The sequence below is a fragment of the Zootoca vivipara genome, chromosome 9, assembly GCF_963506605.1.
Source record: "Zootoca vivipara chromosome 9, rZooViv1.1, whole genome shotgun sequence".
Lineage (NCBI taxonomy): Eukaryota > Metazoa > Chordata > Lepidosauria > Squamata > Lacertidae > Zootoca > Zootoca vivipara.
In genome coordinates, this window is record NC_083284.1 from 59,657,548 (window position 1) to 59,729,636 (window position 72,089).

The 72,089-nt window shown below is 44.7% G+C and overlaps 1 protein-coding gene across 1 annotated transcript; it reads left to right on the plus strand.

The window, feature by feature from the left end:
- Positions 1-8,124: 8,124 nt before the first annotated feature.
- Positions 8,125-53,411, plus strand: GRXCR1 (glutaredoxin and cysteine rich domain containing 1). Its single transcript, XM_060279138.1, has 5 exons — positions 8,125-8,520; positions 34,170-34,182; positions 39,500-39,729; positions 50,639-50,704; positions 53,166-53,411. The coding sequence occupies exons 1-5, from the start codon at positions 8,125-8,127 to the stop codon at positions 53,343-53,345; spliced, it is 885 nt and encodes a 294-aa protein (XP_060135121.1). The 3' UTR covers positions 53,346-53,411.
- The last annotated feature ends 18,678 nt before the right edge of the window (positions 53,412-72,089 follow it).

Genomic DNA, 72,089 nt, shown 5'->3' on the forward strand with positions numbered 1-72,089 from the left:
ATTGTGAGTGCTGGGTTCATTCAATATCAACACACAAATGGGCAAACGATCACTTTCATAAAGGAGGGAATAGAATCAGAAGCTGGTGTTGGGTGATGCCAGCTCAGGTTCGCCTATCATTCTGGTTTTCCTAGGGCAAGCTGTTATATGTGCATGTACTAGAGCAAGGTATATCTCTCCCTCCCGTCCCCATGCCTCAGAGATTCAACTTCTGGAGAGGTGGGAGGAAAGGGATGAACATCAAAAACAGCGACTCATGTGCAACCGCACACTAACATTGCATTGTACTAGCAATTAGATAATACTGTATCCCATTATCACAATACATGCTCCTTGGGGAGTGTTGCCTTCTGCACTGATGTGATTGCCAGGCACCCAGACACCACCTCTGCATGGCCAAGGCATCATGCTGTAGCCATAAGCTATCTGCAGCTTCCTTGCATGGTGTGGTCCATTTCTGTACCGGTCTTCTCCAACCTCGTGCCTCCACGATAGCCCCGGTCAGCGTGGTCCCAGAAATGGATGGGAGCCCAGTTCAACTGGTAATGTCCTGGATTAATAGCCCCCAAACACACAACCCCAGTTAATAGTCTCGCAGGTCTATTTTGAACCAGCTGCGGTTTTCTAGATCACTTTTAAAGGCAGCTCATTGCAATAGTCTGAATGGGAGATGATGACCAGAGCGCAAAGGACTGTGGCCAACCTCTTTCCACCCAGGGTGTGTGGTCACAGCTGGCATATCAGCTGAAGGTGCTCTCAGTCACACGCTTGTTCCACAATCAGGTGGAAGCAAAACACAGACACACACATACAAAAGACCTTGACCATCTCGTAAAGCTGTCTATAAATTGGCCCTAGCTCTCAGATTTAAGAACTGGGATGTAGAAAAGAGATGGATGTTCTGCGACATGCAATAAATATTTTTCCCCCTACTTTTTGGTGCTGGGCATAAAGTCTGTCAAATGTGAGAACATTAATAATAATAATAATAATAATAATAATAATAATAATAATAATAATAATAAAGACACGAACTTCCTCAAAACCCTCTTTCCTCTCATTTTATCACGGTCTCTGTTCCACTGTCAAAATTCTCTTTTCCGTCCTAAATCTAAAGGAAGTTGTTTTAGCAGCTCTGTGTCACTTTTAACTTTTATGTCACACTTCTCTTAGCAGCTAGACTCTTGTGAAGAGCGTTTTAACAATGCTGTGAAAAAGTGGTTTGGATTTCTTTAGTAGAGACAGTAAACATTTTAATGCCATTCTTACTCCCAGTACATTTCCGAGCACAATTCAAAGTGTTGGTGCTGACCTTTAAAGCCCTAAACAGCCTCGGTCCAGTATACCTGAAGGAGCGTCTCCACCCCCATCGTTCTGCCCGGACACTGAGGTCCAGCGCCGAGGGCCTTCTGGCGGTTCCCTCACTGCGAGAAGCCAAGTTACAGGGAACCAGGCAGAGGGCCTTCTCAGTAGCGGCACCCACCCCGTGGAATGCCCTCCCACCAGAGGTCAAAGAGAACAACAATTACCAGACCTTTAGAAGGCATCTCAAGGCAGCCCTGTTTAGGGAAGCTTTTAATGTTTGATTTCTGTATTTTAATGTTTTGCTGGAAGCTGCCCAGAGTGGCTGGGGGAACCCGGCCAGATGGGCGGGGTATAAATAAATTATTATTATTATTATTATTATTATTATTATTATTATTATTATTATTTGTAGTCCTTATCTGAACACTTATTCCTGAGTTTCTCCAGTTTTCCTGCAATGGTGGCCTTTCACACAAATAAACCCTACATCCCAATTGCCCTTATTATCTAATGTCTGTCCTGCTCATATTTCTCATTTACAGGGGTTTTTGGGGGTGCCTTTTCAAAACTACTATGCTGTGCAGAAACACATGGGCATTGCAGAGCAGCAATGTCTAGTTTGGCCTGAACTCTCCAAAAGATGAATTTCTGAATGGGTGAAAACATCTTCTTGACTCTAGCTAGGGTTCGGTCCCTTCCACCCCAATTTTTTTGGACATGGGGATGCCAGCCCCCTCCCAAAAATATAGGAACGGGCCCCCAAAAGGGCTCACCCCCAGGAGTTGGCACCTCTCTTGCTCCCCATTTTATCTTCACATTTTATTTGTGAGGTGGGTTAGGCTGAGAGACAATGACTGGCCCAAGGTCACCTGGTGGGCTTCATGGTATATATTTCAGTTAAGCATAGGACAGGATCACACATAGGAGAAATGAGTACATGACAGCGGTTGGGAGTATTTTGGCATACATTGTTTAGTGTGAACCAGGGCTTTTGTGTGTACTTGAGTAGGCATTGCCTATGTGATCTGTTTTTCCATTTTTCTCAGAGTACGGCTTGCTTAGCAATGTGTTAGTTACTATGAAAATAGTCAGAAAATTCATTTCAGTGTGCTTTCAGCCTGCCTGAAAGATATCTGAAATGTCTGGACCTGGGCCACAACTTTGTACTCAGGCACAAATGGGTGTCATTATGTTATGAAATCTTTACACAATGTGTATAAACCATGATTTCTCAAGCAATCCATTTAATCATCTTCCTTGCTTTTCTGTAACATAAAGCCAAGAAGTCTATCAGCATTCAGTTTATGGAGAAACACAGCAATTTTGTTATCACAGTAAGACAATTTATATCTTGTTTGAATGAAGTTTTAGGTATAAGCTTTTACTTTCCTTCATACTGTGAAATATAATATACTCTCGGCTATGAGTGATCACAGAAGAAGAAGAAGAAGAAGAAGAAGAAGAAGAAGAAGAAGAAGAAGAAGAAGAAGAAGAAGACTCTCTTGTCATTTATTATTTTTAGCTCATTTCTTTTGTGTAAATAGCAGCTGATAGGGACATAAATCTATTTTTTTTGGAAGAAAATATTTCTGACAGCTAGATGCTAAAGTTATGAAGTGCCACTAATCATTACTATGTTCTGGTTATTGAAGCAAAGAATCCCCCAAATCTTCACACCTTACTCTCTGTTAAAAGTTCTTTCTATTTCTAGTGTAAAGGGCTTTATAGAGTAATCATAACACTTTGAACTTGGCCCAGTAGCAAACAGCAGTAAGTGCAGATCTCTGAGCAGAGATGTTATACGCTGATGGTGCCATGTATATGAACCATAGGAAGATGAATTTCAAGTAAGTCTTCAAAAGGTTTTATTTATGTAATGAATAATTCCAGTATGATAGTGAGGCAAATAAAAATTAATTCCAGCGAAAAAATCCCAGGACAAGGCCCTGGTGTTTGGTACACCCTGACCATTAAAACATTGCTGATGAAGGATTAGCGAAACAGGGCCTTGTCCTGGGATTTTTTCACTGGAATTAATTTTTATTTGCCTCACTATCATACTGGAATGGATTCCTGTTTGAATCCATCCTATCATTACATAAATAAAACCTTTTGAAGACTTACTTGAAATTCATCTTCCTCCTGGCCCGAGTTCTTGTGATTTACTGTTTATTTCTGGACTTCACCAAGAACTCCAATTTCTACAGTATGAACCATAGGATGCAAATCCTAGGGGCCGAGGTCACTTCAGCTCCCACCCTAAAATATTTGAGGGGGCTGGCCCCCTCAAAGTTGATGGGCATTGTTATTCAAATGGTGTGCATGTGCCATGTCATGTGATCGATTATGCAAGGCTTATCTGCTCCCCCAATATTTTATTCCAGTTGGCATCCCTGGTATGAACTCTAAAGGTGCAGAGGGCCACACATCGACAACTGAGATCGGCGATGGACAAGGAGCAAACTACGGCTTCAATCCTGCACCATTTTACCAGAGATTAATTCCCATTGGACTCACCTGTGTGTAGAATTGTGCTGTCGGTCAAATAAATGAGAATAATTTCTACAGAGTGGGGAAAGTTCCTGGGAGGCAATCCAGTTGCTTATTGCAATCTAATGCAGACATCAGTGCTGTAACTGCTGTTGGGAAAGGGTGAGCCTTCAGACTGCTTTGGAAAAATACTCAAGCTCCTCTCTATTTTTTAAAAAGAAACAAAAATCTCCCTGTTAATCTGAAGAGAGCTTTGAGAAACTCACTGAACTTTAGTTGCCAATAAACTTACAGAGAGAGCAGTGGTGTAGCGTGGGTTGCCAGAGCCCGGGGCTGCATGGAGGGGGGTCGGGTGGGAAGGAGGGAAACAGGTGGAGTACACATGCACATTCAGCTGATTAATGGGGTCCACGTCACCCAGGAGATTGGAGCCGTAGAGCTAAGAAAAGAAGACTCATTCCATTGTCTGGAAAGATCACTTCCTGGTTCGCATGGAGAAACTGTTTTCAATGGAGCCCAGTGACAGAAGCGTGCAGCTGTACTGAGGCAGCACTGAGTGTTGAAATTTTGTGTCCCTCCCCACACCATGCCATTGGGTGAGAGTGATCAACCTAAGCCTTGGGGCCCAATGTAGCCTCCCCACCTGGTCCTTGGAACTGTCCCCAGGCCACACCCCTGTCTGGTGCTGCTTCATAGCCCAAATGATTTTTGCCAGGCTGGAATGTGTTCCTGAACTCTGATAATGCCTCTTGCTTATCTAGATAGAGGTGTAAGTGTGTGTAGAATATAGTACCCTGTAAAAAATGTCCATTAATGGAAGATGGCCCAGAAGGGAATGTGCTCCTTGGGTTGATAAAGGTCCCCCGTGGCCTAAAGCCTCAAAGTCTCCTTAGCTTCTCCAGGACTTCTGAAGGGAAAGAGCTCCAAGAGAACCATCGAGGTCATACCTGCTCCAGAGGGTCTTGGACCATGAGCTGTGCACAGGAGGAGCACAGAATGGGCAGAAAAGAGAGCAGGAGGAAGTCAGTCAAAGGATGACTGTGGGAGCAGGATTGGAAGAAGAGGGGGTGAGGTAAAGCAGCAGAATAAGGACTCTGAAGAGTGCAACCTGAAATCAAGAATCCAATGACTGCACACATAAGAACGATGGGCCTTTAACTGGCTAGATGCAGCCCTTGGAAAGCAGGACTATAAACCTGACCATCTAGACCAGATTATAATGCTTCTGGCAGTTGCTTCAGGGAGATCCCAAAGCAATTTCCTCCTCCTGCTCAGCAGGGCTATTAATTGTGATCTGGTACTTACTGAGGTGAATCAATGCTTGGATCCTTGTCCAAGGTCCTGGCTTTGCCTGAGTTTCCACTATCCTACTTGGGCCTTCATCTCCTTTTAGTGATGAAAATTGAAATGGATTGGGACATTCAAGAGTTATGAGCTGCAAAGTTTCTCATTGTGAACTTGGCAATTTTTCCTCCCACAGGTTACTTGTTACCTTTTTAGCCTGGTAATTATGGGATTTAGTGCCGTCAGGCAGAAAGAAGACACCCTAAGTATGATTAAACTTCAACAGTTTTAACTCCTGAGTAATAATTATCACAATACTGCATCTAAACTCACCTTTGTCTGAGAACATGCCTGCAGTGTTCATCAAAAGATCCGCCAAGGTCAGTTTTTCATAGACATAGATGTGAAACTGGCATTCTACAAACACAGATGGGTACAAATGCTTTTAGCTTTGAGAAGCTATCAACACCTGAAAAAACAAATGTCTTCTAAGACTGGATTCATACAGGATGCTGCTAAAAAGGTTGCATGATTTGAGTAACTGAGACCTTTTTTTTAACCTTAATGGTACGGTTCAAGCCTTGAGATATAAGACGCTGAAGAGCTGAAGAGCAGAAGAGTAGGTGCTATATATTTTAAAATTTTATTACAGAGATTTTGTTGTTGTTAGTCTTCTTGAAATTCTTTTAGCTTCTCCCAGCACCCCTCCTGGTGTATTTTCAAATGCCCTTTGATTTCGGCAAGCGGCAAATCCAGTTCATCACAAACAAAGCAACATGTACTGCATGTGACTTGTGTTACAGAGTCACATAGGCAACAATAGAAAAAATGCCTGCTTTCACTCAAAAATTGGCATGGGGTAGGGGGAGAACCAGAGAGAGGGATGGATGGAATGAGAAAAAAGGAATGGGGAGGGAGAATGGTGGTGGGGAAATGAGTCCAATAGGACTTCCTTGTGAGTAAATATGCATATGTGCCATTGCACAAGGACAAGGCAAAGGCCGTTCCCCCAGGAAAGGGCAGCTGAGTGTTTTGAAGGAGGTGAGAGAGGTGAAATCACATACTTGAGATGGCGTCAAAACTACCCCAACCTCATAGTGAGTCAGTTTACCGGATGATAATAGCTGCGACTGGGTGGGTGCAATGGGAACCTTTGGTCCTTGGGATGCCATTGGATTCCAGCATCCAACATCTCTGGCTGATAGGAATTGGAACCCAACAACATCCAAAAAGCCAGAAGTTCCCCTCATCGGCTCTAGAGCATGTTGCCTGAGGACCTGTTAGCAATTCAGCTGCCTCAGTTTGTGACGAAATACCAAAAAAAGAGGCAACACGCCGACCAATTCCAACGGGCGAAATATAACTTTTTTTATCTTTATAAACTATAACGACATGCGAGACAGTGATCCAAGGTAATCATACTGTTTCGGTTTGATCTTCAGTTTTTTAACTACAAAAAATACAATTGTAAAGTCTTATGCTCTCATGCATGTAACTTTAAAATTTCAATATTCTTGATTAACTAGGGTGTTACCTGTGGTGGAACTGTATATTAAAGCCTTTTCCTGCTTCAGGCAGCAGGGGGTTACATATGTGTATGACCCCTGTTCCGCAGATTGTATACAAACACTAAGGTATGTTTTATTTTTGTATTTTTCCGTATTTTTTCAATGTTAAGATATTATGGACTGTATAGACTCGTGTTCATGCTGGCCATTGGCCTTAATATAATGTATGACATAATTGATGAGATATATTTATTTGATTTATTTTTTGTAGTTAAAAAACTTAAGAAGATCAAACCGAAACAGTATGATTACCTTGGATCACTGTCTCGCATGTCGTTATCCTATATAGTAATGTGCAAGTGTCTCTGCGTCCAGATTCCCTGTGTCCCTGTGTCCGCGCTACTGCGCATGTGCCCCATGGACACAGGGATTGGATGCAGAGACTTGACGCGCGCGCGCACACACACACACGCTCTCCCCACCCCACCCCTCTGCCTACCGTTTCCCTCACAGTCCTCAGAAGAATCGCGGCCTTCTCCTGGGTGCCAGCTGGGCTCAGCGGAGCGCCCCGACGAAGCGGCGGCCGTGGGAGGGGCCAACCGCCTCCCCATGCACTGCCGCCAAAAGAGCCCGAATCACGGCCTTCTCCTGGGCGCCCGCTGGCCAGCTGGGCTCAGTGGAGTGCCCAGACAAAGCGGCGGCCGTGGGAGGGGCCAATCGGCCCCCCCAGGTGCTGCCGCCGCCGAAAAAGGCTGAATGCTCTAGCACCCGTTTATTAAACGGGCTGGATGACACAAGTAGTTTATAAAGATAAAAACAGTTATATTTCACCTGTTGGAATTGTTCAACGTGTTGCCTCTTTTTTTTTTTTGTATTTTGACTCAAGTCTGCAACACAGGGGTTGTTTCATCAGTTTGTGACCAGCCAGCTCACCACAGACTGCAAGCGGCCATTTGAGCAACTTCAAGAAGACCAGGCTCGGTCAAGGTGTAACAGGTAACTGGCCGAAGATTGCTCCACAAAATGTCATTTGAGGATGCCAGCTTGAAGATAGTTCCAAGCAGCAAGTGTAGGACCTGCCAGCAGCTGTCAGGAAACAGGAGCTCAGGAAGGGTTTAACATTTCCTCTTTTCTTCACCTATGTTTCTATTATGCCACGAAAACTAGCATATATGCCTCAGATATATCTTAAGCTGTTTCTTTCTTTCAGCCATAGACTCTTTTTCTTATCACCCCACCCCACCCCCTTTCTGACACTGAGGAAAATACACAATGGGTCGTGAATATTTAATGGTTCCTCTCATTTTACAGGTTTTAGTTTAAAGGTAACCATAGCACACGCATACATCCATTATTAATCGCTGAACAGCTCTGTAGCTTCTTAGGACTCCACTTTCCTTTAGATGTTAGCTTCATATGAGCAGTGGCGCCGTCAGTGGAAAACAACTTTGATATTGTTTTAAGTGTGAGAATCTGGCAAATGCGATGACAACCTAGACCAGTAGGATGTAAGCGGCTGATTTCGGCGGATGGGACAATGTTTAAGAGCGACAGCAAGGGCGAGGGCGAGAGGCAGCCGAGGAAAGTCCGATTCCGGGTCGCTTCTTCTCACAGCGGGAGAGTGCTCAAGGAGGTGTACGCCGACGGGGAAACCTCTGACTCCTTGGATTCCGAGTGCACCAGCAACTCGGAAACAGACCCAAACAGCAGGCTGAGTGAATCGGACGGACCGCACAACGGAAACCTTGGGTCGGAGTGGGATGAGAACGAGAACGTGGGGGATGACATGCTCATTTTCGTGAGAGCTGCCAAAGAGAGAGGATTTGGCACCAAAAGAGTCAACATCCTCAGCAAAAATGGCACCGTTCGAGGAGTCAAGCACAAAGTCAGTGCTGGTCAAGCCCTCTTTGACAATTTAACAAAGGTATTTGAGGTAAGTGAAACGGCTTTGCTCCTAGTCTTTCTGTCTCCACTTTCAAATTATCCCAAAGCACGCGCCATATTTTTGTCTATGTATGCTCAACATTCAGAGTCCATAACAACATCCCAGAGATTAATTCATAAAACGAGAGGTCCTTTTGATCTAGAGGTCAGTCTTTGATACCATTGCAACAAAAACAAAAAAAATAAAATTAAAATTGACATTACTGGTGGCCAAATGGAAGCCTGCAGGGTAGATCGCACCCCCAAAAAACCTCAAAGGGGAACACTCTAAAGATCTCTGGAAAGATCTTCACCACATGTTGTATTAAATATTCTTTTCAAGCACTTTTGGGGTATGTAGTCCTCTTTAGCCCTGCTCAGGTGATCAAAATGATGTGTGGGGACTCAAATGGTGTAAGGGTATGGGGTGAACTCCCAGGCTTCGCTCCAAAAGCCCTCATGTCATGGGGAGAATTCTAACCATGTGACAATCGCCTCGCAGTCCTTCATGCTCGATACCTGAAAGGTCAGGTCAGTTCAAAAGGGGGCGGGGCCACTGCACATGGGGATGCTGGGAGTGGGGCAGGAAATGGAGAGTTTAAATGATGCTCCCTTTGGAAGATGCCATCTGAAATAGACTGCTGTTCACCATTTCATTTAAAAATCGGCCTTGTCAGAAATATTTCATTTTTATATCAGGTTCTGATGTGGTTAATCAGTCCTGTTTCTAATGATCAATTTCAATATTGTAAAAACATGCTTCTCACAGCAATTACATCATCATCATCATCATCATCATCATCATTATTATGTAGCACTACAACTGATCTCAGTAATTCTTATAATCCTCTAAAGTAGACTAGCATTATTATGTAATGGTGGAGATGGGGAGCAGAGCCAAGAGTTGGTAACTTGCCTAAAGGTTATCTAGCTGGGTCCTAGCAAAGGCAAAATTTGAATTGTGGACTTTTGGGTTTGTAGCTGTGCCTCTCCTCCACTATGCAATTTGAGATTTAAAGTAAAAAAGAGTAGTGCATACTTGTCTGCAAGATTTTTCTTGCATGTAGGAATTTTGTCGTGTTTGAAGTGCTCCTTGGTGGTGAAGAAAAAGAATTCTCAAAGGAGATTTCTTCCTTCCTTCCTTCCTGTTCAACCTGTTCTGGATTTTAGCCCTAGCAGTATTAAGCCCTGGTCATATCCAGCTTGAATTAACCCCTGAAAACCATTGTTGGTTTTTACAAGCAGGAGTTAGATGATCTAGCCTCAGTCAAGCACTTTTCAGACTTACCTTTTTAATGGGACAATTAAATACATGCCTAAAGTTGCAATCCTCTGCACATTTACCTGGGAGTTAGTCCCTTTGAATGCAGCATTCCTTTCTTCTGAGTAGACATGCAGGTGATGCATTGTCACCCTCTGCCGCTGAAGTCCAGAGGACTTAAATATTCCAAGGACTGGATGGATCATGTCCATCCTGCCTAATGGTGGGTTCTATCCGGTGCCGTTACTCAGCTGACATAAAGGTTTCCATCAGCGGAACAAGGGAGGGAAGAAACTTTTGGTGATTCAACCTTTCTGCTGCAGACCATCACCTCCCTAAATCTGCTCCAGACGGTTGGGGGACCCTCCAGAGTAAATTTAGAGGGGTGCAGATAGGAGGGGACACCACTAAAAATTGCTTCTCTCCCTGTTCTGCTAATAGAGGCCCGACGATCCCTGTTGGATACAACCCAGTAATTCCTAGTGAGATATACTAAGGTTGCAAATAAATTATTAATCCTTCTTATCACCCTTTCCTTCTGGTGATTTTCAGGTTGAAAATAATGAATGTTCTTTGTACGTCATGTTAAGTCTTGAAATGATTACGTATGCGAAGCATTAATTTTGGACTTCTGAAAACGGATTAAGAATGGAAATGTGTCATTACATCACAGTCATATGGTATAATTTTAACAGCTTTAGGCAGCTGTTTGCATCTTTACATCTTCCTTATGTAAAAATGCATTCTTGCAAACTCCCACCAACTTGTCCAACCAAGAATATTACCTTTGATAATGAATAATGGCACTAACAGTGTCCACACAAAAACACTTTAGTAGAGGGGAAAGAAAACTGAATTAGAGCTCCCTGTCTTAATAAGACCCTCCTCTCACTAACTGTAGGAAAGGATTAAATTGCTTCATTTGAATTTTTTTCCCATTCTGAGTACTTGGACTGCAACCTTCTTTGTACAATAAATTTCAGGACTCCTAGAGAAATAAGTCAATTGAATTCAGTATATGTCTACTCAGAAGTAAGTCAACTGAGAATGGCGATGTGTGATTATAGCGTAAATGTATGGTTTATTGATATAAAATCCTAACATTTATATATTGAGGAAATAGAAAAATATATATCAAAATATCAAATGTTAACTAATTATATTTTTCTAAATCTCATTTTCAGCCTTTAAACATTGATTATTATTCAGTTCATTTTATTTACATATTTACAACATTATATACCATTAATTAAGTGGAGTGCAATGAGAAATATATTAAAACAGTATAAAATTCAACACACACACACACACACACACACACACACACACACACACACACACACGTATGCAAACTATACAGCACATCAAAAACCCCAAACAAAGCTTGAGTAAGTGGGAAAGTTTGCAACAACTGTCTGTAACTTAGTACAGAAGATATGTGTGCAGTGTTCAAATGGAGGGAATTCCATAAGATAGGTGCTGCTACCCAGAATGCCATGCTGAAAGTTGATGGGCAGATGTCCTACAGCAGAATCTCTGGTCAAATACAGTGGTCAGGCAGGGGGTGCAGGAGACCAGGCTATAGGAGCCCCCACAAGGTTGATAGGTGTCTTGTGATTGATTATGTGAGGTAGGTCTTACTTGGGCTCCCCCAATATTTTGTTCAAGTTGGCACTCCTGGACCAGACAGTTCCTCAGGTAGTAATAATAATAAAGGTAAAGGGGCCCCTGACCATCAGGTCCAGTCGTGTCCGACTCTGGGGTTGCAGCGCTCATCTCGCTCTATAGGCCGAGGGAGCTGGCTTTTGTCCGCAGACAGCTTCCGGGTCATGTGGCCAGCATGACAAAGCTGCTTCTGGCGAACCAGAGCAGCACACGGAAACGCCATTTACCTTCCCGCCGGAGCGGTCCCTATTTATCTGCTTGCACTTTGATGTGCTTTTGAACTGCTAGGTGGGCAGGAGCTGGGACCGAGTAACAGGAGCTCACCCCGTCGCAGGGATTCGAACCACTGACCTTCTGATCAGCAAGCCCTAGACTCTGTGGTTTAACCCACAGCGCCACCTGTATTATTTATACCTTGACCATCTGGCTGGGTTTCCCCAGCCACTCTGGGCGGCTTCCAACTGAATATTAAAAACACAATACAGCATTAAGCATTAAAAACTTCCCTAAACAGGGCTGCCTTCTGATGTCTTCTAAAAGGCTGGTAGTTGTTTTTCTCTTTGACATCTGACGGGAAGGCGTTCCACAGAGTGGGTGCAACTACCGAGAAGGCCCTCTGCCTTGTTCCCTGTAACTTCACTTCTCGCAATGAGGGAACCCCAGAAGACCCTCGGTGCTGGACTCAGTGTCTGGGCTGAACGATGGGGGTGGAGATGCTCCTTCAGGTATACTGGGCCGAGGTCGCTTAGGGCTTTAAAGATCAGCACCAACAGTTTGAATTGTGCTCGAAAACATACTGGGAGCCAATGCAAGTCTCTCAGGACTGGTGTTATATGGTCTCGGTGGCCACTCCCAGTCACCAGACTAGCTGCCGCATTCCGGATTAATTGCAGTTTCCTAAGCTACCTCATTGGCTCTGTTAATAGTCACATGTAACAAGGAGTGACCTGGGATGAATATATGAATTCCATTCTCCATCAAAAGACAAATGCAGCCACTTTATTAAGTGGAACCGGAACATACCCTCCAACTCCTGGATTGAAAAATCCGGGATCGGCGGCGGCGCGGCCCTGGAAGTCGCTTCTACGCATGACATTGGGGTGGGGGTGGGGGTGAGGAATCACACCTAACATCTGAACCATCCAGTCAGAAAGATATTGATTTCTGATCCTCAGCCATGAAGCTGCCAAAAATATGTCCTCAATGGGGAACTTGGATAATGGATGGGAAACTTCAGAGAGGCAAATGTGGCCTTCAAAGCCTTCCAACCTGGCCCTCAGGGCTCTCCCCTGTGAAACTCCCTTTTCTCAGATCACACCCCTCTCTGGTTCTGCTTTGCATCCTCTTGGAATGTTTTTGCCTGGTTGGTATGTGTCATTGAACTCTAATAATGTCTCTTACTTGTTTGGATGGAGGATTAAGAGGTGTGTGTGTGTGTGTGTGTGTGTGTGTGTGTGTGTGTGTGTGTGGAAACTAGCCTCTTGCATAAAGGTAAAAATTTGCATATGTTGCCCTGCCTCCTTTTGCTTCTGCCCACCACTAGCATGTGTCCTCCACAATGCTGCCCAGAGGAGAATGAGACCCTTAGACTGAAGAAAAAAAAAGTTCCCCACCCCGTCCTAGATTTAACTGGAACCGTTTCTCTTCAAAAGGATCCCTTGGGCCTAACACTGCTTCAAAATTCCCTCTTACTGAAAAAGGTCCACACACTTGACCTAGTTACAAATTCTCTTTTCAACTAAAAACACGGGGAAGTTATTTAAGATAGGAGAAGGCGACAAAAGGCAGAGTTGGGCTGCAATAGCAGGCAGGTAGTTTTGTCCAGAAAGGCAACGTGAAGAGTCTTAGAAAGGACTACCCTTATTTATTTATTTTGTCAGCTGAATTTTACACAACCATACGTGTTGGACCTAAAAGGGTGTCCCCACATCTTGCAGGGAGGTTAAACAGATAGATACTGTCACAGTGGCCGGAGTGGACTGCTTCAGAGTAACGACGCTACGCAGCTCTGCATTTTATTCTTTTATTGGTGCTGCGTATTTACAGTGCTCAAGTCATTGCTATTTACACGGAGCGATGTTGTCAGTCGGTTTCAGAACCTCCTAATGGCTTTTGGCGCGTCTTTCTCCAACACAAAAGCTTTGGCAGACCCATCCTCTTGCCCCTCCTCTTCCTGCGTAATTCTGGAGTTGGAGGGATGGGTCTTCCCCCCTTGCTTGCCCCTTCCTGTCCCACCTGGGACCCTGGCTCCTCTACCTTGCCTGAGCCTCGGACACGACTTCCTGCTTCCCCACTGGAATCGGAACTCTCCCTGCTTTCCCCTTTGCTCGGGGACGGGCTTGAACTCAGGAGGGGAGGGACTTCGCGATATCCCCTGTCCCTCACATCCACCCCCCTCCCAAGCTCTCCTTCACCCCTCCCCAGGCCCCCCCCATGTGTCGGTGACGACTGGAAGCCTAAGAACTCAGTGCTCTCCGAGCCCGTTGGTGTGAATACCTCCCCCCAGTCCTGCGAGCCCCCCCCTTCCGCCTGGGCGGACGGGAATCCCAAAAAGTCCGTGGCGTCAGAGCTGGTGGGGGTAAAAACGTTCTGCCAATCTGCTCCTTCCTCTGACTGGGTGGATCTCGGTGACACCCATACCTCATCCTCTGGTTCCTCAAACTCCGCTTCCCAGCGCCATGGTGAGCTGCTCTCCCGTGCCTCCTCCTCCTCCCCCTCCCTTTCCATGTGCCAGGGCTTGGGTCTGTGGGGAAAGAGGGCGTGAAATTCTTCCACCAAGAATTCCTCCTGTATCTGAGTGGCTGGGACCCATTCATTCTGGGACGGTGGAGCATCCTCCCATGCCATGAGGTACTCCAGTCCCCCCACCCCCCACCTTGAATCCAGGATGGCCGTGGCCTCATTGAGTTGCTCCCTGCCTTCCCTCTCCCCCCCTCCCTCGGGGGTTTGTTCGCTGTCTCGGAGCCTGCTGCTTTCCCTGTACGGCGACAGCAGCGATCTATGAAACACTGGATGCACCCTCATGTCCTCTGGCAGTGCCAGCCTGTATGCCACCGGGTTTACCTGTTGCGTGACCGTGAAGGGGCCCAGCCTTTTGGGTGCCAGCTTTTTGCACCTCCCTCTGGTGGGAAGGCCCTCCGAGGACAACCACACCTTGTCCCCCACCCTGATGACCTCCCCTTGTCGCCTGTGGCGATCTGCCCCCTTTTTGTACGCTTCCTTGGCCCTCTCCAAGTGTTCTCTGAGCTGCTGGTGCACCGTCTCCAGTTCCTCTGCCCAATCCTCAGCCTGTGGGCCCTCCTCCTCCTCCTCCTCCCTCTCCCTCTCTGGGAAAGATCTGAGGTCGCGCCCGTAATTGGCCTTAAAGGGCGACACCCCTGTGGAGACGTGCACTGCATTGTTGTAGGCAAATTCTGCTAGTGGCAAGCGATCCACCCAGTCCGTTTGCCGCTGGCTGACGTAGCATCTCAGGTACTGCTGCAGAATGGCGTTGACCCTCTCCGCTTGTCCGTTGGTCTGCGGGTGTCTAGCCGTCGACAAGCTGACCTCCACCTGCAGGAGGTTCATGAGCCGCCGCCAGAACCTGGAAACAAATTGGCGGCCACGATCCGAAATAACCCTTAAAGGTAATCCATGCAGTCTGAAAATGTGATCAACAAACAGTTTGGCTGTCTCTTCTGCCGAGACTGCCCTGGCACACGGTATAAAGTGACACATTTTGGACATAAGGTCCACCACCACCAACACTGCAGTCTTACCCCTGGACGAAGGCAGATCTGTGATGAAGTCCATGGACACCACTTCCCACGGCCTGTGTGGTGTGGCTAAGGGCTCCAGCAACCCTGGTGGCGCTGCTCTGACCACCTTCGCCCGCTGGCAGGTGGTACAGCCCCTTACATAGTCTCGAACATCTTCCCGCACCCCTGGCCACCAGAAGTGTCTCATGACTAGGTGAGCGGTTTTGTCCCTTCCAAAATGCCCCGCTGTAGGGTTGTCGTGCATCTGCTTGAGGACCGTACGTCGAAGCTGGGTGGTGGGTAGGTACAGCGCACCCTTGTAGAAAAGCAGCCCTCTGCGTTCTGCAAAGTCTTTTGCCTGCTCCCTCCCCCCTCTCAGTTCTCTGAAGATGCGGTTGGCAAATTCATCCGCTGCCGTCATTGCTGTGAGTTCTGCCTCGCTCACCACAGCTGCTCCGCAGGACCATGCCGACGGGGGGAAAATGTGCCTTGGGGCTGGTGGCGCCTCCTCCTCCATGTACTCTGGCTTGCGGGAGAGGGCATCCGCCCTGACATTCTGCTCCCCCGGGATGTAGTGGATGGAGAAGTTGAAGTTCGAGAAGAACTCTGCCCACCGTATCTGCCGCTGGTTGAGCACCCTGGCAGTTCTCCAGAACTCCAGGTTCTTGTGGTCTGTGCACACCTGGATGGGGTGCTTCGCGCCCACCAGGAAGTGTCGCCAGTGCTGGAACGCAGCGTAGATCGCAAGAAGTTCCCTATCAAACACTGTGTAGTTGCGTTCAGGCTGTGTCAGCTTCCTGGAGAAGAAGGCACAGGGTCTCCACTCCCTGTTGGCGTCCAGTTGCAACAAAATTGCGCCCACAGCTTTTTCAGAAGCATCTGTCTCAATGCGTAGGGGCGCGTCCTGCACCACATGGAACAGGTTTTGGTCTGAGGCGAACACTCTCTTGAGGCTTTCGAACGCTGCTTGCGCCTCTGGTGTCCACTTGAACTTCTGCTTGCCTCTCAGGCAGTCCGTGATGGGAGCCGTAACGCGAGAGAAGTCCTTGATGAACTTCCTGTAGAAGTTAGCGAAGCCTAGTAGGCGTTGGGCATCTTTGCGCGTCCTGGGGCTGTGCCAGTCCAGGATGGCCTGCACCTTGTCCTTGTCCATCGCCAGCCCCTTGTCTGACAGCTTGTAGCCCAGGAAGTCCACCTCTTTGGTGTGAAACTTGCACTTCTCCAGCTTCACATACAGGTGGTGCTCCTTCAGGCGTTGCAACACCTCTCTGACATCTTTCACATGCTGCACTGGGTCATTCGAGTAGATAAGGATGTCATCTAGGAAGACCAAGCATTTCCTGAAGAGGAGGGACCCCAGGACGTGGTGCATGAAGGCCTGGAAGCATGCTGAGCCCCCTTGCAAACCGAAGGGCATCACCAGATATTCAAAAGAGCCCAGAGGCGTGAACATCGTGGTTTTCCATTCATCTCCTTCCCGGATCCTGATCAAGTTGTACGCCCCCCTTAGGTCCAGCTTGGTGAAAATCTTGCCCCTGCGTGCCGCTGTCAGGAGATCATCCACTCTGGGCATGGGGAAAGCCACGGGCTCTGTCACCGAATTCAGCCGTCTAAAGTCCACCACAAGACGGCGCTGTTGCGTGTCTTTCTTGTCCACCCAGAAGACCGGGCTGCCCCCTGCTGCCTTGCTTTCCCTTATGAACCCCCGCTTGAGGTTCTTGTCGATGAAAGCGCGCAGATCCTCCAGCTCCTGGTCTGACATGGCGTACAGCTTGGCTGGGGGTATCGTCGCCCCTGGCACCAGGTTGATCTGGCAGTCAAAAGGCCTGTGCGGGGGTAGGTGGTCGGACTCCGCTTCGCTGAAGACCTCCTGCAGGTCCCAGTACTGCTTGGGTATTGCCTCACCCCCTTTGATATGCATGGTGGCCACCGTGGCTATCGGAGGCCCCTCCCCTGGTTGGTGCTGCATGCAATGTTCCAGACAAAAGTCTGACCCAAACGTGATGCACCTCTGGTGCCAACTGATGGAGGGGTCGTGGCGCGCCAGCCAGCTCATGCCCAAGACGATGGGGGGGTCTGAGATGGTGGTGACGTTGAACGCCAGTGTCTCTGAGTGCCTTCCCACCGTCATTCTCATGGGGGGGGTTTGATGTGTGATGGCCCCTCCCAGCAGCTCCCTGCCGTCAATGGTTGCTACGTGCAGAGGAAAATCCAACTGCAAAAGCTGGATTTGGTGCTCTTCTGCAAAGCTTCTCGAGAAGAAGTTGGCGGACGCCCCACTGTCAATTAAGGCGAGGACCGTCAGGGGATAGCCATTTGGGAGCGTTAGCGTCACTTCTAGAACCACTCCTGCTCTGGGAGGGGTGGGCTGGCTCTGCACCTCTCTGTGCGGGTGGGCGGGCTGGGGCTGTTGTCTGCTGACTGTGCCTGGCTGCTGCCCCTTGTCTCCTGCAGCCAGGCTTTCCCGTTTCCCTGCTGTGGTGCTGCGTCAGTGGGGGAGGGCACCACCGTTCCCGCCTTTCCTTGCCACTCCCTGCGATGTGGGCAGTCTCTGACGAGATGCTGGGGTGAGTTGCAGAGAAAGCAATTCCCGCCCCTTCCCTCCTTGCGTCTTGGCGCCGCTGGGGTTTGAAAAGCCCGCGCGCGCGCGCTATCAATCTGCATGGGCTCCTGGTCCTGGCTGGCTCCAGGCGTGGCCTGAAAGGGTTGTTGAGGGAGTGGCTTCTCCTGCGACCGTGGGAACCAAGCCCGCTTTGCGCGCGTCGCTTGCTTGTCGTTCCACCGGGATTCCTGCCTCACCCCCACCGCCAGAGCTGCTTTGCTCAGCTGATCCATAGTACTGGGCTTTGGACCTCTCGAGAGTTCATCCTTCACCTCCTCGCTCAAACCCAAGTAAAACGCAGCTTGCATGGGAGGCGAATCCAAAACCCACCCCAGTCTGTGCACCAGCATGGTGAATTTCGCCCAATATGCGCGAACTGTCATATTTCCTTGGCGTAAATTATGCAGTTCCTCCTTAGTCTGGTCCAAATGACTATCGGACGAATACATCGTCCTCAAACCTTCTAGAAATTGTTGGACATTTTTCATGCAAGGATTCTTGGTTGCGATTAATGGTCTTAGCCACTCCCTGGCTGCTCCGGTGAGATGTTCCACAATAAACGCTACTCTGTGCTCATCATCGGGGAACTCATTCTGGTGCAGCTCAAGAGCATACACGATCTCAGTCTCAAAGCCCTGAAACTCCTTCGGGTCTCCATTGAACTTGCTTACAAGGGTCCCTGCTCTCCTTCCTGGCAGCACTTGGACTTGGGGAGCCCCTCCCGCCTTGTTTTTCTCTGCATCCAGCTTGTTTTGGAGGTCTACCGCCACCGCCCTTAAATGCTGCTCTTTTTCCTGGAGCTCTCTCACCTGTTCCGCAAGTTGTAGCCGGTCGTCCTGGACCTTCTTAGTCTCCTCTTTAGCTGCCTTCAATTCTCCCTGCGCCTGCAGCGACAGCTGTTGCAGTTCTAGCTGGGCTTGCTCAGCGATCTGCCGCCACTTCTCCGCCTCGGACACGCTCATCCCGGCAACTCCGAAGTAGCCCAAAAATGATTAGGAGGTTGCTGTCACAGTGGCCGGAGTGGACTGCTTCAGAGTAACGACGCTACGCAGCTCTGCATTTTATTCTTTTATTGGTGCTGCGTATTTACAGTGCTCAAGTCATTGCTATTTACACGGAGCGATGTTGTCAGTCGGTTTCAGAACCTCCTAATGGCTTTTGGCGCGTCTTTCTCCAACACAAAAGCTTTGGCAGACCCATCCTCTTGCCCCTCCTCTTCCTGCGTAATTCTGGAGTTGGAGGGATGGGTCTTCCCCCCTTGCTTGCCCCTTCCTGTCCCACCTGGGACCCTGGCTCCTCTACCTTGCCTGAGCCTCGGACACGACTTCCTGCTTCCCCACTGGAATCGGAACTCTCCCTGCTTTCCCCTTTGCTCGGGGACGGGCTTGAACTCAGGAGGGGAGGGACTTCGCGATATCCCCTGTCCCTCACAGATACTGATATAGACAGTGTCTTTCTTCTAGACCAGGCATGTCCAACTCCCAAAAGACTGTGATCTACTCCCAGTATAAAAAAAACTGGCAGTGATCTACCCATTGTCATTGGAGGGAGGAGGAGCGTGCGTGGGGTGGGTGGATTGCCCACAGCTTTTTAGCTTTCCCCCATAACTTTTTGTACACGATAGGGATCCCACGATCTACCAGGATCAGCTGGGGATCTACCGGTAGATCGCGATCTATAGGTTGGACATCCCTGTTCTAGACAAATAGGTGTTGGTACTCACCATGCCAACCTAGCAATTCGAAAGCACGTCAAAGTGCAAGTAGATAAATAGGTACCGTTCCCGCGGGAAGGTAAACGGCATTTCCGTGTGCTGCTCTGGTTCGCCAGAAGCGGCTTTGTCATGCTGACCCACAAGACCTGGAAGCTGTATGCCAGCTCCCTCGGCCAATAATGAGCACCGCAACCCCAGAGTCGGTTACGACTGGACCAAATGGTCAGGGGTCCCTTTACCTTTACCTTTTACTCACCATGAAGTTGTTTCAGCAAGTGCCACAATTTTTAACAACAAGAAAAAAGATGTGCCAGTACTGCGTACCCTTGAGTACCCCCTGGGGAAGCACTGGAAATAGACATATTCAGGTGTGCATGAGTGAAGCGCCTTTTCTACCCCATGTCAGTTCAAAGCTGTTCAGTAGTAGTTGAGGGTGGTGGGGGACTTCAGGCAATGCAGCTTCATTTGCCCCCAATGATGTCACCAAACCTACTCAAGTGGTCAGTGATGTCATCATGGTCACTACGTGATGCATTATTTTTTTTAAGGCAACCCAAGCAATATTGTACGGAGGAGATAAATGGTTTCTAATAGGGATGGCACAAATATATACACAAAAGCATGGAAAATAGACTCTTGGTGGGGTGGGAGATGGGGAGGGTCTGCATAACTTTCATGCCTTTTCAAACGGTCAGTTTGGGCCCCAAAATAATTTGGCACGCCGCCAGCTTGCACTCTCCTTTTTTCCACAAAGCAGATGTGCCAGGATTGGAGCCTTCAATATTCCAAGAAGGCAACACTACTGGTGCCCCATGGGGGTGTTATTTATCCCTCCCCACTTGCCTTTTTGATTGCTGCTGGTGTCTGGAGTGGGAAAAGTTGCTATGGCAACCCCTCCCCCCCTCATCTTCTTTTGCCTGCTTCAATGAGAAGGGAAATGCAGTTGCCATGGCAACATCTTTCCACATCCTCGAGGCAAAGCAGCCAGAAGAAAAGGTGACGTAGCAATTCATTGGTGGCCCTTTCTGTGGGCTTTTGTACCTTTGGGACTGAGAACGAGGGGTTCTGAGTGTCGCCTGGCTTCCCATGCTAAACCAAAGGCGTGCTGGGCTAGAGTTAGATGTTATCATTCTGAAACCAGGAGAGGCCCTCTCTTCCAATGGACAGACCGCTGTACTTGGAATTGAGAAATCTCAGTTGAGTTGACTAGACTAGTCAGCTTTTGCCAAAGCACTGCTTTTTATCCACTGTTCCTCTTCCTTCGCATGAAAATAATAGTGACCTTGCTTCTCTTTTAAAAAATAAATTAGTTGCAAATATAACAGAATGAAATAAAAAGAGAGGATCAATGTCAGCTCACCTTAACAGAAAGGATGAGCCATCAATCCTAACTGAAATATTTATTTATTTTATTAAAAAATTGTCCAGTAGCACCTTAGAGACCAACTAAGTTTGTTCTGGGTATAAGCTTTCGTGTGCATGCAGGTGGCGCTGTGGGTTAAACCACAGGGTCTAGGGCTTGCTGATCAGAAGGTCGGCGGTTTTAATCCCTGCAATGGGGTGAGCTCCCGTTGCTCGGTCCCAGCTCCTGCCCACCTAGCAGTTCGAAAGCACATCAAAGTGCAAGTAGATAAATAGGGACCGCTCCGGCGGGAAGGTAAACGGCGTTTCCGTGTGCTGCTCTGACCCGGAAGCTGTCTGCAGACAAACGCCGGCTCCCTCGGCTATAGAGCGAGATGAGCGCCGCAACCCCAGAGTCGGACATGACTGGACCTGATGGTCAGGGGCCCCTTTACCCTTTACCTTTTAAGGTGCTACTGGACATTTTTTTAATTTTTTTAATTTATTTTGACTGTGTCAGACCAACATGCCTACCTACCTAAATCTATTTTTTTATTGATTTATTAAATTTGTATACCGTCCTTCATCCATAGATTTCAGGGCAGTTTACTATATATTTGGATGTCCGAACTGATATCAAAACCAGATTGATGATGGTATACACAAATGCAGACATATTTATTCAAATGCAGAGACAGCAGGAAGATTTCAGACTATTGAGTAATGGATGGTGGGTGTTTATTCTTCCATCCTCGAAGTATCAGTCTCTAAGGGCTCACAGGGCCCACCTTCATTGTTAGTCTCCCACATTGCAGGAACAGAATTAAAAAACCTGTGAATATCTGCAAATATAAAGGATTTTTTCCAAAACAAAATTAATTTCTGACTGGAAGACAACACAGGACTCACCCGCATCACATGCCTCAAAGAAGCATTATCAGCATTACATCACCAGCAACTATCTGAAGTAGCCCATTTCTTCCTAGGTAAAGTTGGGTCCAATATACTTGAAACATCCATTTTCTAAATTTGAACTATTAAAAGTAGTTGCTTGGAAACCATGTGCAGCATTTGGATGGAGCCTTGTAGACATAGGTGCCAACTCCCAGATTGAATAATCGGGATTGGCACCGGAAGTCGCGTGGTGGCCATTTTGGAAGTGGGCAGAGCAGCACTGGAAGTTGCTTCTACGCATGCTCTGCCCATTTCCAAAATGGCCACAGTGCCAGAAATTGCTTCTGTGCATGTCCAGAGACTCCAGGCATGCGTAGAAGGAGCCTCCCCGGGCCGGTAAGAATCCGGGGGATTTACGGTTTGTTTGTTTTTTAATCCGGGCTGCCAGCGGGAAACGGCTGGAAAAACGGGAGTTTCCCGGGGAATACGGGAGACTTGGCAGCTATGCTTGTAGATTATTCAGTCAGGCATTCAGGCTAGAACCTTAACCATGTCTACACAGAAGTAAGTCCCATCAAATTCTTACTGCCAGGTAAATGTGGTTAGGATTGTGGTCGCAATCCAGGTCATGTAGGAGGACAGCAAGCTATATTTCAGAAAGGGGAGAATCAACATTTGGCAAGAACTTGCTTTTGTACACAAGCAAAGCCAACTGATGAAAAAGATGCATCATCTAAGAACATCTTTTTTTCGATATACATCCTAATAATAATTGTAGTTTTTGTCGACCGCAGAAGAAGCAGGCAATTTTAGCGATTTGGGGCAATGAAATTTGTGCTTTTGGCATGCGTACCTCTGAGCAAGAGTGATGCATACAGGTAGGCTGTAAGTAGAGATGGGAGGAGAAAGATGATTCAGTCCACATTTAAAGGCAAAGCTACATAATCTGCATGTTCCAAAGCAATGAATCAAAACACAGCTGCCCTTTGGAATTCACACTTCTCTGAATTTTGCAGTTCAGTTCTCCCGCCAAGTAAAATATACTAAAATGCATATATTAGGGTAAAGTGTGCATATAAACACACACATTCATGAAAATAACATAAAATGCATTGAATTAGGGGGAAGCTGCTTGGGAAGAAAAGGAGTACATTTGTCAAAAGTGCACAGGAAAATGTGTTTATCGGGAGACATTGGCACTAAAACGCTTGCAATTTTCCGTGAAGATTTTTTTTTTTAAAAAAACAACAACTGCAAATTGCTACAGAAATGTGGAGCAATGGAGAGAAAATGAAATGGGAAGATTTGTCCCTCCCCCCCAACTGAAGCTCCCATGGGTACTGGCTCTTTGTGGATCTTCCTGTGACTCTTGCAGGACACTTTGGGTGTGAGGTGTCAACATCCTCGCTTGACAGCTCCTGATTCAGGCTTCCTGATACCAGATCCTGTGTGAGCTGAGCGCAGCTAACTTGAGCTGACTTTCATAAGTGAAACGGAATCACCTGACCAGTGCAAGTTCTACAGATATCAGCAGGAACACAGGAAACTTACCCCTGGATATATTAAACCCGAAAGTTATGAAAATGCTCGCCAGTTGTATAAGGAGCTTAGTAATCTTAGTTAAACGCAACCCCCCCACCCCCCAAAAGATTTGCTTCTATATAGTCTGCAAGTTTCCTGAAGCATGTGCATTATTTTATAAGCTGGGGGATGCCAATGCTCTTTTTATAGATGTACAGGCATGGATTCAGTGTTGTCTGAATGCCAGATGAGCAATCAGAGAGAGATGATGGAATCTAGACAGATATAAAAAATGCTGTGAAAATGCTTTTAAAAAAAGCATATTTTATATATATACACACGCTTTTTTAAAAAGCATTTTCACAGCATTTTTTATATGTGTCTAGATTCCATCATACACACACACACACACACACACACACACACCCCCCCATCATATACATATATATCAATTACAAAAAGCCAACATGCACCATATTTATATTATATTATATTATATTATATTATATTATATTATATTATATTATATTATAAACCAAAAAGCAATACCAATTCAAATACAAATCATATACATGGCCAATTATAAATTTTGTGTGGCTTCACACATGCTGTGCTTCAAGTTCTAAATACTGTATATTAAATTTGCCATAAGCTCACTATCACCACCTAGTGTCACATTTGTACAATGCGCTTAAAACGTTATATTTGCAGCTGTATAGCTGAGTCCATGAGGTGAAGTGCAACAGTTGCTCTAGTGGAAGCTTGTAGTGCAACAGCCTGCGCACAGAAAGTATTGGGGCTACAGCAGGCTGTTGTGCAGCCAGACATAGGCATAGCTGCCAAGTTTTCCCTTTTCTTGTGAGGAAGCCTATTCAGCATAAGGGAATTTCCCTTAAAAAAAGGGAGAACTTGGCAGCTATGGACATAGGAACCTACTGGCTTCTTGAGCCTTTTTTTTTTAAAAGCCTCTAGAACACAGACTAGACTAGAAGCTAGAACTAGAACTAGAACATAGCTAGGCGACTTTAAATTAATGTCATGTTGAATTCCTTCCTGAGAGTGGACTTCATTACATTTCCTACTTTTTTAAATAAAGAGACATTTCAGACTATTAGCATCGGTTTAGTTCTGCTTCTATGAAAATTGCTCTGTGGATTCTGCAAGGCAGAGAATTCTTTGGATTCTTTGGATTCTCTCTCTCTCTTTTGCTGGACGGCATTATCAAGAGGGAGGCATAAAGACAGCATAGATGATATATGGAAGAGGAACAATCAGAACTTGCTTATGAACAAAGAAAAAGTCACAGCTGGGCAGTGATATGGAATATGCAGGTATACAGGACTGACCATTTCATTCTGATCCTCCCCTTTATTGCTAGTAAGCAACAGGAAAGGACCGTGAATCCATTTTCTGATAACCAGTCCTCTGGATATAGCAACCTTGCTTCCAAATGTAGGTTGTGGTGTAGCTTCTCTGCCTTGCAGACTCTTAGAAGGAGTTGCAAGGCAAATCTTTTTCATTTGTCCTTTAATTTTGCTGACTGCCGACGCTCCTCAAGGATGCCACCTTCGTCACCAGTGAAATATACTTGGAGTCCTGTAGTGACTTCATGCTCTTTATTGCAGCTTGATAGAGGGCTTTTATATATACATTATTTACACAATGAGTCCCGTCTGATTGGCTGTTTCTGCTTCCCTCCTGGAGCCTGATTGGTCTTTTCCTGCAGGCCAATCAGTTGTTGCATTCTACGATCCTACCAGCCTAATAGGCTGATTAACTTCTTCCTGGAGCCTGATTGGTCTTCTCCTGCAAGCCAATCAGTTGTTGCATTCTAGGATCCTACTTGTTCTAGGATCCAAGCTTAGTACATAACAGCATTGCTAGTAAAAAATCTTGAAAGCTGGCTTGTTGTTTTCTTCTTCTTCCAGGTCGGTCTATATTTTGTGATTGATTCCATTTTTTATTTTATTTTTTCTTTAAGTAGATTTTTATGCACAGATTGGATGGTCATCTGTCATGTATGATCTAGTTAAGATTCCTGCATTTCAGGGGGTTGGACTAGATGACCCCCTGGATTCTTTCCCGACTCTACCATTCTATGATTCTGTGATTCATTTCTCTGCTTTTGTTTCCTTCACTGCACATCTCAACACTTTCCGAGTGAAATGTTTAAAGGCGGGGGAGGGGGGAGGGGAGAGAAATTAAGCAATAGATTCAGGAAAAGGAGCCATGGAACACTTCATAGTTTCTCCCCTCCCAAAATCGACTGAAGAGGTCGTTGCAAACCTCGTGAGAAAGATGCTCATTTCACACCTGACAGGAAAGATGACAAAAAGCAATCTGGATAGCTAGCCTATGCGGTAGAAAGCATTTTAACACCACCACTCTGGAAACTTAAAGGGATATTTCCACCTGTATTTTCAGAGAAATATGCCAACCGTATCATGAAAAAATAATGTTGTGAGCATGTGTAAGATTTGCTGTTATCTGTTTCTTTCCTAAGGACTCGTTCTCAAAACTAGCTCATAAATAGAATAGGACTGTAATTGTCTCCTCGCCCCCCGCTTTGACATATGAAAGGCAGAATTTTTCACGCTGGGAAAACCTGTTTCATTTCTGCCTAGCATATGACTGTTTAAAAGACCACAAGCTCTACTGGAGGTGGTTCTGGGGAGGAGGGGGAGGGAAGGTTGGCAACTCTGGGATTTCCACACAAAACTGTGTGCAACACACAAGAGCACAACTCATGATGGCAAGACAGGAAGTAGTTTCCTTATCCATGACAACATGTTGGCTTGGGAATGAACTCCTTGGAATCCTTTCCCGGAAGGGAAGAAACAAGGCTCGTCCTTAATTTGGAATATTAATTTGGGTGCCTTACAAGTGGTTAAAATGTGGATCCATAAACAGGCGACAGTGGTATTTTGGTTCTCGAACTTAATTCATTCCGGGACTCCTAAAACCGTTCGAAAACCAAGACACAGCTTCCGATTGGCTGCAGGAGCTTCCTGCACTCAAGCAGAAGCTGCGTTGGATGTTCGGCTTCCAAATAATGTCGGCTTCCAGGTTTGCGGCGTCCAGGGGCCGATTGGTTCGGCAACTAAGCCATTCGGGAACCGAGGTTCCACTGTTCCAGTCACATTAACACATATTGTTTGGGTTATTATTTTTTTAAAGTTCTATACCCTGGGTTGGCTTGTGTGCACTCGAAAAGATTGGAGTCTGTCAAAAGATGCTGTTGGAGAGTGGAGGATGGGTGAGACTCATACAAGCTGCCAGTTTGTGTCTCACTCCCCACTCCCCACTGCATATTTAAAGGTAAAGGGACCCCTGGCCATTAGGTCCAGCCATGACCGACTCTGGGGTTGCGGCACTCATCATTATTGGTTGAGGGAGCCGGTGTACAGCTTCTGGGTCATGTGGCCAGCATGACTAAGCCGCTTCTGGTGAACCAGAGCTGCGCACGGAAACACTGATTACCTATTTATCTACTTGCACTTTGAGGTGCTTTCGAACTGCTAGGTTGGCAGGAGCAGGGACCAAGCAATGGGAGCTCACCCCGTCGCGGAGATTCAAACCGCCGACCTTCTGATTAGCAAGCCCTAGGCTCTGTGGTTTAACCCACAGCACCACCTGCGTCCCAAATGCATATTTACTAAGGTATAAACCCTAACTGAATACTGTACAAGGCCCCTGATTTGATTCAGGGCCTGGGTCCAGGTCAAATTGGCCTTGGGAAGATTAGGGTTAATCTGAAGTGCCAGGACCCAAATTAGATTGTGGGGGATGCTTAACAATATCGACCTGCTATTTCAACTGCAAGCTTCTATTTTAACAGTAAGCATCTTAGGGCAGGAGCCTATTTCTTTTGCTAAGATTACTCTCCAAAAAATACCTATACTTATTTATAAATAATCCACAACAGCCTCTTCATAATGGACGCAGCAAGAAATATCAATTGCAAATTAAAATTTCAATTTACACATTTTTTTCAAAGGCGAGAACATTGGAGGTTTTAAAACGGAGCTTGGATGGCCATCTGTCAGAGATTCTTTAGCTGTGAAACCTGAGTTGCAGGCGGTTGGACTAGATGTCCTCTTGAGTCCCTTCCAGCTCAACAATTCTATGATTCTATAAGAAGTTCCATCAAACCCAAGATGACCTAAACTAAACCATTGCTCATCAGCTCCCAAACTCTATTGGTCAAAGTGGATTCTGATGAAATCAGTGGCACTTGCTTCCTGTAAATGTTCAAAATATTTTATTGCCTGCTGAAAGTTTTTCCACCAAGCATTATTCGAGAATTAATCTGATTCAGTGTTGGTCATTTGTCATTTTAAAATCTTGCAATGTTTACATTATTTTATTGTATAGGACCATAATTTTTTTTAAAGGCACCTATGGTTTATGAATATTCAACCCATGACATTTCACTGCCTGGAAAGGGGCCTTATTAGGAAGGTCAGGCTAAGAGATAAAAACTGGCCCAAGGGCTTCACCACCGAGTGGGGATTTGAACCCAGGTCCCACAGGTTGTAGCCCAACATTCTAACCACTACACCACACTGGCTATGTTGGAGGATTGAGATGTGTGTGCCATATGGCTTGATCTGTGGTCTCAAAGTTTACCTACTGCCAGGTAGTGGAGGATGGTAATGTGGCCAGTGCTGAAGTAAGGTTCAACTGGCAGGCCAATCCTGGGAACATAAGAACAGCCCTGCTGGATCAGCCCAAAGAGGACAGCCAGCGAATGTCTAAGGGAAGCCTGCAGGTCTCCATCTTTTCCTGTGCCTCAGGCAGCAAAATATCTTGACCCTGACCTCTGCAGCACTTACAGATTTTGCATGTTGTAAGCAGGGCTGGACAATATTTGGTTTCCAACGTCACAATATATCACCAGCTAAACATCACGATATACCGATATATCACAATGTGAGTGAGACGCACAAGGATGGAGCAATGTAGAGCCATTGGCTGGCTTCATGGTTCCCCCCACATTGTGACTTTTGCATAGCACACACACACACACACACACAGACACACACATCATGATTCACAACATATTGCCAGGTAAAAAATGATGAAACGGTTATCATGATATGAACTTCAAACCAGTTTTGGATGATATATTGATATATCACCCAACCCTAGCTGTAACATCCTAGCTACTCTTTGCTTCCTAGAACCTCTCCTTTGTGCGTTTTGTTTTGCTTTGCTTTACTATTCTTGCTAGGAAAATTTTTGTTCGAGGAAAGCCTTTTCCCCAAGGTAGCATGCTTTAATGAAAAGAGAGGACACGTTCAAACACATAATGCAGAATAGTACATATAATTGGGGGAGGGGGCGATAAAGATGATCCATGTTATTTAATTTATTAATGCTTGTAAAGCAATTTGAAGATGAAAAGCCCTCTCCATGTTCTCGGCATGATTAAATGATGAGGAACAGTTGGGAGTTATGGCTCCAATTATGTTAAGTATGCTGCAAGGCCATTGGGCAGCCCTGAACTCTCCGACGGTTGACTCTAGCGCAGCTCTGTGCATTACTAGAGGAGAATATGCGTCTCTTTCTGAAGTTCTTGCACTTTTGAGTTTCCTCAAAGAATACAGCAGGAGCACTGCAGTCACAGGACTGAGTCAACACTTCATCAGCACTTTGCTAATCTAAAGATAGCCCAACGACAGAGCATCTTTTTGCCTCATTAAGGGCACAGCATGCAAAGTCACTAATGTGACGAGTTTTTGGAAACCCTTCACATGAAATGCTAATTGGGTACCAATGGAAAATGCTTGAGTTTTACTCCTTTTTTATTTTTAAGTAAAGCTAGTTATTATTTTCTTTAATGTTATAGGAGTCGTTCCAGCAGAATTCAGTGGGGTAGAACTGTGCTGTATATCGGATCCAGAACTACATGGGCTCGTTTAGATATTCTTCAGACCAGAATATCGTTTAGATATTCTACGCAGCTGTTGGGATGGGAGACGGCACTTGTTCACGTGGTGGGGGGTGGGGTAGGGGAGGGTCTGCCCATCCTCACTGGCTGGCATCAAGAGGCAGCAGAGGAGAAACTGAGCCAACATCACCAAGATGCTTTTGGGACAACCTGCCTGCAAGGGACGGCTGGCTAATCAGGAGCTGCACGCCTTCATGGTGCTGCTGACCCAGCCTCTATCTCTGCTTCTCCATACCTTCTGGCAAGGGTGTAGGAACCCTCACCTCCCCAGTGACTACTCAGGTGTTCTGTTCTACTCCAACTCTCACCAGGGGCACCAACCAATTTAATGGCTTCTTCAATCCAGATATACTGGCCTCGGCCCAGTATACCTGAAGGAGCATCTCCACCCCCATCGTTCCACCCTGGACACTGAGATCCAATGCTGAGGGCCTTCTGGTGGTTCCCTCACTGTGAGAAGCGAAGTTACAGGGAACCAGGCAGAGGGCCTTCTCGGTAGTAGCACCTGCCCCATGGAACGCCCTCCCATCAGATGTCAAAGAGAAAAACAACTATTTAATGTTTAGAAGACATCTGAAGGCAGCCCTGTTTAGGGAAGTTTTTAATGACTAGGGTTTTCATGTATTTTTAATCTTTCGTTGGAAGCCGCCCAGAGTGGCTAGGGCAGGAGTCCCCAAACTAAGGCCCGGGGGCTGAATGTGGCCCAATTGCCTTCTAAACCCGGCCCGCGGGCGGTCCGGGAATCAGCATGTTTTTACATGAGTAGAATGTGTCCTTTTCTTTAAAATGCATCTCTGGGTTATTTGTGGGGCCTGGCTGCTGTTTTTATATGAGTAGAATGTGTCCTTTTATTTAAAATGCCTCTCTGGGTTATTTGTGGGGCATAGGAATTCGTTCATTTCCCCCCCAAAATATAGTCCGGCCCCCCACAAGGTCTGAGGGACACTGGACCGGCCCCCTGCTGAAAAAGTTTGCTGACCCCTGGGCTAGGGAAACCCAGCCAGATGGGCAGGGAATTGTTGTTGTTGTTTAGTCGTTTAGTCGTGTCCGACTCTTCGTGACCCCATGGACCAGAGCACGCCAGGCACTCCTGTCTTGCACTGCCTCCCGCAGTTTGGTCAAACTCATGTTGGTAGCTTCGAGAACACTGTCCAACCATCTCGTCCTCTTTTGACCACATCCAGCTTACCGCCATTCATGGTTCTTACATTCCAGGTTCCTATGCAATATTTTTCTTTACAGCATCGGACTTTCCTTTCGCTTCCAGGCATATCCGCAACTGAGCGTCCTTTCGGCTTTGGCCCAGCCGCTTTGGCCCAGGGCAGGGAATAAATAAATAAATATCCATTATGCCATCTAAACTAGCAAATTAAGTCTCAGTGATTAGCAATCATGTTGTTTAGAAAGGATATTTCAAAAATGAAATAAACATACTCTTCCACAGCTAGTTTAACAATCTATGAAGAAGGCCTATTTCAATAATGCCAGGGCTTGTGTAGATCCTGGATGAGTGGAAACTACGTTTTATTGTGCCAGGCAGACTGGATGCTGAAGTGTAATTAATCCTGGGATGAAAGGTTAGATCAACTGCCAAGGAAAAATGCCGTAAATTTTCAACAGAGCTCAGTCCATCTGATAACAGTCTTACTAGCAACTGCTCGTTTCTCACTGATTGCAATCTATAACCCTTAAGAGAGCTACTATTAGAAGCGGTGACACTTGTTTTAATTAATATAAGCTAGCTCGGATGGTTGGCAAATCAAGCAGACAGAAAGGGAACACAGCACACCAGTGAACTATTTGCATTGCTCTGCTAATGAAATGGACTCGATCCCGCCCTAGACTGAGATAGAAATTCAAAATGCTAAGGCAGAGAAGAAAGCAGGTGTGACATCATTTTTAAGATCTGTATTTCTGCCTTAGTATCAGGGAAACAAGTCATTGTGGCCGTAGGCAGGCCATGCACTGCTGCAGTGCTGACTGCTGCAAAGTTCAGCAAACAAAGATGCCTTTTAATTAAGTGAAATGCAGTTGATCACCTGGCAGAGATAAGTGAACTATGCCTCTCTTTTTTTAAAAAAAAAATGTGAAAAGTTCCCAGACCACTGACTTCATTCCGTCTCGCTTACTTTTGCAAAGGAGAACGTCACGTCTTGGGGGCTGCAAGAAATGTGATGCTTTTCCTACTAACATAACACATGCATGTAGTAGGTGGGTGGCTGGGGGAATGAAACTGTGGATGCAAACCCGCTTTCAATATGCAGTGTGGAACCAGGTGTGTATCAGTGAACCAGGCCATTGTCCTGTTTCTGTTTATCCTTTTGGGGTATGCAGTATCCCAGATATGCATGTGATATCTGCCGGTAGCAGGAGTAAGCATGGTGTGCTTTGGGCCTGTGCTTCCAGTAGCCTTAAGAGGAGTGGCAGCCATAGCTGCCAAGTCTCCCGTATTCTCCGGGAAATCCCCGTTTTTCTAGCTGTTCCTAGCTGAAAAAACGGATTTTTTGGTTTTCCCCGGTTTATTTTGGCGCAGCGGCCATTTTGGAACTGGGCAAAGCAGCATCAAAAGTCACTTCTGATCATGCTCCGCCCAGTTCCAAAATGGCGGCAGCGCTACTTCTGGTCTGCTACTTCCGCCCGGTCCCTTATTTCTCCGACAGCAACTTGGCAGGTATGGCGGCAGCTATGAATCTGGACGACTGGGAATTGGATTGCAGGACCTCCAAGTGTCCCTATTTTCCACAGACAGTCCCCCCGGGTTTCGGATTTGATCCCGGAATGTCCTGCTTTTCCTTAGGACATCCCTATTTTCATCAGATAAATGTTCGGGGTGTGCGGAGTTTATCTGACTTCCCGAGCCATCTGAAGGAAGCCCTGTATAGGGAAGTTTGTTTTTTAAAAAATGTTTATTATGTTTTTATATATGCTGGAAGCCACATAATAATGAAGCCTGCCATTTAGTGAATGAGACTGGAAAGCTGAGGCTCAGTGAGCTTCCTGGTGCGCAATAGACCAGCTTCACACATGGCAATCTATAGGCAGTCGCCATGATTTCGCCTACACGGAATTGTGTGGTATCTCTTGCTTTCACAACAGCCCTTGAAGCATTTTCTTCAGTCTGGAGAACTGAGGATGGGCAAACAGGCTTGTCAGGCACGGGAAGGTAAAATTTGTGTGGGCTTAATGACTTAATTATATTTATATTCGTTAAAGCTTCAGGCTGACAACATTTCCCGCCGCCTTACATTGATTCTGGAATAATTAGAGCCCTATTATTCCAATGATGGGGGACTGAAATTCAGAGAAAGATTCGCTCAAAACTGCCCATTGAATCCAAGAACGAGCTGGAAGCTGAGCCCAGTTTGGTCAGGCTGGAATCCAAAGGCCAGTTTACCCAGTCAGGAGACTCACTTGCTCAACGTTTTCCTGGATTGTGCCACTTCTTTTGGTAGGGAGGGGAGTGGCATATTTGAACGCTCTCCCATGAAAAAATATTCCTTGTACCAAATATTGTAGCATGTCAAAGGGGTTCAGCTGAATCTTCTTGCTTAATTCTGAAACACCGGGAGCATGTTTTGTGGGCGTATAATCCAACATAATCACACAGACAGGCACAACCACCGTGCACATCTCTGCTTTGTAGGAAATCAGGTCCTCCCTAACAAGAGGGCACGTGTTGCGGTGCGACCTGGCAACCAGACCCTGTGTTGTGGGTGGGTCTGGTTGCCAGGTCGCACCGCAACACCCTATTGGAGGTCCCTCGATCATCCTGGGTGCAATTGGGCCAATGCGATGCCAGTCAAATCAACCGAGGGACCTCTATTTAAGCCCATGCACATGTCCCTGAGCTTCCTCTTTGGGGCTCTGTGCATCGGAACACCTGCCCACCTCTCCCTGTTTTAGGGCTTGCGCTTGACCTCGCTATGACGTCGTGTGTCACCTGTCGTTGGGACATGGGCACGGCAGAAATTTTCCCCACTTGGCTGATTGGCTGGTGCCATTTGAGTTTCGCCTGCCGCGTAGCAAATTGTCACAACTTGTAAGGTTGCGGAGAGGCTCTGGTTCAGGTGGTAGTGTTGGCAGAGCGCTCTGGCCATCCCTATGCAATGGGGAATCTAAAGGAACCTATGGATTCATGGTTGGTCTTTCCTGTGAGGGGTTGTGCCTGGAGCCTGAGTCCAGGGGACATCTGGGTGGAGGCTTAGCAGACCCCCCTGCTTGCCACTGTCCCAGGTGTTCTCCTGAGGCTGACCTATGGTTGGTGCTACCTGCAAGGGTGCAGGGAGCTAGTCGAACCAGAGCCTATGCCACCACTCACTTGATTGTAATCAATAAAGTTGTGGCCTAAATTCAGCCAAAAACCAAACCAAAAATTTGAGTCTTGTCTGAATTCATTTCGAGGGGTGGTTAAAAGGTCTACACATGCAAAACCTTTACCAGATGAATCGGGTGAGCGCCTACATTGGCCCATCAACGAGGCCCCATTGCCTCATATAGTAATTGGCACAGTATTTTAATAGGTACTGTTCCCTGCTTGTGACCCAGATTGCTGCTAGTTGCCAGTAGTGTTCATTATCACATGGAATTCTCTAGTGGATCACACTTAGGGATGTGAAATGCTTCAGTATCTAACACAATATCTGTGCGGGGAAGAGGAAGCAGTCAACAAAATAGTTCCCTGTGCTGTATGGCATTTGAGATTAATTTTATGTGGAAGATGGAAAAAACAAGAAAGCAGAGGGCAAGGCAGCTGGGCATCCTTCCTTGCAGAGCCATAAAGCGGAGAGCTGGTGATGGTTGAGATTTATTACTCTTTGTAAAGGGCACCGAGACTCACAGAGGGAGGTGTTGCATAAGGGAACTGCTGCTTTTGTGACAGGAGAGAATAGGCAGTCAGAAGCACACACCCACACCCCACCGCCTGAGTGACTGGACCAAACTTTGAGCCATTTCTGCACCTTATCTTGAAAGCAAGTAGCCACCTGTTTTGGCTAGCACAGCACTCCCAAAATATAAGCAAACTGATCCATTTGCAGTAATTCCCTCTTGTAACTCATGTTGAAGAACAGTCTTCCACATGGGATCGTAGAAGTGTAGAGTTGGAAGGGGCCCCGAAGGTCATCTAGTCCAACCCTCTGCAGTGCAGGAATCTTCTGCCCAATGTGGGACTCAAACCCATGACCCTGAGATTATGCGCTACTGATTGAGCTATCCCTGGGTCTTAGACCCAGCTAGTGATAGAAACCTTGGCCAACCTCTAGCCCTCTGGATGTTATGGGGCTATAATCCTATTAACCCCAGTCAGCATGACAAACGATGGGTTGCAGTATAAAGGGAGTGAGGATGGAGCATTCTGGATTGGTGGCAGGGAAACCCACTAATGTCCTATCACTGTCCCATATGCTTCCAAGAATGGGGTCCTCATACCTGAGGTCACTGTTTTCACAGTCCTGTCCCACTTTGTTAAGTATAGTAATTTAATTCACTGAAAACATGATCGTATGCATTACTATGTGTTTAAATTTGATTGGTTGGTAATTGAATTATAGAGAGTTCTCTAGTAGTTCTCATGTGATTGGCTAACGTTGGTCACATGGGAGGTATCGAGTGAAGGAGAGATTCCTTCACCTTACGTGATGCAAGGTGACTGTTTTAGAATCCACTGTGAACACTGCTAAGTTGAATGAGTGTTGGAGTGCTCCCTCTGTGCTTGAAAGAAAGAGAGCAAAGCTGCAGGAGGAGGTAAAAGTGGAAATCTCTCAGAGGAGCTGCAGAGCTAATTAAGATACAGAAGGCTGAGTGCTAAACTCAGCAAAGAGAGAAAAACACAGTTGCTTGGAAGTGAGAAGGAGACACAGTTAACCAATGCTTGGATAAGCTTGTGACTGCCGATGTCATGTTTTAATTCATCTATAAGTTTCTGCAAGCAAAGCTTTTGAATGTTAAAGTCTGGACATTGGTTTAGTTTCCAAAGAAGAGTGTCAGTCAAATATATATATTTGAGCTTCTTAGCTGCGATTTTGCTCCCCTTACTTCAACACGCATCCCCTTGGGGCCATGCACAGTTGCATTCCTCTGCTATTCCCAGAATCTCCCCCAAATTGGCAGGGGGTCACTTTTGGTCTACTATCAAGCCTCCTTACCTCTGCAGTATACTCTCTCCTGGCTAGGACATATAATTCTCCCAGCCGTTAATGCAAGTACCTTGGGGCTCAGATGTCACCTCCCCCCCCCCCCCAGAGAGACCACCATTCTACTGATAACAACAGACAAAGTGACTCATGGATAAGAATAACACTGCTGTAAACAAAGCTATTTTTTAAAGCCTTGTATGCATATAGCGATGTTAGCTTCTAGTGCACCCACTGATTAAGCACAACCAAGCATCTTTGTCTCTCTAATTGGATTTGAATTGCTCAGCCAAGAAGACATTGGTTATATGGTAGATAATTACACAATATTACAATTAATTTGCTCCCACCGGGATCAGCAGCTTCTGTTCAAAGGGCGTTTGAAGCTACATATAGCGGCTGCCACATTGATGTACCATAAAGTACCAGGAACAAGAGCAGAGGGGGCACCGCACCGAGGGGGGGGGGGCGAGAAAAAGAACCCGAATGCCAGCAACCAGAGCTTTGGGTGTAGGGTATTTGTATATAGAGAGCTGGATTCTGCTGTGAAATAAATTCCTACTTCTATGTATGGACAGAAACAGGATTAACACCACAGTGGTGCCACTTAGGGAGGGGGCAAGCAACATTTGATTTGGACAGGAACACTACTGGCTCCTAGAATCACCTGACCTCTGCAGTTTGTAGCAGCAGCGCCACCCTCTGGCCATCTGCAGTGCTGCTGCTGCTGCTGCAACATAGCAAAGAGCGGGCAGTGTCTCTTTCCCCTGGGAAGCTGTTATTGTGGGGGAAAGAAATGCATCTCTGTCCTACAGGTGGAGCTGCCTGTTTCAAGTGACTCACACATTGTCGCTTCCCACAGTGGCTGCTGATGTCCCTTTTCATCTTCCCATGTTTCCTTATGTACACACTTGGGTGAGGACTTTTTTACAACCTCATTTCCCTGTATCATAATTTGATGAGCTTTCATTAAAGATTAGGTAAAATCTTACTTTCAAAGAGATTGGATAAAAAAACCTCACGCACAAAATGATTTAAAAAATTTTATTTGTCAGTTTTTTGACCGTTTTTGAAGTCACTGTAAGCAGATATAAAATTGAACCCAAGCTTTAGAGTCACATATATACAACATTATATAGAGTCATCAAACACACAAAGAAGCTTTTTTTAGCTGCAGTAACAGTATAGATGCCGCTAGAGGACGATGTCTTGCTACCTCTCCTGTAGGTTCTTTTCCCAGCATGTCCGGCAGGGTCTGCTGGCTGAGTTTTGAGGTCCCCAAAAGGGGCTTTTACCTTGCGCAGGTGTGACATTTGTATACCCTATGTTGCTAAGAACACTCCCCAGTGTGGAATGTGGTGTTGTGTCCAAATTTGATACGAAATATATATATAGAATTGTTAATACAATTTTATGAAATGGTAAAACGGCATACAAAAAAATTAAAAACAGTTTGTGCGTAACCTTTTTAAATATTTCAATGGAATATACCTCATTTTAGTCATTAATAGGCAAAAGTTCATCCATTTGTGCTAGGGGAAATAATTTTTGAGGAAAAAAATATGAAAAAGTCACCACCCTAGTACACACACACATTGGATAATGGTCTCATGGGTGGCAGGTTAGAGGGATGAGTGAGCTCATCATATTGGAGTAATATTCCTCTACAAAGTCACAAACCCAAAGCACTCCTTTGTAATTTGTGTGCAAGCATTTCTATCTGCTAATAGAGCATCAGGCAAGTTTGGGCAAAATCACCAGCATAATTAACCTCCTCAAGCATAATTACCAATAGATGTTTACCTCATATGCATGGGAGTGCAGAAGAGCTGGATGAGTGCAGAAGGGTTGAGACGAGAATTTGATAATTATTATTATTATGGGAAGTGGGCATAACAGGTAAAAATGGAATTGTGTTGCAGGTAGAGAAACAACAAAACAAAAATGGATATGTTGTGACTTTTCAGTGTCTGGGAGGTGAAATAATGAGATTATGTGCCCACTTTCTTTAATATAATGGATTTGTAGTACTGTGAGAAGGGGAGCCATCCGTTTCAGGGGCTTCCTGTGTGGCTGGGAGGTGTTTTGCCTGCTTTCTAGCTACAAAAGAAGTTGGGAGTTTGGTCACTTTCACAAGACTTAAAGTCAAAAATAGGCAGGCTGCCATTTTGCCTTTAGTGATATTGTATGAGCAATTCAGTCTGCACTGAAAGCAAAGGAATTGTTTGCACTATGTTGAGATTTTGAGTGACTTAAACAGCCTCTATAAATTGTGTGAAGACGTTTAAAGCTTAGCAGAAATGCGTCAGAAAAATATATATCCCAGTAGCACTTTTTATGGTGAACACACACACACACACACACACGCCTAAACATCATACTTTATCTCACATAACAGAAGCTAAGGGTCACTTGTTTTGCAAGTGGCTGCTCCTCCGAAAGCCATCATTTTAGCAAGCGCCCTGGCATCCTTGCTTGTGGCCATTTCCACTTTTCTGTGTGACTGATAGTATTTATTTCAAGAAGTAAAACGCTAAACAAAAAGCATTGGTGGCAGAGCAGGGCTTGCTTGCAAAAGTGGAAGCCTCACTGCAAAAACCAGGAATGCAATTCGTGCGGGTAAAGGTCACACGTACACACTCTCCAAATTGACAGGAGATGTGGTCCCAAGCAGTGAGCAGCTAAGTCGTAGCCTGGCAGGGGTCACCGACTGTTTGGAAGCAAGGCGGCAACGCTGGAGCAGGTGGCTTCCAAATCACGTTCATTGCCAACTATTTGGTTGGTAGGGGTAGCAGAGCATTTTAGTCTCCCTATTTTCCAGAGACAGTCCAGGATTTACAGAATCCATCCCAGTCCCTGCTTTGATCCTGGAATGTTCCTTAGGTAAAGGGTAAAGGGACCCCTGACCATTAGGTCCAGTCGTGACCGACTCTGGGGTTGCGACGCTCATCTCACGTTATTGGCCGAAGGAGCCGGCATACAGCTTCCAGGTCATGTGGCCAGCATGACAAAGCAGCTTCTGGTGAACCAGAGCAGCACACAGAAACGCGGAATGTTCCTTAGGATGTCCCTATTTTCATCGAAGAAATGTTGGTGGGTATAGTGATGCGACCCCCCCCCCCCCGAGCCAAGGAAATAAGTAACTATACAACCTTTAGAGGACATCCGAAGGCAGACCTGCATAGGGAAGTTTTTAAATGTTTAATGTTTTATTATGTTTTTATATATGTTGGGAGCTGCCCAGTGTGGCTGGGGAAACCTAGTCAGGTGGGTGGGATGATGATGATGATGATGATGATGATGATAATAATAATAATAATAATAATAGTTATTTTATCATACATTTGTTGGCGGGTATGGGGTAGACTGTGCATTTAAGTCACAAATTGAGTGAGGGCTGATGCATATGCAAGTCTGGCCCATCTGTTGGGCAAAATTTGCACCAATGGAGATCAACTTTCCTTTCCCATGCTGTGTCTGTAGCTGCTGGCCACAGCGGGTGACATTTGAGTCACCACAGCAGCACGTGGTAAGCGGCTGTCAGAAGCAGCCGCAGAGGCCACTGGTGTCAACTGGCCATGGCAATCGCCGTGGTGAGAAGTGGTCCTTTGTTATCGCAATTCGCTGCACAGTGTCCAGCAAAACGTTTAAAAATGGCCAGGGATATGGGGAGAAGAAGAGGGGAGGCAGCGGTAGGGAGGAAGGCATTGTGCACTAGTCCCTGTTACCTTTTGGACGTGTGGGTCGGATCTGGGCTGATAGATCACCAAAGAAAGAGATAAAAGCATCCTAGAGCCAAACATACATCAGAGTTTGGTCAGAATCAAGTACACACGTCCAAACTTAATGCTAAATACATTACTTCTGGTAAATGAGCCACAATAGCTGCTAGAGGGCAGCGAAAATTTGTGTCCCTGGCTTTTTGGACCAATCTACCCATGTACTGTCTGAAATCAAAGAGGCTCATTGGTTGGCAGATGTGAAATATATTGGCATTATTTTCAGCTCTCCTACTGCTCCTTAGAGATAGGAAAGGTAAGAGCGAAATAATGCCCGTGTTTAGGGTTGAGTTACTACAGTCATGTGATGTTTGGCTGAGGCAAAAATGCACCATGAAGGAGCATGCAAAGGGGAAAAAATGTTTCATTTTTCTTCTACAGGTATCATCAGTTCTGGAATATGGGCGCATAGTAATTTACACGACCAGCCTTCGGGTGGTTAGAACAACTTTTGAGCGGTGTGAGCTGGTTCGAAAGATATTCCAAAACCATCGAGTGAAATTTGAAGAGAAAAACATTGCACTGAATGGTGACTATGGGAAAGAACTGGACGAGAGGTGCAGGAAAGTTGGTGAAATCCCATCACTACCAGTTGTGTTTATTGAAGGCCAGTATCTCGGGGTAAGTACCATATGCTTGAATACCAGCTCCCTATGATGCACATTTTACTCAATAAGCATGAGAGATAATTAGGAATGCGTGAATAAAAACAAGATGCAAATCTTCACAATGGATTGAGTTTCTCTAAAATGCAGTATCAAAAGGAAAGGAATACAAAGAACGCGATTCGATATAATAATAATAATAATAATAATAATAATAATAATAATAATAATAATAATTTATTATTTATACCCCGCCCATCTGGCCGGGTTCCCCCAGCCACTCTGGGCGGCTTCCAACAAAACAGAAATTCTAAAATACAGAAATCCATCAAACATATATAGCAGTCATAACGAATTCAAGCAGAGAGACTTAACAAAACATGTCTAGAATAATGTGTAGACAAGATAAGAATGAAATATTTCTATTTCAGAAGTGTTTTGCATAATAAAACCCAATGGCTCTTCTTCAGCGGCCCAACCATACAGAACTGGTGTCCATTAGAGCAATTACTTATTGTGAAGTCTTCAATAAACCGTTGCTATGCATCATGCTAATTTCAATCATTCTTGTTCAGAAAAGATGAACCGTAGTTCCCTAGATGTTTTCATAATTTCTGGCCATCAATTAGCTGCCGAGCTCAGTTCAAGGCGCTGGTTCTGTTGCAAAAAGCCCTATACATTAGGGCGGGGTGATATTTGGTTTTCAACATTGTGATATATACTGATATATTACGATGTCTGAAATAAGGATGGAGCTACGTAGAGGCACTGGCTGGCTTCATAGTTTTTCCCATACTGTGATTTTGGCACAGCACCCCCACCCCCCACCCCCAAATGATTTGTGATATATTGCCAGGTCAAAAATTATGAAACCGATATCTAGACTTCAAAGCAGTTTTGCATTATATATGGATATATCACCGAACTCTGCAATACATCTTGGGACCTGGATACCTCAAAGGTCAACTCCTCCCTTATAGACCCAGTCAATCCCTGCCCTCGTCAGAAGAGAGGCTCCAGCATGTGCCATCTCTTCAAGGGGGTCTGTTCTATACAATATAGGAATCAAGCGTTTTGTGTGCTGTGACACCCATCCTTTCACATCAGATACAAGCCACCTCTATTGTACGTTTGAATCACAGAATCATAGAATTGCCAAGTTGGAAGGGACCCCGAGTTCTGACCACCTGCAATGCAGGAATCATTTGGCAACTGAAGACTTTCCTTTTTCAACAAGAGAACTTCATGCCAGTCTGCATAAGCACTGGAATACTGTAGTTTTAAGAGACTTTTGAATGTTTTAATAGGGTCACTTTATGTGTTTGGTTTTTTTTTAAGGAGGAATAGCAAGATATAAGTGCAATTAACAAATAAATGATTTCATTTTACGCGGGGCTGATTCTGGGTCTGGTTCAGGAGCTGCAGTTAGTGCAGGAGGCCACGGCAGTCTGGCCGAGACTGATGGGAATTGTAGTCCAAATGATCTGGAAGGCACCAGGTTGGAGAAGCCTGATCTACATTATGGATCAGATCCCTAAAGTCAATATCATCTGGTGATTTTTAAAAATAAAAATTATAAATGCTACCTACCTTGACTTTAGAGTCTAGGTTCAGTACAGGAGGGTTTTTTTTTAAGGGTACTAGCTGAGAATGTCAAAATTCTATCACGCATCAAGGCCAACAAAATGCCATGTAAGTATGTGATGTCAAAGGCTGTAGTCGGTACCATGAGAGGGAAGGGGCGTACGCTAGCCAAACCAACTCCTCCTTCCTCTAAACTTCACCACTGCCACCAAGTGGATACCTTAATTTCTCTCTTGTTTCCACCACTAAACAGCCTATTAACCTTCTAGATTTTCACCTGCTCAGCCTATGCCGGCATTTAGGTACAGGGCAAATAACAAGGCCTCTGACCAATTTTCTGCTAAGCAAACCGCTTGCCTTAAGTCTTTATTTTTCCTGCAATTTTTGTCAAATCGGTCCTCCGGCCTCGTTTTGCAAGTCCTGGCCATGTTTCCTAAGGAGCACAGCTTGCCACCATCACTAATGCTTGAAATGTCAGTGAGTTGCTTCTGAATGGGAGTCGGCGCAGTGGCCACCGAAAGTTGCAACTGACCAGTCTGCAGCGAGACCCTACCTCTGCTACCGAATGTGCGCTGCGAGGTCTGGGCTCCGCAAATGGCATTCTCCTTGGTTCCATGCTCTTACTCACTGTCAAACTCCTCCCTCCTGCGCCCATCATTTTGACAGCGCCTGACCTGTCTGAGTGCTGTCAGAATTTTCTGCACTTTCTAGGCCGAGCCAAGGAACTTGGGTGCATTACCTTTTTGATGCAGGTTTTTTTTTTTAGTGATGAGACAGTTTGCTTTTTAGGCCGCCACTTCAGTTTGGAAGAAAAGCTGCCTACTTAAACTGCCATTATGTTTGTCAGCCTCCTTAAGGGCTTATTAAGGCAGCAACTTACACAGTTTTTGAGTTGTGCCATTTTAGGAAAAAGAACTAATCTTACTGTTTGAGCAAACTCCTAAGAGCTAAAAAGAGAAAGATAAATGCATCCAAGTTTACCAATACACCAAGCAAAGGTGCATTGATTTGTCTCTTTCAATTTGTCTTTCAAGCCGCTTTGTGGTCTCATTCTGACTCCTTTCTGTTATAGTGCCCAGCTGGGTTCTCTAAGGCTTTTCAGTGTTTCAGCCCTTTTCTTCTCTTGCCTTTCTTCTTCTCTTCAGGTTTCTGGCTTCTTCTTTCCAACTCTTCCACTTACTTTTGAATAACTGTCTTATTTTCGAACTCAAATTGTATATACAACTTCCCCCCTCCCAATCAGAAGGAGAGTGGAGTTGTGACTAAGATTAATTTCTCCTCAACTGGCAGTTGCCTATAGGACTCCCTTCACCTGCATAAGGCTGCCCATGAACTGAGCCCTTCTGTATGCCCACTGTTAAGATCCAATAGGTTGGCAGCAGGTGTGCCAACTCTAGGGTGCTGAGGTGGTTTCGGCCTCCTCAGTTTTTGTTGGAAGGGGGCCAGGCTCCCTGAATGTTGAGGGGACAGAGGAGGCTGAGTATGGAGTAGAGTGCAGGGCAGCTTTAGTGGCTGGCTCCTCCAGAGCACTTGGCTTCTTCCAAATGATGACATCATGCTTGCATCACATGTGTGATGTCACAGGTGTGTGATGTGCGCTGGGCCCCCTCAGTCTTTGGGGAACTTGGTGCCTCCGGTTGTCAGGCACAAGGGGGACTTTTATGTGGGAGCATGCGCCACCACTATGGAACCCATTATCCAAGGAGATAGATTGGTGATTTGAATTCAGGTTGTTTTATTTCTTGATGGTTTTATGCTGCTGCTGCTGCTCACATTACATTTTAACTATAATGATGTGCCTTCATTTGCCATCAACGTGTTGCGCTTTAAATAGTGTTTTTTATCTTATCTGTTTTTACAATTGCATTGTGTATTGTAAATAGCCTTCTGAGAGTATATGTTCTGAAAGGCAGCCCATAATACTCCAATAAACACACACACACACACACACACACACACACACACACACACACTTTGGGCAATACTTTTTAAAAGCCAATTAATTCTTTTATGAGCCTTAAGGTAGTTCATGGAAGAGTTTTCCCCCCTCTGTTTGAAAGCCTGTGTGCTGAGCATGATATAATTTTAGTTCTTTTGGACTGCTGGGGAAACAACTCAATGTATTGCAGCTGATCTTATCAGATTGTCATGAAATGAATGCCATCTATTTATTTACAGAAGCACATTGGGGTCGATAGCAGAACATATAATCTAGTCTTTCTGAAGTATTTTCGTTGCCTGGTAGAATATTATTGGAATAAATTTAGCAAGCCTATTTTATTCTCAAAGCCATAAGGAGTGTGATAATATATGGATTTTTTTAAAAAAAAATGTGTTCTTCAGTTTTATCCTTTATCAGGTTTGTTTTGTTTTGCAGTCTCCTTTTTGTTACATAAGGCTCCTTGAGTATATTGTAGAAATATGACCCATATGTTTATAGAGAAATTATTATAAAAGATGAAAATGAAAAAAAAAATCACCCTGTGTTTCCTTACATTTTTACCAGCAGCTGGTCAATAAATCTGTCCTGTTAACCCACTTCATGCCCTTTAACAGAAAGGAAAATAGCTTTCACTTGTGAGAAACCACAATATCCTGACTTGGCAAAATTGTGTGGAACTGATTTGAAGCAAAACAAAATTATCCAACCCTGTAGTTACACACAAATATGAAATTCCTGTTGTGAAGACCTTTTCAAAAATCAAATGGGGCACTTGAAAGAATCTTAAGGACAAATAAATGTAGGGTAAAGGTAAAGGACCCCTGGGCAGTTACATGCAGTCAAAGGCAACTATGGGGTCGCGGTGTTCATCTCGCTTTCAGGCCGAGGGAGCCGGTGTTTGTCCACAGACAGCTTTCCGGGTCTTGTTGTGGCCAGCATGACTAAACCGCTTCTGGTGCAACAGGACACCATGACGGAAACCAGAGCACACAGAAACGTCGTTTACCTTCCCACCACAGCAATACCTATTTATCTACTTGCACTGGCGTGCTTTTGAACTGCTAGGTTGGCAGGAGCTGGGACAGAGCAATGGGAGCTCACCCTGTCGCGGGAATTCAAACCGCCGACCTTCCGATCAGCAAGCCCAAGAGGCTCAGTAGGACCACAGTTTAGAGACCACAGTCTCACAGAGCAGGTAGTGTGTGATGTCTCTGCTGCACCTGCCAAAAGTGTGAGTGGGTAGTGTCATTCAGGATGTTTCCAGGGGTAAGGAAGAAGTGGAGCTCTGGGTCCTAAATGGGTCCAGTCTAGGGATAAGGAACATGTGGTTTTCCAGATGTTGTTGGCCTCCAACCTCCATCAGCCCCTGTCAGAATAGCTAGTGGTCGGGGATGATGGGAGCTGTATTCCAGCAACCTCTGCAGAGAAGCATGTAATAATAATAATAATAATAATAATAATAATAATAATAATAATAATTTATTATTTATACCCCGCCCATCTGGCTGGGTTTCCCCAGCCACTCTGGGCGGTTTCCAACAGAAAAATAAAATAAAATAATCTATTAAACATTAAAAGCCTCCCTAAACAGGGCTGCCTTCATATGTCTTCTAAAAATCTGGTAGTTGTTTTTCTCTTTGACATCTGATGGGAGGGCGTTCCACAGGGTGGGCGCCACTACTGAGAAGGCCCTCTGCCTGGTTCTCTGCAACTTGGCTTCTCACAACGAGGGAACTGCCAGAAGGCCCTCGGTGCTGGACCTCAGTGTCCGGGCAGAACGATGGGGTTGGAGATGCTCCTTCAGGTATACTGGACCGAGGCCATTTAGGGCTTTAAAGGTCAGCACCAACACTTTGAATTGTGCTTGGAAACATACTGGGAGCCAATGTAGATCTTTCAAGACCAGTGTTATGTGGTCTCGGCGGCCACTCCCAGTCACCAGTCTAGCTGCCGCATTCTGGATTAGTTGTAGTTTCCAGATCACCTTCAAAGGTAGCCCCACGTAGAGCGCATTGCAGTAGTCCAAGCAGGAGATAACTAGAGCATGCAGCACTCTGGCAAGACAGTCTGCAGGCAGGTAGGGTCTCAGCCTGCATACCAGATGGAGCTGATAGACAGCTGCCCTGGACACAGAATTGACCTGCTGTGAGTCCAAAATGACTCCCAGGCTGCGCACTTGGTCCTTCAGGGGCAAAGTTACCCCATTCAGAACCAGAGAATCCTCCACACCTGTCCACCCAGGAACAGTACTTCTGTCTTGTCAGGATTCAACCTCAATCTGTTAGCCGCCATCCATCCTTCAACTGCCTCCAGGCACTCACATAGGACCTTCACTGCCTTCACTGGTTCTGATTTAAAAGAGAGGTAGAGCTGGGTATCATCATTCTGCATACTGATGAACACCCAGCCCAAACCCCGATGATCTCTCTCAGCGACTGCATGTAGATGTTAAAAAGCATGGGGGAGAGGACAGAACCCTGAGGCACCCCACAAGTGAGGTGTACTGAGGTTGCAAGTCAGTTGAATGGCAAAGGGGGAAAAAGAGTAGTGGTTTCTGTTTAATTAAATTGTACGTTGTCTAATACTTCCTGCTGTATCCCCCAAAGACAGCTGTTTTAAGGGTTTGCCATCAATACATTTTATCAATTAATTAGTAAGTTGAAAGGCAGAAGATTCATCAACTATGTTTTTCAAATGTGGTGGACAGCCTTATTGAGTCCACATCCAAGAAAGGATAAATAATCTCGTGGCATTAGCTTGCCTCTGTCCATATTGTTAAGTGCACTTTAGTGTGTCTGTAACGTTTATATTGGCCAAGGGCTGCTTATATCTGAAAACGAATCATGCCCTCTGCTGGGATAACGATGAAGCATACATAATGAAACTATTTCGACTAGAAGGTTACATAAAAAGGAGATTGGGCCCTTCTCATTTCCAGGTTTTGAAAGGTATTGAGAAAGGGGTGAGGGAGCCCTGACAATGGCCGAGTGATTATAAACTTACAACCTGCTTGCCTATGCAAGTAGATATTTTATTTTAAGGCCATTTAGAAATACCAACCAGCTCCTGTAGCCATCCTTATGATGAAGCAGTTCTATGCAAACACAGCAGAACCTGGGTCATCCCAACAAACCAGCTAGCTCTCCTTTCCCCTGACATCACAGAGATCGTCAATCAAAGCACTAAACAAAGTACCGTAAGCAAGTTGCCAGAGAAAGCGCCAACAAAGGAAGAATGGCAAGCCAAGGTTATGGACTACGCGGAACTGGCTAAGCTGACAGAGAGGATACATGAGAGAGACAACATTGATTTGAAAAAAGGAGTGGGAACCATTTATAACCTATATTAAAAGGCAGTATAAAGACTTGGACCCATTGGCAGGTTTTGACTAAGCTTTCACAACTATATAAGAGATAAAATCAGCCGGGTATAGAATTTGTTTAATAAATCAATATGGAAATATGGGGGAAGCCAAAGAGGGGGAGAAGGGAGAAATATGGATATATAAATTGTTCAATTATGATTTGTGGAAAATTTGTTGTTATCATTTGAAAATTCAATAAAAATTATTATTATTATTATAAAAAAGTAAGCATGTTGCCAAATAGGCATGACCAGCTGACCACACTGCTTGCATAAAGCAGCGGTGGTAAATCTAGTCATCATCATAAAGGCCCCAGCTTTATAAGAACTGCTGATAAAATTACAGACGTACCTTGGAAGTCAAAAGGAATCTGTTCCGGAAGTCCGTTCGACTTCCAAAACGTTCGGAAACAAAAGCGCGGCTTCTGATTGGCTGCAGGAAGGGTTTGCAGCGTTTGGGTTTGCAGCGTTTGGGAGCCTAAATGTCCGAGTGCCAAAGCATTCGGGATCCAAGGTATGACTGTATAGGAAAAGAGTGGGAAACTGGATCCAGCCAGTAGGTGTCTTTGAAACCACACAGTCACCTGACGTCAATCACTTGATGTCACAATGACACCAGATGAAACATTCCCCTTTATCCATGTAATTTGAAATCAAACAATGCAGGCAAAGGAAGCAGACTTTGTAGCCACCACTGACCAGCTGACTGCGTAGTGGGAATGGTTTGAGGTAAAGGGTCTCATGAACCAAATTAGGAGCCCAGGGGTCAGAGGATCGCCATCTCTGGTATAGGAGGTATCTATCGTACAGTGGTACCTCGGTTTATGAACACAATTGGTTCTGGAAGTCTGTTCATAAACTGAAGCGTTCATAAACTGAAGCGAACTTTCCCATTGAAAGTAATGGAAAGTGGATTAATCAGTTCCAGACAGGTCCGCGGAGTACTCAACCTGAAGCGTACTTAACCCGAAGCATTGGTGTAATTGGTTCCGGAAGTCTGTTCATAAACTGAAGCATTCATAAACTGAAGCGAACTTTCCCATTGAAAGTAATGGAAAGTGAATTAATCCGTGGGGTCCGCGGGGTTCGTAAACCGAAAATTCGTAAACGGAGGTGTTCATAAACCGAGGTTCCACTGTATATTAAATGTCTCCCAAGAACACGACAGAAAGGAAGCAGCAGGTGGCATTTGAGGACCAGAGAAATTTCGTCACTGAAATGCTTGGAGTATTGTATTTTTTTTGTTTCTTCTGGATAAATGTACTTTTCTTTTGTTGTGGTAAGGAAACACTTTAAATTGTTTAAAATGTATTAAATCACATGGCTTCATGTAGCTACATAGAAAAGGCATGATCAACACTGCTGCTGTTATTTGCTCCACTTCTAAATGCATCATCTTTGTTCAAAACGCACATGTGGAGCAGTAATTCTCAAGCATTGGGGTGATGCCTCTCATGGGAGCAGACAGAACTGATGTTAAGGAGAGCAGGGTCTTTTCTTGTCTTTTCTCTCTTCTCTTCTCTTCTCTTCTCTTCTCTTCTCTTCTCTTCTCTTCTCTTTTACCAGGGATTAGACTGTTTTCAGAGAAAAGTTCCCAGCCTCATTCTCGTGTGTGTGTGGGCCTAGTCTCTGTAGGATCTTTACATCTTCAAAATGGTGGCAGCAGAAGAATGACAGTTTCTCTGGACTATAGCAGTTAGAAACCTGAAGCCATGGAACTTGATCTGAACCCCTCTGTGCCTCTTGATTTCACATATAGTACCCTAGCTCAGTGTAAAAGAACTGAACTACAGTCCTAGGGTAGATCTACACACAGGAAAAAACCACTATAAATAAGTCAAAAATTAAATTGTTATAAGAAAAACAACAACAACAACGATGTGGAAAATTGCGTATAATTTTTTTACTCTCCATCGCCATCTGGTGTTGCATGTTTATAACACATTCAAAACACTGTTTTTTGACTAATGTAGCTGTGGTACCCAGAACTGGACACAGTACTCCAGGTGAGGTCTGACCAGAGCAGAATACAGTGGTACTATTACTTCCCTTGATCTAGATGCTATACTCCTTATTGATGCAGCCCAGAATTGCATTGGCTCTTTAAGCTGCTGCATTACACTGTTGACTTATGTCAAGTTTGTGGTCTACCAAGACTCCTAGATCCTAGAATGGAGTCCTGCTAAGACTCTGGTAAGTTAGGGACTGTCCAGACTAGGGCTAGACACTTGGGTTTATCCAACTTTGGTTTGTTTCTGTTCCAACAGGGATATTTTGGGTTTCTGTAATTTGGGGGCATCACATTTCTTTCTCTTTAACATTTATAGCAATACCTAAGGAGGCTTCAAATGGGACCCCAGTTACTTTTGGAGGCTCTTTGATAAGGAGCACTCTGGTAAACAAACTGAAGCTCAGTCCAGATAAGACTGAGGCACTTTTGGTGGGAGGTTGTTGGCTCTTGATGGGATTACATTACCTCTGAAGGGGTAGGTACGTAGCTTGGGGGTCCTCCTGGATCCTTTGCTGTTGCTTGAGGCTCAGGTGGCCTCGGTGGTGCAGAGTGCCTCACATCAACTTTGGCTGCACCCCTGTCTGGACATAGATAGACTAACTTCTGTCATCTATGCTCTGGTACCTTCTAGGCCAAATTACTGCAACACATTATAGGTGGGACTGCCTATGAACAAACTTCAGCTGATGCGGAATTCAGTGGCCAGGTTGCTCTCACCAAGGCAAGATTGTTTGAGCATATAATGCCAATCGTGCCCTAGCATGCCCAATTAAAAGTGCTGGTTTTGACCTATAAAGCCTTAAACGGCTCAGGGCAGCAGTACCTCAAGGAGCACCTCTCCCCATATGAACCAACCTGGACCCTGAGATCATCACCTGAGGCCCTTCTTCGTGTGCCCCTTCCACGAGAGGTCCAGAGGGTGGCAACACAAGAACAGGCCTTTTGTGTGGTGGCTTCCCCAGTTGTAGAATGCTCTCTCCAGGGAGGCTCGCCTGGCACTTTCATTGCATATCTTTAGCTGCAAGGCAAAAAAGTTCCTCTTCTCCCAGGCCTTTGGCTATGGCCTTTTAAACTAGGGTGCGGGAGTTGTTATTATTTGTCATTTTGGGATTTTTGTTTGTTTTTATATCGTAAACTGCCCGGTGATCTTCGGATGAAAGGCGGTATAGAAATCTAACAAACAAACAAACAAACAAATTGTTCCCTTATCTGAGGGCACAAGATATGGGCACACTCCTCCTTGCACCTAGCAACCAGTATGTGCAAGTATAATCGTTCCCTTCCCGCCCCCTGAATAATGCACACATTAAATACAAATGCCCTTGGTAGTGTTGCTCCGTTCCTCAACAGGTCCTCTCTGATTAGCAGAAAGAGCCAAAGGAAAGTTTTATATCTTCTTTGGCAGTTTAATTTTCTTTACAGTAACCTTTTGTACTTTCAAGAAGAAAAATGAAGAACCTCTTCATTACTGCCTTGCTTCAGAGCTCAGAAATTCCCCATGGTCCTATGTACTCAACCTAAATTATTTTTATTATTCACGGCTGGATCTTGATTTTCGTGTCATAATGGTATTTTTCATCATCTTTCTTCCCCTGGCATCGTAGCCTCAACATGCTCCATATGAATTCAAGCTGGAAATGCTTGAACAGTAGAAGTACTGTTTTTCTCATGCTCGTTTAGGTGTATTCTCTGATGCACTGTATATTTAAGAAATTGCCTCCTTGACATATTAACAAGGTGCCTCCTTTTTATTTATAAGAAAGCATGCATTGCAAAAGAAGGGGGGGAATTGCAGTGATCATGTAGTACAATATATATGAGATACAACATGTAATGATCCTATGCTCAGCAGCCAAAGCACACACAGGCCAGCTGAAAAAGTATGATGATATTGTTAATAATTTTCTTTTTGGGGGAAAAAAAGGATCTGTTGTCTGACTTTCAGCAAAATTGTCGAGACAAAAACTCCAACAGAGCTTTATATCTCAGCCATTACATTAACAAAATTTGTCTGTTTCCTTACAGGGTGCTGAGAAAATTTTGTCCATGAATGAATCAGGGGAACTGCAAGATCTCTTAACCAAAATTGAGGTAATTGATGAGGTTATAAAAGGTGACAAATTAAAATACCGTTCTCATACATTAGTTACATACATAGTGTTCTGTGGTAAGCTCACCAATGAATTATATTTTATTTGTAAGGGAACACCAACATGAATGTCTCCAGCCTTTTGCTCATTATTCACTACAAGTATGGTATCTGTTGGCCCTACACTTGTATTAATTCGGGGGGGGGGGGGGGGTGGAATTAGGAACATGGTCATAGGAAGGTAATATGTGGTTCTGCCCTGAGTATATATAATTCATGCCCATGCCTATGCCGTTCAACCTCTCCCAGCCTCTATTTCTCAAACTCAAAAGTGCCTCACATAGAGAACAGGGCAGCTCAGGCTAGAACTACATATCACCCCAAACAAAATGGCCGCCCCATATATTCTTTTCATCCTCTTCTCTGTCATGTGGCAAAGGCATAAAATTGTGCATCTTTGTTCCCATTGGGTCTGAACTGGTGGTGACAGACCAGGAATGACTGACCTTTGGGTCAAATTGGTAGCTTAGTGAAGATGTTGACCCAGTGTGTGGCAACTGTGAAAAAGTTGGATTCCATGCTAAGGGATAATTAATAGTTAAATCAGTATTATTTTAAAAAAATCAAAAAATAAAACTGTCAGTATTATAACACCATTATGCTAATCTATAGTGTGACCACTCCTCGAATACCATGTACAGTTTTGGTTACCTCAGCTCCAAAATGGCACCATAGAACTGGAGAAGGGTCAGGAAAGGGCAACCAAGATTATCACAGTGTCACTTGGACGAGTTTAAAAGAGGATTAGACAAGTTCATGAAGGATAAGCTACTACCCACAATGGTTACATTCTGTCTCATTGTAGGAGGCAGCATGCCGCTGAAAACCAGTTGCTTGGAATCACAAGTGTGGAGAGTCCTCCTGTCCTCCTTGTGGGCTTCTTTACCATAGGCTTTTGGCTGGCCACCATGGGTCCAACAGGGCTCTCCTTATGTTTTGTTTCTTATTTAAATCACAGCCATAGGGGAGCCCAAGAAGCCTCAGCACCACGGAGAGTGGAGGGGTTTATCTGCAACCATCCGTTATAAGAATCTCAAGGTCTAAAATCTAGATTAAATATTCATAAATGCACACATATCTAAATATATGAACTGTGTGTCTGAAATAGTATGGGAGAGCAACCCTGAAGCCATTTTGACTCTCCCAGTGACCTCAGATATTCCTCTGCAGTAAGGGAGGCAAATGGGGAAAGTCTTCCCATTGTCTTTTTGCTTGCAAATCCTGTCTTAAGGGTGTGTTTGTGTATGCCTGTGATCTGGATTCAGGAACTAAAGTATTAACCATCATAAAAGAATGGCCAGGCTGCCCAGGCAATACAATCAGTGACCATAGCTGCCAAGTCTCCCGTTTTCCCCGGGAAAACCCCTTTTTTACTTACCTTTTCCCGGTGGTCCCCCGTATCACTTCGTCTCCCGTTTTTCTCCGTTATTTTTTTCCTGCCAGTGGCCATTTTTTTCCTTTCCGATTTGCCCTTCTATGGGCACCAAAAATGGCCGCCGCCAGCTTCAAAAGTCGCATCTACGCATGTCCGGAAGTGCATAGACGTGACTTCCGGTGTTGGCGACGGCCATTTTTGGTGCCCATAGATGGGCGGAGCGACACCGGAAGTTGCGTCGGCGCACTTCCTGGCATGCGTACAAGCGACTTTCGAAGACGGCGGCGGCCATTTTTGGTGCCCATAGAAGGGCAAAGCGACACCGGAAGTTACATCGATGCAACTTCCGGTGTCAAATGGCTGCCGGTCCCGGATTCTGCAGTCTGGAACTTGGAAGGTAAGTCAGTGACCATTCTCAGGTATCTTGGCAGGCAGAGGTTCTCCTTCTGTGATGTATGTATGATGTTTTAGGGGGTGGTGGTCTTGGGCTACAGGGTTGGCAATTTCAAAAGTCTATATAAGGCCTTGCGCACCATTGTTCAGGGTTCTCCTCCCACCTGCGTGTGGTGAGTGAGGAACCCTGTTGCAACAGTTCTTTGAATAAAGATCAGGCTTACTAGCCACTTTGCTTCTCAATATACTCTGGTTGGCCTCTTGTTATTTTTTTCCTACTGATAGGGAACCCACTTAAGGACTCTATACCGGCTCCGGAATACCCCATAACGGAAAGGGAACAGTTTTTCTTATAACACATCTCAACCAAAAAAATACCTCCCTGAAACTTCCATTCCTAATTCAAGGGAAGCTTCCACTGGTGGGAATGGAGGGTTCTATTGAAATACAAATAGCAGCTTCAGAAAGGTTTTTGTTGGAGCTATGGGCCCTGAGAGCCATATTTACATAAGAAGAAATGTGTAAGTTACTTTCATTCTCACAGTTAATTCCCTGTCCGGTTTGGACCTCAGGATATAATGCAAATAATGGATGCCATCTTTCTTTCTGTCTCTCTCTCCCCCCCCCCACCTCAGAGAGTTCAACACCCTCATGAATGCCTCTCATGTGGGGGCTTTGGTTTTATTCCGTGCTCAGCGTGCCATGGGAGCAAGATGTCAGTGTTTCGGAACTGTTTTACGGACTCATTCAAAGCCCTCAAGTGCACCGCTTGCAATGAGAATGGGTTGCAACGCTGCAAGAGTTGCCTCAGCTAAGGATGGCGCCTTGATACAAAAACCAACCTCATTTTATTATGTCAATGCAGCAGTTTGTTATACTATTTTATATTAAGGAAAACCACCATGTTTGTCTAATCCAGTCAATAAACGTTCATTTGTAAAAAAATAAAAATAAAACAAAACAAATAGTTGCTGGAGTCCTTCATGTGGCGAGATCTCACAGTTACCTGAAACTCAACATATAAAAAGCTGGTATAGTCGTACCTTGGTTTTTGAACAGCCTAGTTCTCAAACGTTTTGGCTCCCGAACGATCAAAACCGGAAGTGACTGTTCCGGTTTTCGAATGTTCTTTTGGAAGCCAAACGTCCGACGGGGCTTCCACGCAGTGGCGGAGCTTCATGCTCCAGCACTGGGGGTGCAGAGCAGGCGGGGGCGGGGCTGGCACGCCGTGCGCGTCCCAGGGGTGGGGCGCTTCTGATTTGCTCCAGGAGCTTCCTGCGGCCAATCAGAAGCTGCTCTTTGGAAGTTGAACGCTTTGGAAGTCGAACGGACTTCCGGAACAGATTCTGTTCAGCTTCCAACTGTATAGTACATCTACAAACAAGAAAACTACCAGCTTGTGTTGATTAAATAATAGCTGAGCGCATTGCTATGACATTTCTATCAAGACTATTCTAAGAGAGTTCAGTGAACTATAGATTTGCTGCCAAGCTCTCAAGCTGTTTTGGGCTACATTTTATCGTTTCACATTCAGAAGAATTGGGGTGAATGTCTGAGACCAGCACACCTTTTGATGTATGACTAATCCCTGGGGGTTCTGATACATCTACTTTTTAATTTTTATTAATGAAATTTGTATACTGCCCTATACCCACAGGTCTCAGGGCGGTTCACTGCATAATATCACAATATAAAAACACAAAATACATAATAAAAATAAAAAACAAGAACAACCCAATAATCCCTTCTCTCTCTAACATGTTTGAAAAGGGCATTGGATGTCAGCCAGCCAAAGGCCTGGTCAAAGGGGAAAGTTTTTGCCTGGTGACTAAAGGTATATAATGAAGGCACCAGCCGAATCGCCCTTTGGATCCCACAAACGGGGAGCCACTACAACAAAGGCCTGTTCTTGTGTTGCTACCCTCCAGACCTCTCATTCAGATTGCGCGTGAAGAAGGGCCTCGGAAGATGATCTCAGCGTCCGGATAGGTTCAAATGGAGAGAGGTGGTCCTTGAGGTATTGTGGCCCTCAGTGTTTAAGGCTTCCTGTTGTGGGCCATTGAGCTGTGTCGACAACTAAAGGTTAATGTGTAGCCAACCACCTATGCAGAATTGACTGGCCTTCCATCAGCTCTCCTCTCTCATTTGGTCCAAGGAATTTGGGGTACCGTATCATTCACTATTTTTGCTGCCTTCACTGGTTTTGATTTAAATGGTGGCACCATCCATGCACAGGAATATATCAGCAGGCTTAAGGAAAGTTTGTATAAGTACAAAACATCTACCAGACACGGTCATGGCTGGTGTGTGTGTTGGAGAAAATATAAACCATAGCTGCCTTTGGAAGCGGGAGGGCCTCCTTTCATTCAACATCTCTGTTACTCAACTGCTGAGTAGACCTAATGGAAGTGAGTCACTCTGCTCCATTGTGGATGATAAACTCTATGGTACATTAGACTTGACTCTCTTGCATCTATGCTGGCTGTTGTTGTTGTTGTTGTTGTTGTTGTTGTTGTTGTTGTTGTTGTTATATATGCTGACTATTACAATACTGCCTCTTTTGCTGACCATGTGGCATTTTTGGACCCAACTTCGCAATAGCTTCATTCACCACCTCTAAATGACCCTGGTTACCTATAAATTCTTCTGTACAGCTTCCAGCTCTTCCATGCCTGTATTTGTCAATTCCCATGATATGTCATTGGTTCCCCAATTCCTTCCTTCTTGCCCATTTTCGTCTTGGCTGGCTCCTGCCCTCCAGCTCCGGAGTCACTCCAGGTCCCTGAGACCTTTGCTGTTTCTGGGACGAAGCCTAATTCTCCCATTAGTTCCTGCCTATACAGTGGTACCTCTACTTACAAATTTAATGCGTTCCGAACACACATTTGTAAGTCGAAAAAATTTGTAAGTCGAATCCCATAGGAATGTATTGGGAGAAAAAAATCGTAAGTAGAAGCAACCCTATCTAAAAATTCGTAAGTAGAAAAAATCCTATCTAAACCGCATCCAAGATGGCGGACGGAGCTCCATTCGTAAGTAGAAACATTCGTAAGTAGAGGTACCACTGTACTTCCAGGACCAACACTGCAATTTACAAGGCTCACGGAGGGGTACTGGCCATGCTCGCTAAGCATAGGATTTTGCCAGTAGCAAACTGATGGCACAAAGACTACAGATATTTGCTATGTTATCCTTCCAAATTGCAGTTCTCTGAAGTTTGGGACAGGATTGCTAACCCCTTTCTTGTTGAGAGCAAGCACATATGACTATAGAGATTTACAATATAAATCCTATATTTATTTACCCATAAGGAGGTCCCACTGTAGTCCATAAAGGCCTAGTCTCAAGTAGAATGAATACAGCTGCAATTACAGCAGCTACTGAGGATATTTTCCTGCTTTGTTTGTTTGCTTGAAAGCTCTTGCAATATTTTATTAAGTGTTACATAAGGTGAGGGGACATATAATGCATTCCATTTTCTGGTACAGTTTTATAGTTGCAGGCATTTTCTTCCATTTAATTCAATATTCTTAAATGAGGCTCTTGATGTACAGAACAGTTTGGTTTTACGTATTTATTTATTTTTAAGAGAGGAAAGGAGGTTACTTTTATATTGCTTCAGGGGATACACAACCCTTTTCTTTTCTGATGAGAAATAATACCGCGAGAAATTGATTTCCATCAAATGTGATGTGTCTGGCGGCTTTGTCATTTGAAAAGATCTATAATAGCCGAGATCCTGTCATGCCCAACAGCACACTAAATTAATATCTTGGAACAGAAGGACAGCTTCACACCCAATAAAGTAAACTAAAGCTCTAACCAGGATCAAGTGAAGATGGTCAACATTGATAAACAGTGCAATATATGCTAAGGGATGAGCTCAGTGCCAAATACAAATACAGTGGTACCTCGCAAGACGAAAGCCCTGCAAGACGAATTTTTCACAAGACGAATGCGTCTTGCGATCTGATGGTGACTCGCAAGACGAATTTGTTTTGTGGAAAATTCGTCTTGCGAATCGCGGTTTCCCATAGGAATGCATTGAAATTTAATTAATGCGTTCCTATGGGCAAAAAAGAAAAAGAAATTTCAATGCATTCCTCTGGGAAACCGCGATTCGCAAGACGAATTTTTCGCAAAATGAATTGACTCGCGGAATGAATTTGTCTTGCGAGGCACCACTGTACACAGGTTCCCATAAACAGCTATTCTGAATAGCGTCTTTATTACTGCTCATTTCCCATAAACAGCTATTCCCATAAACAGCTATTCTGAATAGCGTCTTTATTACTGCTCATTTTGAGACAAAGAGATACCAGGTGACAGAAACGAATGAGTAACCACACCAATAGAATTTTCCTGGCCTGGAAAGAATTTCACCCTCATGTCCCTTCGTCAAAACTGGAGGATGCTGAGACATACTTTCTATTAAGTCTCACACATCCTTTCATAGTATGCACTTATGTACGTGTGCAAAAACAGAAGGGCCAGGAAGACCGGGAGGAAGTATGCTGTCATAGGGAGGCAGAGGTTAAAGTTCAGGGCAGCAAGCAAGGAAAAGGAAAAGGCGTTAGAGTCCTTATACTAGCAACAAGTTGCTCAAAGTAAGGAAGAAGTTCTGAGGCTTTGGAGTCAGCTGGCAATACTCTGGCAGGCTGGTGCTAGAATGCAGATGGCACCTTGCCAGGCTAGCATACCCTCCAAGTGTCCCAGTTTTCCAGGGATAGTCCTGGAATTACGAAAGCCGTCTCAGCTTCTGATTTGATCCTGGAATGTCCCACTTCTTTTTTGTATGTATATTAAAAAATCACACTTCATTTTTGTCTTCCCCATAACTAAAGGTTGACCCATTTTTCACAGGCGCTGGCTTTTACGGAAGGCAAATGAAATGATATTGTTGATGAACAGGGCTTCATCTTCTTCATGGTTAAAAAGATAATGACAGAAACTTCATGCATTATTTCCGACCCTTGCTTTGTATAATGGCATGAAAGCTAATTTTATTCACTTAGGAGCAAGACACATAATATGGCCACAAAAGCATTCAATGGGAAACATTTATGCCCTAAATAATTTAGGTGGTGGGAGAATTTCGATTGCTCAGCTTACCTTAAATAATTGAGGGGCGATAAGGAGGAGTATTGTAATCCAGTGACAGTTTGCAGAATGAAAATTAGGGGAAATCATTATTTATGTTCATTCCCGACTCTCTCTCTCTCTCTCTCTCTCTCTCTCTCTCTCTCTCTCTCTCTCTCTCTCTCTCTCTATCTATCTATCTATCTTGTGGGTGTTGAATTGGGAAATGGTGGCATTTCAGAAAAGGGTTATGAAAAGAGCAATCTGATCTAAAATGCTTCTGGCTTACCAGTCCCATTGTGAAAAATAGCTTTCAAGCGAGTTTTAAAGATTCATGAAATCGAGTAAGCTCTCACTAAAGTAATGGCACTCTGCAATGATTTGCATGTGAGTCCTGCACAGTCTCTGTGTTTCGATGTCCAGACTCCACACATTGCCTTTCAAAGGAGACAGCCTGTCTCTTGGCAAAGGAACGTCTTTTAATAGCCAATTAGCAGCTACCACGTGCCCATGGAAAAAGAAATATTACAGGCCCTTGCAGTGTACGGGATGAAACATCTCGTGTGAATTTATTCTAGGCTGCTTTTTCAGGTGATTTGGCGAGAAGTTATATTTTGAATGAAGCGGCAAAACGTCACTGCAAATGCATTGATATTTAATGTAATATATCAAGGGTGGGCAACTCCCAAGAGGCTGCGATCTACTCACAGAGTTAAAAACTGGCAGTGATCTACTCCCTTTTGGGGGGGTTCAGGTCAAAGTTGTTCAGCTTTTTTTATAATGGAAAGCCCTGTTGGGGGGGGGGTCCAGGTCAAAGTTGTTCAGCTTCTGTAGGGGGCACCAGTGATCTACCGATGATCTACCACAGACGTCCAGTGATCTACTGGTATATCATAATCTACCTGTTGGACGTGCCTGTAATGTATTATTACGTTATTACAATATTACAATAAAGAAGGCAATCCCCAGACCCTCACTTTTTTGTGGTTGAAAGAGATGTTGTGATGAAAGCTGTCTTCCAGTTTTTCGAAGGTTTTCTTTCTCTGTGAAAGAGGTTTTCATTCTTCTCCTTCATTCTCTCAGCAGGAGTGAAACACTTGTCAGCATATATAACTGCTTTGCTCAGAGACCTGCACTGGTCGCTGATTTGATTTGTTACGAGATCAAATTCAAGGTGTCACTATTAGTCTACAAAGGCCTTAGCAGCTTGTGAGCTTGTCTTGTCCTATACATGCCCATTTGACTGCTTCAGTCTGTTGAAGTGGCACTCTCAATATGCACCACATAATACGCTTTCTGCCTTTGTATTTAGTGTTTGCAGCATTTGCACCTTGAAACTCCCTGCTGACTGACATCAAGCACAAACCTTCACTGTACTCTTTTTAGTGCTTGCTTAAAACATTTTTGTTTAGGAAAGCCTATACAGGCATGTGGATGGCACTGTGGTCTAAACCACTGGGCCTAGGGCTTGCCGATCAGAAGGTTGGTGGTTCAAATCGGGGAGCTCCCTTTGCTCTTGCACTTTGATATGCTTTCGAACTGCTAGGTTGGCAGGAGCTGGGACCAAGCAACAGGAGTTCACCCCGCCGTGGGGATTCGAACTGCCAACCTTCTGATCGGCAAGCCCTAGGCTCTGTGGTTTAGACCACAGTGCCACCCGCGTCCCAACTCAGTTATTACTACCATGTAATTTCATTGAGGGATGTGGGTGGCGCTGTGGTGTAAACCACAGAGCCTAGGGCTTGCTGATCGGAAGGTTGGCGGTTCGAATCCCCACGACAGGGTGAGCTCCCGCTGCTCGGTCCCAGCTCCTGCCAACCTAGCAGTTCGAAAGCACGTCAAAGTGCAAGTAGATAAATAGGTACCACTCCGGCAGGAAGGTAAACAGCATTTCCGTGCACTGCTCTGGTTTTGCCAGAAATGGCTTTGTCATGCTGGCCACATGACCCAGAAGCTGTCTGCGGACAAATGCTGGCTCCCTCGGTCAGTAAAGCGAGATGAGTGCGCAAGCCCAGACTCGTCCGCGATTGGACTTAACGGTCAGGGATACCTTTACCTTTACCTTTACCTATACAGGCATGTAGAAGTTATATGTGTTTTAATCTGTTTATTATTGGTTTAAATTGGTTTTTCATGCTTTAAAATACCTATTTTTAACCTCTATTGATAAATTAATGGGTTTTATTTTTGCAAACTTCTTTATTCATGGTTTTACCACCACTTAGCAGTATATAATTTTTGTTAAATAAATAAAGTATCAGTTTATAGCAACGGGACTTAAAAAAAGAGTGCAGGCAACATCTTTTCATGTAACTTTTTTTTTTTTTGCAAAGTAGCACGAGCAGTTTGGGGGAAAGGGTGGTTATGAACAGGTATGAAATAATTGGAGAGGGAAGAATTTAACAGTGTTGGGGTGGTTTCCCCCCTCCATAATTCTTTGCACCCTTCAAAACAGTGTTTGGAACTGAAAAACGAACCTCACAAAAATGTATCACGTGACTAACTAAAATGTACTCATGTGATTCACAGTGCTAGTTAATCCAAAGTCGTCCCCCTACAGAAATATTGAGGATTGGATAACATGACTTATTTTGCTCTGCTTCCTTTGAAGAAAGTGTGACTTCCTACTTCACCAAGGAGTATGTAGCAGTGGGAGAGTAACAGGCAAAGATCAATGGACTGCGGGGAAGAAACTGTGTTTGATGAGTCTGAAGATATTTGATCTGGAAGTAGCCGAGTCACAGTGCTATTTTTATTGCGCTAGGAAAAGGTCACGGAACCCTAAGAGATAACATGACAAATGGCAAACTGCCAAACCCATGGATGTGGGAAAAGGCGACATAAAAAAGAGTGATGTACCGACAGTGGGATTTATTATAAATTAAAAGAGCGAAGAAGGTGGCAAGAGAAAAGGGGGGGGGGAGGGGGCTTTGGAAGCTGTCAAAGAAAAACTTACTTTCCTGGCACAGGATAAATAGCCTCTTGAGAAGCAGAGCCATCAAGAATTTCCATTTAAAGTTACAGTACATGGCATGTAAAATTAGGATGGCTGCTGCTGCAAATAAGGCCTGTTAACATATACAAACAAGTTTGTAGTGTTCATTCTCATTCCTTTTGTCGAATTACTCCAAGATGGTCTAAGGATCCCTAACAAATAGGTCTCAGTAAACCACAAATCTACTGCTCACTAAGTTGCTTGGAAGAAGCTACAGCTGTAGCAGATCTTGAACTGGTTCAAATGTTTAACATTCTTGCTTTATTTGGCTGATGCTAAATAAACATACAAGCAACTAATAAATGCATTGGGGAGATGAGCTCCAAATATTTATCCACAAAATTGTTATTTATTTTTTTAAGGCACATTGTGCATTTTCCGGCATGCAGACCAATCTTGTGAATTATTCTCCATAGATAAGCAGATAAGAAATTGAGGTATAAGCTCAGCAACCCACTTGTTCATTTCAGCAATTCGTTCTATGGGGATTATAATGCTAATCTACATTACAGAGCTGTTTAAGGTTTCCTTTATTTTTTAAAAATGGAGGCTTTCCTCCTGGGGATACTAGGCCCAGACATACCTAAAAAACGAAGGAAATATTCTTGTACGCCACGGTAGCTGCAAGAATATTAATTGCCACAAATTGGGAAGGAGGGGGAAAAAATTCAGACTAAACTGGAGTGGCAAAGTAAACTGCTAGAATACGCTGAGTTAGCTAAAATGACAGGGGAACTGAGAGGCAATATGGACCAAACATTTATTAAAGAATAGGACATGTACAAAAAAATACCTTAAGGAATATTGTAATAGGATGACGTCAATGGCAGGCCTTGAATGACTTCTGTGATAGGGTGGATGATTATAGGAGAAGAAATTATTAAGGAAAATTAACAACAGCAAAGTGAATAGTGCATGAGATCGAATAAGCGGTGGTTGCATGATGGGGTGACGGGAAGTTGCTATAGATGTAAGAAGAATTCAGTGTGATTTGATGTAATTACTACAATTGTTTTCTTTTTTTTCCTGGATAAAACTTTGTTCGTTGTTTCTTTTTAACTTCAATAAAGCATTATTATTATTTTTAAAAAAGCTACCAGTGAGGTGTGGGGTAGGCTGATCAGCAACCAAGGGCTAAGGGAGTCCCAGATCCTTACAAGCAGGCATCAGAAGTGGGGGGAGACTGGGTCAGCACCATTCAGGAACAGAGCTACTAACCGACTAGCAGTGCCGTGCATTGGGCAATGACATCAGCAGGCTATACAGATGCCGGGGGCCGGTCAGCAGCCATTAAACCAAGATTATTTTTGTATGGGAAGCCTGTGCTCTGTCCCTAAACTGTGGCCATGTCTGTCTGCTTCATCCACTGCAAGCGTGTCACACCCACTACAAGTGTACTTTATTATGATTGATTAAATTTGTATACCACTCTTCCTATATTTGATGGTTATTTGTTTTGCCTGGGCTAAGAGATGTACCACTTTGCTTTCAGGCGGAATCAAACTGACCGTATCAAATGCATCAGCAGACTTTAGATATCTGATATCTACTGATGCCCATTAGCTAGAGCCAACATTGGTTGAGACCTGAGCTGGGAGAAAACACTTTCTGTTTACCATTTTTTATATACTTAGTGATGCGCTATGTTCCTATGTGAGTTGTAGCTGGCAAGATCTTACCCTATGAATTTGGAGCATTATGCAGGAAGAAAAATATGTCACACCTCTAAGTAACGTTTCACATTGAAGCAGGGAGGTCAGTTGGAAGATTGGAAAAGGTTGGAAAAGTTGGAGGTTGCCGTTGTCAAATCTTACTGTTATGAGGAAGTTATCTTGGCATGGTTTGTCTATCTCTGAGAACATATAAGGCAGCTGTGCAAGGGCATTTCAAGCTTGATCAGATACTTGGCTTTCTCTTTGTCTCCTGGGATAACATGGCACCAGATAGTCTAGGCAATGAAATTAAGCTGCTGTTTTAGCAGTCTTAAAAAACTGTTACAGGAGGCGGAAGAAGTTTCTCTCTCTCTTCCAAGCTGAACGATAGGTTTTTAATGCCCTCTCATAATTCCTTCCACATTATCCACAGGAACTTTAACACGACTAAGTATACGGTATGATCATACTCTTTTCTTACTGGCCTCTCTGTAGATGATGTAGACCAGGGGTCAGCGAACGTTTTCATCAGGGGGCCGGTCCATTGTCCCTCAGACCTTGTGGGGGGCCGGACTATATATATATATTTAAAAATATGAACAAATTCCTATGCCCCACAAATAACCCGGAGATGCATTTATAATAACTTCTGCTTCTCATGTTCTTACTTCAAAAAAATTGAATCTAAATATATAAAAATGTTCACGATGCATGCGCAGGGGCAATGTATGGAGAAGAGCTACAGGGGGGAGGGGACAACACTCCCCAGGGAAAACAGAGGGAAGGGTATCCTACCGAAACACAGGGATGAGCCAGGGGTTTGGAGGGAGGAGGGGCAGGATACGTCATGGATCGGGACAGGGTGGGGGGAATCACAGGGATGACCCACAGCAACGTGTGGCCGGGCCAGCTGGTTTTAAATAAAAGGACACATTCTACTCATGTAAAAACATGCTGATTGCTGGACCATCTGCGGGCCGGATTGAGAAGGCGATTGGGCTGCATCCGGCCCCCGGGCCTTAGTTTGGGGACCCTTGATGTAGACAGACCAATAGGAAATTGTGTGGACCAAGAGCTTCCATGAATAAGAACAAGCAGAGCCTTGCTGGCTCAGACCAAAGATCCACTTCATCAATGTTCTGTTGTTAGAGTGGCCAACAGTCATGGCAGAGGAGTGGTGGGAGATACCAGCGGGGGAACCCCCAAGGGAACCCCCAGGGGAAGAAGGCTCAGAGTCAGGGGGTTGGTGGTGGGACAGCGATGTATGGTCAGAGAGAGAAGAAGGGACAAACTGGGAGGGGGAGGAGGTGTCAGAAGCTGAAGAGGCAACAGGGTTTAGTGAGCAGGAAGAGACTGTGGCAGAGAGCAGTCCAGAAACAGAGGCAGAAGCAGAGGTGAGCAAGGAGACAGAGGTGAGGCAGGCTGCTGAAGAATCCAGGGACTCTCCCCCTTCTCCTCCCGGAACATGCAGAGAAATGAAGAGGGTGGAGCAACAAGAGACAAGACAATGGAGCCTTAGGCTGCTGGGGAATGAATTGGGGGAGGAGCCTTAGAGATTGGTGGGATGGTGGGGACCTTCAGTCCTTGCAACAGCTTCACTGGGCAAGACCTACTGGGAGGGTTGTTGTGACCAGTAGGACTGAGTTGTTTTGTTTCATTGAATAAAGAGCTAACTTCATTGTGCTTTGTTGTTTTATTGTTGACCTACGCTTGACTCCAGCTCCTGACAGCAACCAGATGCCCAAGGGAAGCTCTCAAGCAGGTTATGATTGTAGCTGCATGCTGTTCAGAGGCATAACATCTCCAATACTGGGTGGGCTGGGGTATAGCTATTATGGCCAACAGCCGTTGATAGTCATAGCCTCCATAATTTTTTCCTAATCCCATTTAAAAGCCATCCAAGTTGGTGGCTATCACTACATCCTGTTGCAGTGCATCCCACGGTTTGCGCTGTTTGAAGAAGTACTTCTTTTGGTCTGTCCTTCCAATATTCAGGTTCATTGGCCGGAAAGAAGCCCTGGTCCTGACATTGGGCTAGTTTGCCACCAATATTTCACTGAAAGAGAAGTTCAAAGGAAACATCAATGTTCCCTGCTGGCTCAGACCAAAGATCCACAAAATACAAAATAAAGTTTTGGGGGAAGCCCAAAGGATCACTGATATTTCTTAACAGGATTCTTATATGCTTGAATCAGGGATGGAGAACCTGTGGACTCTAGGGGTCGATGGGCTCCAACCAGGTCCAGCCAGCATGGCCAATGGGAGTTTCAGAGCAATATCTGAAAGTCAGAAGTTTCTCAGTCCCTCATGAAAGTTATCCACTGGCTTCTATCTAAGATTTAATTTGAAGTCAATTTGAATTGTAATGGAAGTAAAAACATTTCCAAATAGGGTAGTAACATTTCTCAAGGGGGTTTCCCACATCTCCCTATTTATAACCTACAAGATTGTTTTATGTTGTCAGAAAGATTGTTCCCAAAGTCTGAGTAATTAGAGATAATTCTATGACTGCAAGTAGAAGCGGCCCTTCAGAAATCCTGTAGATGAAAGAATATGTTATCAATGCATTACAAGGCTGCTGTTTGATGGGGCTTAATTAATTTCAGTATCTTCGGAGATTTAATTTCTCACCAAAAAGAAACAAAAACGTAACAAAGACATGTTGAGATTTATATTTACTTTCATTCTCTTCAGATAATGACATTGGATTACTACTTCCTAAAATAAAATAGACATGCTTTCTTCAAAATGTACAGGATAACTGATTGAAAGTGGGCTAGACATTTATTCTAAGCAGTTGCAAGAAGGCCTGTAGCCACAAAATTGAACAGAGAGTTGATAGATATGGGAACCAATGTATACTCCAAACTCATTGTAGCCTTTTGTCTCAATAGCTGAGAAACAACTAGGCAGTTTGCATCACCCCCACTCCCCACAAGCAATATTCAGCATAGGGGTAGCCAACTTGGTATCTTCCATATGTTGTAGACTACAACTCCCATCAACCCCAGCCAGCATGCCCAAATAGCCAGGGGTGATGGGAGTTGTAGTCCAAAATCACATTGGCTATACCTGCTTTGGCAGAACACTCCTACTACGTGGTCTTGAGTGAAGAAGGAGGTGACTGACACCATCATCGTAAGCATGTCTACTCAGTAATAAGTTCCTTTATGTTTAATAGGGCTTGCTCTTAAATAAGTGGAAGCTCAGAGCTACAATTCTATGCACATTTACTTGGGACTTAGCTCAGGGAAAGCAATGATGCTTACTTTTGAGTAGCTATTCATTGGATTGTTCTGTGCATCTGTGCCCAGGGGTGGAGCAAGGAGGGGGTGGGGGGGCGGAGCACTCAGGGTGCCATCTTTGTTTTTTTTATTTTTTTTAATTTTCTGAACAATACAAAGAAAAGAAACAAAGAACAACACTTCATACTAAAAAACACCCAACGAATCTTTTGCTTTCTCGTTTGTTGTTCTTTGTATTCCTTCCACCAAACACTGGCTGTGCAGAACTTTCCAAAGTGTTAAACAAAGAACTGAAAATCCCAGTGGACCCCATTTTAAGTAAAGCATAGCTGTCAAGTATGAAATCTGCTGGTCCTCAGGGATGACTTTGGAAGCCTTTTCACTTTTAATGGCTTCTTGTTCTGCTAAGACCAACATTTACTTATTCTTTCCATCAGAATGTGGGCATGATTTCCATGCAAACGAATGTCCTACAGACTTCATTACAGCCTGAACTTTACCCAGTTTTAGACTATATGCACAGAAAGAATATTGGAGCAGATAACTTCTCAGCTCTGCCCGGTCTTCTAATGCAGATTCAGCTAAAGCCATAAGGATCCTGCGTTTTGTTGGTTCCTAATGTCCAAGCAGCACAGATAAGAGGAAACTCTGGTCTGTTTGTTTAGTGAAGGGGGAAAGATGTTGAAAGCCTGACCCAGGCCAAGATATCCCTCCAAGTTTGGATTGAGCTCTTGCTGGAGTTTGTGTATGCTGCTATCTGCCTCCTCCCCATAGTCTGACACGCGAGTGAACTGTGTCTGTTTTTGGTGTCTGTTTTTATAGTTGCACGTTTCAACTTTGGGCAAGAAATCTGCACATGCTCGCAGTTTGGGGGCAGACAGTACCGGGGGGGGGGGGCTTAAAAAGTTCTGTTTCTCTTGCCTGCATGAGTATAGTTCTGCTTTTTCTGTGTGCTCCAGTAAGCATGTAAGAAGTTGTTTGTCGCGTACTATAAAAGGAAGCCTCAGAGAAAAAGGAGGGGCTCAGCCTGTGGGTGAGATCCCGCTGAAGCCCCTGCACAGGTGAATAAATCTGACCTTCCTCACGGTGTCTGTCTTTATTGACTGAGAAAACCTGCAACAACCCCAAGGGCGAGATGGCACCCCTGCTCAAAAATGCCATTTCCAGGCCCTTCGAGTGTCCTTTCTCTCTAGTGGCTCCCCGTCTGTGGAAAGCTCTCCTCAGGGAAGTTCATCTGGGGCCTTCATTTATACACCTTTAGGCACCAAACAAAAATGTTCCTTTTTAACCAGGCCTTTGGTTGACCTGATTTACATCCTATGCTCCCCCCTTTTTTGCTCTTTTTTTGGGGGGGAGGGGTTTGTTATTGGGTCGTTTTAATTTTGATTATATATATTGTGTTTTTTATGTTGATATTTTCAGTGAACCACCCTGAGACCTCCAGGTATAGGGATGTACAGTCATAACTCAGTTTAAGTACTCCGCGGACCCATCTGGAACGGATTAATCCACGTTCCATTACTTTCAATGGGAAAGTTCGCTTCAGGTTAAGTATAGACTTCCGGAACCAATTGTGTACTTAAACTGAGGTACCACAGTATATAAATTCAATAAATAATAATAAATAATAATATTTCCTTAGGACAGTCACAGATTTACAGAAGCTGTCCCAGTTTCTGACTTGGTCCCGGAATGTCCCGCTTTTCCTTAGGACGTCCCTATTTTCATTGGAGAAATGTTGGAGGGGATGTCTCTATTTTTAGCGTGCATGTGCATGCCATAATTAAATCACTTTGTGTGTGTGTGTGTGTGTGTGTGTGTGTGTGTGTGTGTGTGTAATCTTGATGTAATAACAAAACAAGTAACCAGCCAAGTTATTAACCAGCCAAGTTATTTGATTTCAAATAGCACACACACACACACACACACACACACACAACCCAACCTCAAGCAGGAAGCAGAGGGAGATTAGTTTTAATCTCTCCACACTCCCCAAGAAGGGGAGGCATTTTCCCTACCGCTGTCTCACCAGGCACAGTGAGACCATCTGGTTGTACAGAAATTAATCTGAGTCTGCAAGATTTTGGAGCAAAACAGAACTCCAGATAGCTGGTCATATTCCAGCAACGTCCCCTGCCCTGCTATAATTTCCTGCTGGTGTATTCAATATATTTGGAAGCTTCATTAAGTGAAAAGGAAACAAAGCTGCTGCCGTCATCAGGGCCAAGAACCGACTTCTAATCTTTTTCAGTGAAGGCCCCCGTTTCACCGTCAAGAAGCTGAGATACGACCATCTGAACACGGCCATCTGAAATCAATTGGGCTACTTCACATACTGAAGATGGATATTGGGAGAGATGCACAAGATTAATTTCAAATGAAACATACAAGCACACAGGGCTGGGTGTCCTTGATCACAAAGTCACCTTGTCCACTTACACCAGGCACCCCCAAACTACGGCCCTCCAGATGTTTTGGCCTACAACTCCCATGATCCCTAGCTAACAGGACCAGTGGTCAGGGAAGATGGGAATTGTAGTCCAAAACATCTGGAGGGCCAAGGTTTGGGGACGCCTGACTTACACCATTTTATCACAAAGACATTTATTATTACCCTTTAAAATAGCCTGGCTCTTTTTGGCCAACAGGTCCCCAAAGCCTCTGGCAATAACAAAATGACAAAATCCAATATACAAGTATTAAACCAGAATAAAAGAGCAGAATATAAAAATGGAAGAATAAAAATAGTGCCACAGTGTGTGAGATTTTTTTTTTTTTAAAAAAGACTTCCATGTTTCATATTCTTCCTCAAAGACCTAGCAGAATAGCAATGGTTTAATTAGAGGTGGGCTAAAAGTTCCATAGGGGACGCAGGTGGCGCTGTGGTTAAACCACTGAGCCTAGGGCTTGCTGATCAGAAGGTCGGCGGTTCAAATCCCTGCGACAGGGTGAGCTCCCGTTGCTCGGTCCCAGCTCCTGCCAACCTAGCAGTTCGAAAGTACGTCAAAGTGCAAGTAGATAAATATGGACCGCTACAGCGGGAAGGTAAACGGCGATTCCGTGTGCTGCTCTGGTTCACCAGAAGCAGCTTTGTCATGCTGGTCACATGACCTGGAAGCTATACGCCGGCTCCCTCGGCCAATAATGCGAGATGAGCGCCACAACCCCAGAGTCGGTCACGACTGGACCTAATGGTCAGGGGTACCTTTACCTTTTACCTTTAAAAGTTCCACAACGAACCTTTTTATTATTATTATTTTTATTATTATTAAAAAAACCTGATATATGGGCAAACTAGAGTGGGTTGAATTTTGAGGAGGGTGGGGACAAAAGCATACCCTCCAACATTTCTCAGATGAAAATAGGGATGTCCTATTCCATAATAATAATGATAATGATAAGAATTTTATTGTGTATACCCCACCCACCTGACTGGGCTGCCCCAGGCACTCTGGGCGACTTCCAACATGTATAAAAACATAATAAAACATTAAACATTAAACATTAAAAAAACTCGCCTATTCAGGGCTGCCTTCACATGTCTTCTAAAGTTTGTATAGTTACATATCTCTGTGTCAGGGTGTGTGTGTGTGTCACATAACTGTGTACCCTCTAACATTTCTCCCATGAAAATAGGGATGTCCCAAGGAAAAGCGGGACATTCAGGGATCAAATCAGAAACCAGGACAGCTTCTCTGAATCCGGGACTGTCCCTTGAAAATAGAGCATTTGAAAATGGGCAGGGCATATTTGGGGCATGGAGAAAAACAACAGCAGCATTTTTTGGAGTGACAGCGGTGGCAGAGACTTTCCCCAGTCCGTTCTTTTACAAAACTCTTTCACAGTAGTGGTGGGGCTTCTCTAAACAGACTGGCGGCCATGACCTCCCCACAGGGCCTCCCTGCGTGGGCCCTGTGTTGTGCTGTAAGCCCCAGCTGCACTATATATTAAAAGCAGTACCACAGCTTTCCCCATAGAATCCTGGGAACTGTGGTTTGTTAAAAGAGCCGGGAGTTGCCAAGAGACCCCTACCCCCTCACAGAGCCAGGGCACCCAGGTTGGTTTAATTCCTCTTCCCAGAGAGCTCTGAAAATTGTAGCTCTGTGAGAGGAACGGGGGAACTCCTGACATCTCTCAGCATTCTTAATTGCCTGCAGTTCCCATGATTCTTTCAGGAATGATGTGACTTCGGACGAAGCCAGTGATACCATTATCTGTGGTGTGCTACAACAAAAGAGGTTTAAAGGCTGTCTCAAGGCAAATTTTTAAAAATGTGGTATAAACACTGACAACTGGGAAACACTGGCCTGCGAGCGCTCCAGCCTTTATCAAAGGTGTCATGGGCTTTGAAGACACTCGAACTCAGGACGCAAGGGAGAAATGTGCACGCTTGGCAAATCCACACCATGAACAACTCCTGCCCGCAAACCAATGTCCCCACTGTGGAAGGATGTATGGATCCAGAACTGGCCTCCACAGTCACTTACGGACTCATTGTTAAAACTGTGTTTATGGAAGATAATCTTACTCGGCTACGAGTGATTGCCAAAGAAAGAAGAAGAATGATTTAGGACACATTTGTGCTTTTCTGACAGTACGCTTTTCCGGAGAAAATGATGTTATGCTAGTAAATATTTTAATAAAAAACATGGATTTTAAAGAAATCCATTCACTATCACTGCAATTGGAACGATCCTATACATGCCTACTCTGAAGCATGTCACTTACTTCCAAGTAGCAGTATATAAGAATGCAGTCTGAGGGGATTTTTTTTATATATTAGTGACATTAAACAGATTATTTACTAAATAAATACGTTATGGTTCCATAGCATTTTGCAGCTTGCCTACAAGTAAAAAACAGTTGAACATGAAACTTGTTTCTTTTTTAAATGAATACTCTACTCAAGCAGGCTTCATTCCATTTACTGTACTTTGGTTTGGAAAGGATGGGAATGAGCTATACTCAAATATTGCCAGCAGATGGAGCAAGTGTGCTTCTAATCTTTGCAGCGTGAGATTTAGGAAAACTTTCTCATTTGGAACAGTTTCACTTGTTTTATTGTTGTAATGGTTTTATCTGTTTTTTAAAATAATCATGGCATATTCTACTGTTGCAACCTGGGACCTTAGGGTGAAGGGCAGAGAAAACAACTTACAAACAAACAAACAAACAAACAAACAAAATGCCAAAAAGAGAGGAGAGTCAGGTGACCCAGTAAATAAGGAAGGAATCTAAACAGAAATGACCAAGCTGATGTCAGATACCAATGGATAGGAGGGCTACAAATATATAGCTAGTGGATAAGAATTGAAGACATCATCATCATCACATTTATATACCAGCTGTATCTTCCAAGGATCTCAAGGTAGTGTACAAAGTTCCCCTCCTCCCTTTTTTCACCCTCATAACAACCCCATAAAGTAGGTTAGGCCAAGAGATGGTGACTGGCCCAAGGTCACCTAGGGAGCTTCATGGCTGAATGGGAATTCGAACCCTGGTCTCACAGGCCACAGTCCAATACTCTAACCATTATGCCACTACCCTTTCTCACTCCATAGGCTCTAAATCAGGGTCAGCAAACTTTTTCAGCAGGGGGCCGGTCCACTGTCCCTCAGACCTTGTGGTGGGCCGGACTATATTTTGAAAAATAATAATGAATGAATTTCTATGCCCCAGAAATATCCCAGAGATGCATTTTAAATAAAAGGACACATTCTACTCATGTAAAAACATGCTGATTCCCGGGCGGTCTGCAGGCTGGATTTAGAAGGTGATTGGGCCGGAAAACACCTTCAGAGAAAGGGAGGGAGGGAGGGAAGGAGAGAGGGAGGGAGAGGGAGGGGAGAGAGACAGAGAGAGAGAGAGAGAGAGAGAGAGAGAGAGAGAGAGAGAGAGAGAGAGAGAAGGCAGCCCTGTTCAGGGAAGTTTTTCAATCTGTGATATTTTAATGTATTTTGGTATTTGTTGGAAGCCGCCCAGAGTGGCGGGTATAAATAAATAAATAAATAAATAAATAAATAATCCAGCCCCCGGGCCTTAGTTTGCCTACCCCTGCTCTAAATCCTAAGAGCGGCTAAATATAATTGTGTGAAGACCCAGGTTCAAATTGCTACGCATCCACGAAATCCACTGCATGTCTTTGAGCTGCTCACAATGTGCTAGCCTGACCTACCTCACAGGGTTGTTGAGCAGATACAATGGAAGGAGGGGATATACATCACCCTGAGGTTTGGGGGGAAGGGGCGGAGGTAAACATATAGACCCAGCTATACACATTTTGTAAGCCACCCTTGGAAACTGTTCACGAGTGAGGTATAACTCCCTTAAGTAAAGAGCATGGAGAGCATGGAGAGGAAGCTGATATGTGCTCCAGTTGCCCCTATTTATTAGAGATTTTCTCAGTATTCAGATATGCTCCCCTGGTAAATCAACCCCCCTATTTTGTTTGTTGGGGAAATTTGGGGAATTGATTTTTAAAAAGAACGAGTCTGGGTCTATATGTTTACCTCCGCTTCAACTTTCACATTGTTTGTTTGAAACTGACCCCTGACTGAGAATCATGCTCCACGTGAAAGTTTTCTACAT

Excerpts from the sequence above, each read along its gene's own strand:
- GRXCR1 (XM_060279138.1), top strand. The coding sequence starts at position 8,125 with ATGTTTAAGAGCGACAGCAAGGGCGAGGGCGAGAGGCAGCCGAGGAAA. Across the intron at positions 39,730-50,638 it reads TTGAAGGCCAGTATCTCGGG|GGTGCTGAGAAAATTTTGTC; the intron begins GTAAGTACCATA and ends GTTTCCTTACAG. Across the intron at positions 50,705-53,165 it reads ATCTCTTAACCAAAATTGAG|AGAGTTCAACACCCTCATGA; the intron begins GTAATTGATGAG and ends CCCCCACCTCAG.